At 48.2% G+C, this 60,528-nt stretch overlaps 1 long non-coding RNA gene across 1 annotated transcript; it reads left to right on the forward strand.

Annotated features, from left to right (window-relative positions):
* Positions 1-46,551: 46,551 nt before the first annotated feature.
* LOC311583874 lies at positions 46,552-50,768 on the forward strand. Its single transcript, XR_014774699.1, has 4 exons — positions 46,552-46,942; positions 47,507-47,925; positions 48,071-48,299; positions 50,230-50,768. It is a non-coding gene; the product is annotated as an uncharacterized lncRNA (long non-coding RNA).
* The last annotated feature ends 9,760 nt before the right edge of the window (positions 50,769-60,528 follow it).

Below are 60,528 nucleotides of genomic sequence, written 5' to 3' on the forward strand. Positions count from 1 at the left end.
TAGTCCGCTATCCTTCAAACCCCTACCCAGATCTAGCCAAGGGACAGAACATTCTCCACAGCTAAGTGGAGACTGGGGACTAACTTTCACAGGATCTCTGGTGCCCCATATTTGGCCATGTCCCTTTGTTGGGGAGGCCCAATGACACTGTCAACCTTTCTTAAGCACCCGTGGGTCCAACTTTTCTTCCCCAGTCTGCTGAATACAAACCATGCTGCTTCCACATCCGCCAGATCAGAAATCTGAGTTCCAGAGAGAAGGACTAGAAGCCAGCTTTCTCTGTCCGACTTTTCAGTCTTGACCTTATCTTCAACAGAAGAGTATGGTACCGTCAGTGTGCCCACCACCTCTCCCACCTCCCCACCCCCTCACTCCCCACCCCTCACTCCCCAACCTCCCAATCCCCCAATTCCCCAACCCCCCCCCCCCCCCGGCTCTGCAACCTCTCGGCAGCAGCCAGCATTTAGGGAGCATTTCTTGTATCCCAGGCAACGCTCCTGCTTCACAGACCAATTCTGTTCAGGAAGCAAATCTGATAGAGGAAGAAACTGGACCTTAAGGTCTGTTATTTGACTTGGGCAGAGCCACATGCCTGAAACCTTCTGGAAACTGCATTCTTCCTGTAGTTGTCTGACTTTACTTTGGAGTCCACATTTGCCTTCTACCACTTGCCCTGCCCTCTGGGACCTGATGCCTCTCACCAATCCTTCTGGAACATTCCTGCCCTGCTGAAATTAAGGGCTGTGCAAATTGCCCAAGTGAGTAGGAGTGCTACCTGGGTGACAGTGAGTGCTCCCTGGATGAGTGTTAGTGCTCCCCAGTATCTGTAGATATTTTTTATCCTATGCTCTATAAGAAATAGAGCCAAGTGGCCTGGAGAGGGCCTAGCCTACTCACTCATGGTGGAAGCTTTTCAATACTTAAAGGGATAGGGGTCTTCCCTGGAGAACCCAAGCACCTTTCATAAGTTCCTGGCATCAGAACCTTCAAGACAGAGACCACCATCAAGACTGGGTCTCATAAATCATTTCAGTCTGGTAGAACGGGTGATTGTGTGATTGCAACAAGTAACCTCAGAGGGTCAGACCATGGCCTGCAGTTGTTCTGTTTCCCAGTGCATCAGATGGTTCACATTTTTTCCAACAAAAATAAATCATCAAAATTCATGAAAAATAAAATCAAGTCCCAGCTAGAAGGGCAGACAACAGAGGGGTGACAGTAATGACCGGCTGTAGAGGAAACGAGGGGTTGGTGCACTCCTCTCCCTGCCAGCTGTCGCCCACCCTACCCTGCACTGCTCTTCTTGCCTCCTTGTCAGTTCACACACCGTTGGGTATTGTTGGAGGCTGGTCTGGTTGCTGCCCAAAAAAGCAGACTCATGTACCCCAAAATGTTTGTAACCTTGCCTAAAACCTTGTTCCTGTTTGACCAATAAAAAGCCAACATACCTGGGCAGGAAAAAGGGGATAGACATGGGTAGGGTACCCGGGCTTTGGGGAAAGAGACTGGAAGAGAGGGAAAGAGACCAAAGCAGGAGAGAGAAGGAAGGGGTTGGCGCCATGGGTTAGGTGGAGGAAGAAGCTCACGGCCGGCGTGGATGGAGACTTGGCCCAGACGAAGAGCATTAGCAAGTATTTGGCATTATGGATGGGAGGTAGCTCAATAGAAATTATTAGAAGTAGACGGCACAGGATTGGGGCAAGGTATGGGATACCTGACCCAATATAGGAGGTAGTTTAGGGGATGAATATCTGCCCTGCATCAGGATAACTAAGGCTATTTTAAAATATAACAGGTGTCTGTGTTTCATTGATTGCTAGCAGGTTAGAAAATACTGCCATAATAATAATTATAGGGGCCAATAATAAACACTTATTCGGCCATACTTCTAAATTAACCACAACAGGGTGCTGCTGTTGTTCTGTTCATTGGGGATCTGGGCATTCTTGTAGTTCTTTTTCTTGTTGCTATTATCAAATATCCTGACAAAAGCAACTTAAGGGAGAAGGGGCTTATTCTGGTGCACAGTTAACGGGTACACTGATAGCAGGGAAGTCAAGGCAGCAAGAGCTCGAAGCAGATGGTCACATCACATCCACACTCAGAAATGGAGCAGCAAATGTAAAGTAGTGCCCAACTTACTTTCTCCATGTTATGCTACCAACCAGAATTTCCTGAGTAGGGAATGGTCCCACCCACAGTTAGGATGGGGCTTCCCACATCAATTAATATATAATCAAGATACCCACCCCAGGCATGCCCAGAAGCCCATCTCCAAGGTGATTCTAGACTCTGTCAAATTGACAATTAGCACTGGCCATCACAGGCGCTAGTTCTGATTTTTTTTTTTTTTTTGTAAACACTGTTTCGCTTGATAACTGGGGCTCTGGAGGAGTTGGTTTTGGCCTTGGTTGGATGGATGTCTGAATAAATGCATTTCTTGCAAGAAGCCCTCTTTGTGGGCAGGCACAGATGGGCAGGCTCCTGTGGTAGGGCCAAAGACAAGTGCAGGCAAGGACTTGCACATTGAATGGCCATAAGCAGGCCATCTTTGCCCTCTCGCCTCCCCTGTGAATCTAGAGAACCCCCAGGAAAGTCACCCTCCAAAGACTTACTCTTCATCTGGCCAGAGAGAACACAGGTGAGAAAGCACAGCAGGTAACCAGCATGCCCATAAACCATACCCGTGTAGTCTAGGAAGCACCAGAAGATTGCATCCCTGCTACCCAGGGCCAGATGAACTTGACAACATTTCAGTTGATAAGAACCTCCTCCCAGCACCCTTCACAGTGACCACTGCTCACTGTCGTTCCCCAGGCCTGCACGACAGCCATGAAGCTGGAGCAGCCCATGTAGCCCGTGGTCTTTCTTCCTCCTCCCCAGCTCACGCTGGCAGGCAGATGCCATGGCAGGACACAGGGAGTTAATATCTGGGGCTGCATCCCTGGTAGCCGGCAGCTCCCCGGCGCTTCTGTCTTTTGTGAGAGTTTAATAAAAATAAATTTTGAATATCAATAAAGTGCGTTCCTGTTTTTCTTGGCATGTCCCAGCAGCGCTCCATCCTTCTGTCGCAGGAGTCATGCTACAGACAGATCGCTTTCCACAGATCATTGATGTGGTACCACAAGGGCTGGGGATGGTTTGCTAAAATGCTCCAAAGGTATTCAAATTTCTTTAAAGAAGAAATTCAATTTATGTGCATTTATATTACAATGTCTGTCAGGAAGAAAGGTTATAATCACCAGCATATTTTAGATTTACATTTCCCTCTGTACATGAGGTAATGGCATTAGAGGAAGAGTCTGAAGCGGGGAGTTGAATTGGATGCATGGGCCTATTTTCATTGCTGCAAAAAAGCATGTGTTTGAAGTTCTTGAGGAGAGCATATGTTAGCATATGTTAGGGAAATGGCAAGAACAGGAGGCCGGATGGTCGGAGCTCCGGGCATTTGTCTTTGCTTCTGGCCTCTGCAGGTGTTGCTCAGACAGGCTGTCTTCTGTACCATGGCCCTTAGAAGCTCTCGGAGATGTCAGCCTCTGATAGAGACCCAGGAACAGAATCAGGCTACATGGACGTGTGCTCTGTATCATTGTCTTTCTCCAGCCTGGGGATGGCTGGTGAGGTCCAGGTAAGATGCTCCCCATGAGGACAGCGAGGGTTTGACAACTAGCTCATCTAGAAAGCAAGCCTGGATCCTGAGTATTTTAAATTACTCCTAGCTGGGCATCAATCACGGGGCTCACAGGTCCCCAGGATTCTCTAGAGGCTGGATGGGCCAGTCCTAGCAAAGTGACTGGCTGCAGCTGCTGGAAACAAAAGCTGGGATGCTCAGAGCCTGTGGTTGTAAGGAAACCGGGTCCTTTCTAGCCACAGTGCCCAGCAGCTGCTCAGGTATCCAAGGGAAACATCACTTTAGCTTCCTCAGTGAGGTTTCCTAAACAAAGATCTACAGGAATCTAGGAAGAGATGTTCCCAAGGGACACCTACTTGCTCCTAGCCTGAAAGCCGTCGGAGGGTACTTGGATGCCCAGCTTCCTCACTGCCTTCAAATTATATATTTAAAATTTTTGATAGCTAAGTGATAGAACCATACATGAAGCCCTGAGATCTATTCCCTGCAATGCGACACACACACAAACACACACACACAAACACGCAAAACAATGGAGACAATATTTGCCCAACTTCTCTATGATTAAAAATGTTTCATTAAACCGGTTTTAACTGACGTGTCACTACCTCTCTTGTTGTCTTTCCATCTAACCCCAAAATGATAACTATAAAGTGTAGAGTACTTGAGCGTGATGGGCCAGCTGAAAAAAAAACTTTAAGAAGGATAGAAGAACCAGCCTTAACTCCATTCCACGGAGATGAGCATTCTTAACATCTGGTATGAGACCATCTGTGTGTTCTCCGTATAATCTACCAGATGTTTAACTTTTGGTGTTAGTACACCTCTTCCAGAGGAACAAAAGCACACTGGCGATGTAGATTAGTCATGTGGACCATCTGTTTACAGCCCTGGATGGTCTTTCCCAGTGCATTTTTAACGGCTATGTAGCATTCCTCCCTACAGCTGTATCTTAATCAGCCAATCCCGTCTTTCCAACCATTCATGTTATTCACGTTAACACATTTGCTTAGCTCATATCTACAGTTCTTACTCAGGACAATTCCTTAAGGGTGAGATGCAGGGCCATGGGATACATGTATTTTTATTATTTTTGGATAAGACTGCCAAATTGCCTTCAGAACGAGTGTGTCCTTATTTTCTCCACCATCAGCATCCTATGTTTTGTTGACTGGAACCAATAATTCAACTAGCTAAGAAAGCTTCTAATATGGCTGTCACTTGGTTTGAGTTTCTATTGCTGTGCCACAACCAAAAGCAAAAGCAACTTAGAGGGATGTCGGGGTTTACTATTTGTTTCAACTCTCAGGTCACACTCCTCATTCAGGAGAGTCAAGGCAGGAACTTAGAGGAATGGTAGGGGGCGTGGGGGGTTGGGGGACTGATGCAGAGGCCACAGAGGAGCTGCTTACTGCACAGCTCCCTGTGGCTTTCTCTCATCAGGACCACTTGCCCCAGGTGGCACTATCTCCAGTGAGCCAGATCTTCCCACATCACTCATCAATCAAGAGAATGCACCAAAGGTTAGCCCACAGACCAAAGGCTAGCCCACAGACCAAAGGCTAGCCCACAGACCCATCTGGTGGGGAAATTTTCTCAATCAAAGGTTCCCTCTTCCTAAATGACTCTAGCTTGTGTCAAGTTGACATAAAACTAGCCGGTTTTATGACAGTTTCGAAGCTTGGAAAAATACAGACATGGGGTTTTCTAGAAGACCAGTCCCCCACCCCCCTGGGGCAAAGAGGAGAAACCACTTCTCCCTAATAAGTTGGGAGAAAGAATGGTGAAGAGCCTGGCTGTGCTAGTGGAAGCCCTTAGGATAATAATGTCAGGCCTTGGCCATATCTGGGTTTATAATCTGGTCCTCAAAGAACTCCAGTACAGTCTGGGAGGGAGGAGACTCCTAACTGAGCCATGACAATGACACGAATGATATCGCTTTGTGTTTAAATGATAAAAATCAGGCTTGAGATAGAGATAGCTTGCTAGGAAGAGCCTGAGTCTGGCCACCAGAAAAAGCTGAGTGAGAGTTATGGACACATGCCGGCGAGCTGAGATGGGCAGACCTCCAGTTGCCACTGGCCAACCAGCCTAGTCTCACTGGTGAGCTCCAGGCACTAAGAGACTCTGTCTCAAAAACCAAGGAGAACACTTGAGGTTGAGTTCTGGTCTCCATATGCACACGTATGCATAAACATTCAAACACACACACACATACACACACCACAAAGATAAAAGTCACACACAATAGAAATAGAAAACTGTGGAGTGGTGTAGAATGTCCCCATAAGCTCTTGTGTTTGAACAGTTGGTCCAAGGTTGATGGTGCTGCCTGAGAAAGGTTATAGAAAGAAAGAAAAAAACAATGCAGGGAGCAATACCATAATGTGACACATATTTGTCCTGGTGCAGCAGCAGCAGGGCGGAGAAGTACAGAAGGCAACCAGAAAACTACAAGAAAGCCATGTGGCCTGCCATAAAACAGCAATGCTCTGTCCTCCCTCGTAGTCCTGTGGACTGTGTGGTGGTTCCGCCCTGGGTTGGCTTGGACTGGGCCATTTATCTAAGGTGACTCAAAGGGACCTCTAGGACAGTAGGCATAGGAAAGTCCACTGCTGGTTGGACTCTAAGGCCCCTCCTTCAGCTGCTCACCCTCTGGAAGCCTCTTCTGGCCTGCTGGCCTTGGAGAAGTCTTCCTACAGGGCCACAGCAAGGCTTCAAGGTCTCTGAAGGTCTCCCTTGCAAAGTCATTCATCTTCACATTTAAAATGTTTTTATTATGGTAAAAAAAAAAGCATAAAAACATGATATAAACAATACAATAGCACCTCATGGTGTGAACTGGATGTTCTAACTATTTGAAGTGCACAATTGAGTGTGTTAAGCACATGACCACCATCCGGAGCTTTTCAAGCTCATCATTGCTGGTGTTGCTGGTGTTGTTCCTCAGATGGACAGACACTTGAGTTGTTGAATCCAGTCTCAAGTCCACCATGTTCTGTGGGTTAACACAGCACCGAGGCCAGCTCAAACTCAGGAGGGCAGCATATAGATTCTGCTAACTTATGGGAGGAACAGCGATGTGACAATTTAAGAGGCAAGGACACGGAGGGGGGGGGCGGGGTCCTGATTGGAAGCCATTTCTACCTCTGAAGCCAAAGGGCTCAGGGATACCCAGAAAGAGCCTGGGAGGCAGTGGACTGTAAGTGGTGGTAAGGGCAGAGTCCAGCGGGCTGTTCCAGAGGGCACCTGCAGAGGAAGGGGACTCTGAGGACATTCATGGTCCATGGATTTGGGGTGAGAGACCATGGCTTCCATCCAACTCAGGGATGTAATGAGCTTGGGCCGTGTGGAGGAGTTTAACCAAGAAACTGGGCGTGCGCAGCAGATGAAATGGAGGTATTTAGAAAAGGGGCAAAAGGGAAAAGAGGATTAGGGTCCTATTCTCCAGCACCCATAAAAACACTGCCCCTGTGGCCCTACGCACACCCACGCACCCCCTAGCTTCTCTGTGGTTAAGCCGTATCAATATCAGAATGGAGATCACAGCATCTGTCTGTGAAAAGGTGCCGGAGATCGGTACAAAGAACAAGACCGCTGCTTGCAACTGCGCCACTGTCCTTCTGCCCAGGCAGTCTCCTTCCAGTCCCTTCATGCTCTTTACTGGTGTCCCGTTCTCCCTTTTTCCCCCAGCTGAGGCCACCGACAATGCTCTTGTCTTTGCTTTCTCTGGGTTCTCTGTGAAGCGCAGCCAGATGCCCCAAGGACCGCAGAGCTAAGTTCACCAGGACGCTTCCTGGTGCGTTTCGATTTCAAAGTGCGCTGCGGGTTCTGAATGCATGTTAAATAGTAACGAAGACACGGAGGCAGCTGCCTGGTGACTGTCTTCTTCCTGTCCCACCTCCTGGGAGAGGGGGTATCCAGAGGCCCACAGAAGAGCCCTCGGATCAGACGGCAGCAGCCTCCCTCCTCACCACAGGCCCCGTCAAAAGGTCCAGAAGCACGGGCTGGAGGAACGGGTGCCTCTCGAGCCTCAGTTTCTCTATCTGTGAAACGGGCGGAGATACAGGACCAGGGTTAGGGCTATATGAGTGGGGTTCAGTCCTGTAAGTACATGAAAGGATGATGTCCTTAAAGTTCTGCTAATTTGTTTAACATGGAGTTTTTTTATATTAACTTTGATTTTTAAAAATCCCAGTGATGTTTCAATTACTGTTTTGTTTGTTTGTTTTTTATTGTTATAATTATTATTTTTTATGTGCATTGGTGTGAGGGTGTCAGGTCACCTGGAATTGGAATTAGACATCTGCCAGCTGTCATGGGGGTGCTGGGAATTGATCCTGGGTCCTTTGGAAGAGCAGAGAGTGTTCTTAACCACTGAGCTAACTCTCCAGCTCCTGTTTTTAATTTGTGATGCTCCTTTAAGCCAAGGGATTTCCCTCTCCTTGTCCCCAGTAGCCACAGATGATAGTAGGGTCTTATAACATCAATGAAGCTGGGATGCAAATGGGATAACATGTATGTTCCCGGCCATCTAAGCTCATGGTCAGGACGCTCACCTCAGCCCTTTCGTCAGCGGAACAAGCAAACTGAGGCACAGGGAGGCTGTGCAGTCTGAGTCTGCTGCATCCTGATGCCTGGCAGCCGTGGCTCTGTTTTCTAGGATATTTCCATTTTTCATATCATTTTGCTGACCCCAATGGCTTTCTGGCCACTCTTTTCTACCAGGCATAAACAGAGACTCCTTTGGGCTTGCTCACAATATGTGCCTGCTGCCTAGACCACAGATCAGGCCCAAGACACAGTGCAGAACCAGAGGTCCAGGTTCTTAGGGTCTTGCGTCTAATCCACAGTCTTTGGCACCCCAGAGACTAGCAAGTTGCCCAGAATAACATAAGACTTTCTCAGTCACCACAAAGGGCAGTATCACCCCCCAGCTTTTGTTTTATAAACAGATATAGATGACTCTTAAGACTATCTTTTTTTCTCTGTACTGGGTATATAGACATTAAAAACAACACACCGTGCATGGGGCTCGCATACCCGTAATTCCAACGCTAAAGAGGCGGAGTCAGGAACATCATCAGTTCAAGGCCAGCTTAGGCCACCTTGTAAGGTCCTTCATTAAATTAAAAAAAAAAAAAAAGTCAAACAAAGAAAGAAAGGACACCCTGAGGGGAGTAGGTGGCATTAGCTGATGCCTGCAGCCCCACTCTGCCCCTGACGCCATAGAGCAGGCTTCCTGATGGTAGCTTCTCAGGATAGCTGCATTTTCCAGGCAATGATAAGAAGGCTCAAAGGCTCGCATGACTTGCTCAGGGCCACACAACAGTGAGAGGCAGGCCTGCCCTTCCACTCAGGTGAGCCAGCCTCCAGAAGGCATGTCTTTCAAAAATCCCCTCCATCAGCAAGCTGACCCCAACTTAAGTCACTTCCATCCCACTGTCCCCACTTCTGACTCTGCAGCTCTCTCTCTCTCTCTCTCTCTCTCTATATATATATATATATATATATATATATATATATATATATATATATACATACATACATACATACATACATACATACATACATACATATGTTTTTCGAGACAGAGTTTCTCCAGGACAGTCCCTGGCTGTCCTGGAACTCACTCTATAGACCAGGCTGGCCTCGAACTCAGAGATCCGCCTGCCTCTGCCTCCCGAGTACTGGGATTAAAGGTGTGTGCCCCCACCTCCCGATGGCATTAACCTGTTGTTTGCTACGGTATTCTAGATGAAAAGCAGAACCCTTCATGGTAGTTTAGACCCGAGACCAGTCTGTGTCCAGAGCAGCCCATAGGATGCCTCTTCCGCCTTCATTTCTAAAGCCCCCTTGGGAACACAACTCCATTTTGCCATCTAGGGCACAGGGCAATCTACAAGCCAAAATGGATGAGAGACACCAAGAGTCTTGTCACTGCTCCTGATCGTTGTGGTCCCCAGACAACCATTATGCATGTCCACTGAGGGCCTGTTAGAAACCCACTCTTGGGCCCAGCCTAGTCTACTGGATCAGAAATTCAGGGTGGGGCTTTGTTGCCCAGAGTGGCCTCTAGAAACTTCCTTTGACAGGCAGGTTTCCTTTTGAAAAGTGCTTACTCACATGAGGGCCAAGATGAGGCATTTCAGGTCCAACAAAAAGACAGAAGTCCCATCAGCCGCAGATGGAAAGGAACAAAACAGTGGACAGAAAGTGAGGCTCAGCGAGGGTGAGATGCCTTGGTGTTGCCATCGCTTCTTCCTGGCTGTTTTCCTGATTGCCACAGCTCTGCTGGGCTCTGAGTATACTTCTCTTTTCTATAGGAAGCGTACCCATCTGTTAATGTGAAAATCCACAGGCATAAGATGTAGGACGATGGTACAGCACGTGGCTAGCATGTGAGAGACCCTGGGTTCCTTCCCCAGCTCTGCAACAGCCAAAAAATCAGAGATTTACCCAAGTCCTTCTCCATATACTCAGATGCCTTATCATTGACACAGCCTGGTCTACTATATAAGGTCTTGGTTAGGGAGCTCTCATACTCACACTGACTTTACAGTGGTTCTCCACATAGCTCTGACTTTTTTTTTTTTCCTCCCTGAGATCATATGGAGCATCAGTTGGCCTGGAACTTACTAAGTGGCAGAGGATGACTTTGAACTTCTGGTCGACTGTCTCCACCTACCAAGTCCTGGAATCACAGGTGTTTTGTTGAGTTTTATATGGTGCGTGGAGTTGAACCAGGGGCCTGGTATTTTACCATCTGAGTGATAGATATCCGTAGCCTTGAAATATGTCTTTCCAACTTCCCAAGCCACATTGGGTATGTATGGGCTTCACAGAGCAGTTGCAGAGCAGTTGCAAAGTGCTAAGCCATCACAGGCATAGCCAGGACAGGAACAAGGAGGCTGCTGAGGGCTCCCAGAAAGGAGCTTAAAGTGCAGGGAGGGCGGGACGCAGGGAAGGAGCACACAGTCAGAGGAGGTCAGCTGCTGAGCTAGGACAGCTCATTGGCATGGGGGCACACTGCCGCCTCTGCCAACCTCTGGTGGAAGGACACGTGTTTCCGCTTTAAATGATCGGTTTCTACTTTTAACATTGGAGATTAAAATTAAGTGCATTACCATAGATCAACTTTCAGGGGTTCAGTACATCTGTTTTGGAAATTTAAAACAAAATGGAACACCGTCAATCTGTGCATTAGAGCATTGGAGGGAAGGCTGGGCACGGGCTGGGTCCAGCACACTGCCTCTACCTTGCAAATTCCTGAGACTTTGCGGGAAAGCCTTTTGGCTAGGGATGGTGAGGACCACCCTCCACAGGAGGCACTGAGACACTATCCAGACTCCCCAGTGTCCTGGAATCAAATAGCAGCCACTTCTTCAAACACAGCAAGAGTAGGGGGATGAGGAAGGCATGTGAGTCAACGGTTGCTGCTAGAACCCAGCAGAGGCCCCAGCTGTTGGGCCTCAGGCCTGGCTTGACACCCACAGCATCCCACTTGCCAGGGGGTTTATACGGGCCTCTGAGGTCCAGCCATAAGGGAGAAGACTGGCACATTAGATTATTGCCCCAGTGATGAGGAATGGTTTCTGCTTTGCTATTTACACGGCTCTCCAGGAGAGAAAGCAAGTCTTCCAACTGAAGTACTCCGATTTCTACTATTTATCCAAGATTACACATCTAATCCTATAATAAAACACCGTTCCTGCCCAGAATGCTGAGTGATTGCCTGCAGATGTGCCCAAACCAAAACATCTGCACAACCAAAAATGGCCACCGGCAGGATATTTTATCTGCCTTGGGTTGATAACCAAAACGGCTAATTAACTTTAGAGACTTCAGAGTGGAAATCCATATAGGGAACAAAAAAGCAAGTCGGTGGCAAAGTCATCGCATCCTAGACAGGATGCCAGAGATAGAAGGCCACGCTGTGCCTGACATCACGTAACACCTTGTAGTCTGTGAAGTTTGGCCCCAACAGCATGCCGTCACTGACACATGAAAATAAAATGCTCTCCTAATGGTGCCTGGCACAGCATCAGGAAAATACCTCATCTGAATTTTTATTCAGCTGACAAATGATGTGCGTCTAGCCTTTATCTGGCTGCTTATATTAAATATCCGAGCACTGCAAAGATTTCTTAATTTGCTTTTTTCTCCTGGTACCATGTAGCATGAGAGCTTAAAACGGAAATGTGTCAAGAGACAAGAGGGAGCTCTGCCTGCTTGAAGCAGCCCCCCACCCCCATCCCACCCTCACCCCACCCCACCCCACCCCCGAAATCTCTGGGCCACACACTGCATCATATCCCATAATCATCTCAGCTTTGATTTGTCTCTCAATATACTGTTTAAAAATGTAACCCAGTTGCCCAACCCTGCAAGCTGTCTGTTTATTATTACTTTTGATAGAAAGGTTCATAACGCCCTGTAATGTGTGTGCATTTTTTATTCTGTTTGGCTACCAGACATTGAAACCTTTGGGGACATTTATTAAAATGCATTCAGCCGCTCTTTAGGACAGGGTTAACGTGGGATTTATACCTCTGCGGTGCACAGTGCACAAAGCAGTAATAACGCTTGTTTAGGACTGAGCTCTCATACAAAATGGTCGGCTATAAAAATTGAAGGAATATAAAGCCGGGCTAGAAGAAGCACAGACTATGGGGCAATGTCTCTAAGTCACTGGCTTAGAGAGGAAACTATGGGGAAGGACATGAGTTAGAAGGAAAGGTCTATCTCTCGGGCTGCGTCTAGAATGGGGCTCCCTAAAACCTCCCATGACTAGCCCTGTCCTGCCATCATCCTGTCATGGGCTTCTGTGACACATAGCTAGGGCCATAGGAGCTCCCTCTTCCCCATGCCTCCCTGATTCCTTTCTACTGTGGAAGCCCATGGCCTTCACACAGATCTGAGCCCCCAGAGAGGGCCTGGAGGCTGGGGAAGAGATCCTGTCACATGTCCTGGCCCAAACTCCTTTCATATCCAAAGCAGATGGTCCCAGCAAGATGAGGATACTATTCCAAGCAGTTTCCCAAGTTTGGCCAGGCATCTGGGCACCAGGCAGAGCACATGTTTACCACATATGTTGGTGATGTGTTTGCCTCCAAGAACGGAAGCGGCCCAGAAGTCCCCCCTCCCCCAGACAGTGTCGCATATCATGCCTAGGGAAGGCTGTCCGTCCAGGGAGTAGCTGACCTGCTAGTTGAGGAGCTGGTAGCAAGCACCCTGCTTCCCCCATGAGAAAGCAGGGTGGGGGATGGGAGATGAGGCTTTGAGTCCCTGTGAGCAGAGAAGATATTCCCTCCTGCTACATCCCAGCTCACCGCTGCAGCAGGAGGATGCTAGGGGCCTGGGGTCAGCAGCTGTGCTCTCTGTTTCTTGCCCAGGGAAACTGGACAAAGAGGTGAAGGAGAGTGTTGTGAGCTGATAGCCAATGCCATCTGCAGATGGCAGAGGCATCTTTGATGTCCCCTCTACTCCCTATTCCTTAACTCTCTCCCACAGCAGCCTCAGGGATTGTCTCAAAATAAAAACCCAACCTAGTCATGCCGACACCTGCTCAAACCTTAACATGCTTTCCCACTGACCTTGCGTGATTCCACCTCAGAGCCCACCAGGCTGGACAGCGCCTGGTTCCTGCTTTTTCTCCCCGCTGTGTCTCTTCTTCTCAATCTCATGGCAGCGGCAGTAATCTTGCCTCCTTTCTGCCTTTCTAGTCACCACACCTCAGACACGGGGCTTCTGAAGGTGCTCATTTCCCGTCTGGACCTAGTACTGCTCCAGATGTGCACACAACTGCATTCTGGAGAGCTCAGTTTCCATATTCATTTGTGATCATGCCCTGGAGGAGCACGGGCTCCCTCTCAGACAGGTCCCACTTTGATGATAAGCAGAATACTATGAGGCGGCCTGTCTTCCCACTGCTCATGATCTTTACTAAGCCTCTTGGTACCAGGTTAAAGGCGTCCCCAACTCCTTGAGCAGGAGCAGGCCCACAAAAGGGCTCAACAAACCAACAGAAGCTGAGTGGAGGAAAGCTGGTAGCTGTCATAACTGAGCTGGCTATGAATAAAAACAAACTTCTGGGATCCTGGTGGCAAGCCTGTCCTTTGCTGCCCATTTTTCAGAGGAGGAACCCCAGGTGTTGGTAAGATTAAAGCCAGAGCCTTAGTCTTTTTCATCACTAGATTCAGCAAGCACATGTGCCAGGGTAACACATAGGGCTTGCCCTGTCTTCTGGGTAACCCCAGTAAGTGGCAAGCCAGCCTGTTCTACAAGAGTTTCTGGAACTAGATGCCTCTGTAACCACTGCCATCTCCACTCCAGAGGCTGACTCAAGAAAGTGTGTTCTGTTTCCTCCTACTCTGGAGCCATCCTCGGCCCTAACCATCTTCCTCCACCACCTGAGGCCTTCCTGCATGGCACGAACATCACCCTTGTGCCTGCCTGTATATGTGCATATCTGGAGCCTCCCTTTTCCAACTTCCTGCCTTTTCTTTTACCCTCCTTCCACCCACCTGAAAGTGGAGAGTGCTTTTTCTTTTTAAAAAGATAATTTAATAATTTATTTTGCGTATGCATGCGTGAGGTCAGGAGATGACGTTCTGGAGTTAGCTCGCTCCCTCCTTCCTCTGTATGTGTCCGGAGACTCAAACTCACATCTTCAGTCCTGGTGGTGGTACCTCTTCTGGCTGAGCTCCCTCCATGGCCAGAACTTTTTCTTTTCTTTTTAAAAAAACACACACAGCACAAACCGCAGCCCATGAGAATGTTATGAAAAGAACAAACCTGACTGCCAATCATATTTTTACAAATGGCTCCTCTGGCCTCTGCCAGCTTTTTCTACGTGCCTGGAGCTTGTCTTGGGAATTATTCTTGGGGGCCATTTGCTTTCTGGCACTGTACCACCGGCATGTGTATTAGACACGTCCCAGGGTCTGGGGGGTTTTGCTGGATGACGAATGTTTCCACAGCTGCAAACGGGACATTCTTGCTGCTGGAGAAAGCTACAGGCCCTCACTGTATGGAGAAAGAGAAGGAAGGAGGCAGGAACTCCTTTAAGCAGCATCCAGGCCACTGGCAGTTCTCAGAAAAGTCCAACAAGGCAAACTCCTGCTAGTGTCCTGGGCGAAGCATTAGACTGGAAACACACCAAACAATTACATTAGAATGAGCCGAGCCCTCCTGCTCTGCACCCAAGGCCAGCGCCCGAAGCGTGTGTCTCAGACCCCAGGCCTGGAGATTGCCACACTTGAAGCTCACCACAGCTCAGAGTTATGACACTCTCAGTGCTGGAGACAAGGCCATGGACGTGCACGGAGATAAAGGAAGGTGCTGGGGCTTGAGTCTGAGCAAAGCGTTAGCTGACAGCCATCAGGCTCTCATATTGGCTGCTAAACGTTTCCACCTTCCACTCTTGCTGTATTGACTATGAAAAGTGTTCTGGAACCCAGCTGCCTGTGAGAATTACCTTGGGGGGCCTCTTTTGAAAAAGGAAACATCAATACCTAGACCCTAGATCTCACCAATGAAGGCCCCCAGGCATCTTATTTATTCAAAGGTGATTCCAACATGCGGCAAGACTTTCAACCTGTACCTCAAAACTAGTTCTTAAACGTGGCTTCCTTGGGCCAGCAATATCATCGACATCCGAGGCTTATTGGAAAGGCGAACTCCTGGGACAGCAAAACAGCTCTGCTGGTAAGGATGCATGCAGCCAAGCCTGAAGAGCTGACTTGGAACTCTAGATGCCATGGGGTGAAAGGAGGAACCAACTCCTGCAAATTGTCGTCTGACATTCACATATGCACACCCCAAATTAAAAAAAAAAAGGTTTAAAAAGCAAGAGAGAGGGAGAGAGGGAGAGGGAGGGGGAGGGAGGGAGGGAGGGAGGTAGAGAGAGAGAACCAACTTCTGTAGACCTGTAGGACCTAAAACTTAGGAGCTGAGTCCAGAAATTGGCCTTTTACAAAACCTGCAAGTAATTCTGAAAGAATTCACTCTTCCTAACATAGTATAAACTCACCGAGGTCGGGGCCTTATCTTGGAACCAAAACACAGAGTGAAAAGGCTTGTCTACAGCATGATGCACCCGCTGTTTTCATTAGAGGAAGACAACTTAAACACACGGGGCGGGGCTCTTCGTTGCGACTTTGCAAACACAGGGGTTTGATGGGCTATCTATCAGTTCAAGTGTTTGCCGCTCAAGGAGGAGTCTATGCATGGCCCGCCCTCACCAGCTTGCAGAGATGAAACAAACACCTATGGGGAGCCATGGCTGCTGGCCCGGCCCCTATTGTCATTGGTTCCCAGGATGCAGGCAGGTAGCTAGTCTGCAAGGCTGTTGGATTTTTCTGCCCTTCCAGCCCAGAGGACTGAAGGTGGCCAGTTCTGACAAGCACCTGAGAATCTTCCAATCAAACAAATCAATCCTGCATCCGGCTGCCTGGCCCAACACCCAGGCAGGGCCGTATGAGAATGAACAATCAGTCCTTGCAGCGCGCGACTCAGTAGAGGGAGGAAACGTGTCTGTGTGTGAAGCAGTTTACTCGCAGTTCCCTTTCTACCCGCTGGCCACAGGTTTAAAAAAAAATGGCCTGGAATCAGAACAGTCATGCAAGTGAGAGATGATTACATTTGTCTCTACAATTAATGTGTCTGTGACTGGGGGAGGGGAAGGGCGTTACAGAGCGATCAGCAATCACTGGAGGGAAGGTGACCTGACACCGCAGTCCTGTGTGAGCGCGATCAATACCGCTCTGGCTTCTCTTCCGGAGGAGGAGGCCTTCCTTCTCTGCCTGCTCCTCTCAGTAGCTTGTTCTTGTATAAACACCTTGGTACAAGGCGAACACCCAGGAATACTTTAAATTACATCCATATCATGCAGAGGTAAAAGTGAGTTCTGCCGGGGGTGGGGGGTGGGGTGTGAGAACTCGGCTCTCAGAACCAAACAAGCTTTTCTTTTTAAAACCATAATTGGTTATTTACACACTCTGCAGCCTCACGTGGAAGCTGCCTCTTGATTACCATAAGCAGTTCCGATCCCACAGAGCCCGGCTGTAAGTGCTCCCGCTCTCCTCATTTCCAATGCGGCTAACTGGAGATAGGCAGGGCCAACGGTTTATTTGTTTGTGATTTGAATAGATGCTGCCTGTGCTGGCTCCAAGCCAGGCCTGTGTGATGTGGACACGTGTTGTCCTGAAAACCCTGGCTGACACCCTTTAGGTTTAGGCATCATAAACGTTATAGGGGGCCAAGATTTTGTTGTTGTCCTCGGACGGTGGCAAACGGTGGTGGTTTTAACTGTCTTCTAGATCGGGGAGGGCTGGCCTTGTGCTAGAGCAAACTACTGCAGCTGTGGACACCACGGATGCTATGGGATGCAGGTCCAGTCTGTAGGTTGTTGGGAAGCAGCATCAATTACAGGCAAATCAATTTAATCACAGACACCGGAGTGGATTGGAGACAAAGGCTTGATGCAGGTACCTTATACTGGGCCTGCAGGATGCTGGCAGGCAGAGGGGCGTCCTTCCCTTAGGACCTTAGAGAAATGTCCCTGTTGATCAGAGACACTCCCATTCCTAGTCCAGGAAAAGGGTCCTTAGTGCATCCAGCTGTCCCCACCACTCTGGGGATTTCTCTGTACCAAGCCTATGTGGTCAGGTCAGTCACCTTGGCCCAGACACTGGGGGTCACTTCTGCCCACCCTGATCCAGGCTCAACTGGACAGCCAAGTGATCTTTTCAAAATGGTCAGTAGTGTCTCCATGCACCTGTTTAAAGCCTTTCTTCCCGTGCGGAGTCACAGGGCCCTGCAGTAGGTGGGCCATGTGGCTGTTCCCACACCCTGACTGCACACTCTGAGCTCAGAACTTTTATCAAGGTTATTTACTCAGACTAAATCTCTCTCTCTCTCTCTCTCTCTCTCTCTCTCTCTCTCTCTCTCTCTCTCTCTCTCTCTCTCTCTGTGTGTGTGTGTGTGTGTGTGTGTGTCTGTCTGTCTGTCTGTCTGTCTGTCTGTCTGTCTCTCTGCCTCTCTCTCTCTCTCTCACACTCTCTCTCTCTGTCTCTCTCTCTCTGTCTCTGTCTCTGTCTCTCTCTGTCTCTCTCTCTCCATAGCCCTAGTTATCCTGGAATTCATTACATAGACCAGCAAGCTCAAATGAACAGAGATCTGTCTATCTCTGCTGCCTAAGTTCTTGGATCAAAAGCATGTGCCACCTCACCTGGCCTTCCTCCCTATCTCTTCACACAGCTATCTCTTTGTGCTATTACAGTATGATATAATTATATATTAATATGCCAATTCAATTACTGTAATAAGTATGTTATATTGCATATTATAGAATGTTAGAGCATATAATGTAATATATATCTAAGATCCATGAAGCTTTCCATAATAAGTATATTATTAACACAATATAACATAACATTATAAAATGTTATATTGTGTTATATTAATGTTACACATTAATATGTGATATATAACATGATATATTAAATAAAACAAATATACTTACCTCGCTATACATAGACATCTTATACCTGCCTTGGCTCAAAAGCTGCCCTTTCAGAGAAGCTCTTCCTGCCTGTCTGCCCAATGTTATACACAGCCTTTCTTCCACCCATCCCACCTACCGCTTTGGCTTATTTCCTCACAGTACATCTCCTTTGTGAGTGTGAGTTCCCTTCCTATTGTGACCATAGTGTGGCTTTTATTGTCAACTTGGCTGAATTTAGAGTCTCCACGTGATTAGCAAGATGCATGTCTCTGGGTATCTGTGACTGCATTCCTAGAGAGAACTGGTTGAGGTGAGGGGGGGGGGAGGGAAGGCGCACCCTGAATCTGGACGGTGGCATCTCATGAGCCCAAAGCCAGATGGAATAAAAAGGGGAAATGGGGGTGGGGCACAGTTAAGCACATTTCTTGCTTCTGCTTCATGGACATATGAACTTCTCTGGCAAGCATACTCCTGAGACCATGAGTATGGGGTCAAGCAGCCATGGACTGATCTTTCTTCCTGTAAGTTGATCTCTTGGGCCTGAGATGAGAAAGCTAGTGATGGCCGTAGTGGCTGTGAGGGCCACCTCACATCCAGGTTTCTGTTTCTGCCCTGCCTCCTCGTACCTCTATTCCGCTGGCTCCAACCTCAAGCACTGTGGAGGTACAGCAAAACTTACTATGTCCTTTGCACCCTTAGGTCCTGGTCCTTTAAGGAGATCTTTGGAGCTCTGCCACAGGGCAGCCCACAGTCCTCTATGCTCTCTCTCTGCCCTCTTCTGGTTCTTTCTTTCTCTTTCTGGCCCTTTACCCAGCCTGAGTTTGGCAGCATCTCTGGAATCTCTAGGGGGACAGTCCCACACACTCAGTGTCTCTAGCCCCGCCCCCCCAACACATCAGGACAACAAAAGAGCAGCGCTTAGGAGTGAGACCCACTCATTTCTGTGGGGTCATTGATCTGGGTTTAGCTGCTAAATCAGGACCAAGTTAAGAGGGAAGGCCTGGAAGCAGCCAGGCAGCTTGCAGAATTCAAACAACTGCTCTCTTCAGTGGCTCTGTGGCCCCTCCCAAGCCATTTGCCCAGTTTGGGCCTTTGTTTCCTCGGTTCCAAACTGGTGGTAATGATATTTAAAAGAGGTTAACTTTGACACTTATGAAAGGAAGTCTACCACGGAGTTGGATGAAAAGGCACACGGTAGGTTTCTGTTATTGCTTCCCCCAGCACTTATCATATTTAGTGTCCTGTGTGCCAACTACTTATTCGTGTATTCACCAATTATCATCGGAGGAGCTAGTTAGTTACATGCGGGCTGTGGGCTGGACGCGAGGGACACTAATGTGTGTGCCCCAAGTGTGCTTTCTGCCCCCTGTGGGGATGACAGTCCTATATGAAATGCATCTGGAAAACAAAGGAACGAATCTTGGATGGGGACACAGGGCATACTGGGAAAGTCCCTTATCTGCCTTTTTTTTTTTTTTTTTTAAACGCAGGGCTGCCTCCTTCTTCAGAGTGGCCACCTGGTGCTAGCTGGGTTTACTTCCTTCCTCAGAGAAATTGGGTTTGTTGCTGTTGTTTTGAGTTTTGCTTTGTTTTGTTTTTTTTCAGTTTTCTCCTTTATGGGCCTGTGGATCAAACCAAAGTGCCTGGAGCATGCCACTAGAGAAAGAGACAGACAGGCACATGTGTACATACGAACAGGCCACGTGTCATGAAGGAAGCACACAGAGTAAAGACAGAAGAAAGTGGGGCACAGGTGGGAGGAGCCCCACTGAGCTGAGCCGCTACAGATGGACTTATGAGGGGTGACAGCCAAGCCAAGGCAAAAAAAAAAAAAAAGAAGGTGTTTCAGACAGGCAGATCAAGTGAGACGTGCTCAAGGGGCATCATGGGACAACCTGGGCGTTCATTCAGGGGCTCTCTGCTCAGAGAAGGAGGAAGAGGAGAAGGAAGAGGAGGAAGAGGAGGAGGAGGAGGAGAAAGAGAAGAAGTTGTTTCAATTCCTAGTGGGATCCGTCTCTGAAGAAAGACAGCAACAGACATCGCTCAGTGTGAATTATCTGGCCAGTGGCGGGGGAGTCTAGAGCATGTGGGGGTAAAGACACCCACACGCCTCTGCCACAAACACTTCAATTTGCTTGTTTCACTATTAGAGGTCCCCATCTTTGTTTTCCAAGTGTAGTATTTAAAACCGCTACCTTGAGGGGGTTTGATCCGTCCCGGATTCACTCACTTAAAGACAGGAGACCACAGAACAATGCTCTCAGCTCAGCTGAGTACCAGATCACCTGAGACACGGTTTTTAAACCACTCAGTTACAACCCTTAGAAACTAAGTCACCTGTTGTGATCGCCTGCTCCCAGGTGCTTTTGAGGCAATATCACAGCCAAGAATTCCTTGGGGGTTGGGGGGGGGGATGGGGGACCCATCTTCACCTGCTCTAGTGTCGTTCCTGGAGACACTATCCATGCCATTCGCAACTCCCTAGCAAAGGTCTGCAGAGAAGCCAGCTGCAACCCAGAGCTGTACCGTGTCCTGCATGTTGCATCCTGGACCAAGAGCACAACACAGCAGAGGAGCCCCTAACCAGCCTGCTCCTGGCAGAGGGACTGGGGCCACATGCTTGGGGCTCTACGGGGAAAGAGGGACAGTAGTTGATATACCCTGGGCTGAAAATGGGCAAAGACATGTGGCCAGAGCACCAAGCAGAGGAGCACCTGTTCCAGAGCTGGCATCAATCCGAAATCGGAAGCGAGTTGCCTGGGGCACCTCAGTGTGGCATACAGAATTCAGTCCCCCACAGCCTTAGTCTACAGCCTGCCACAGAGGATTCGGAGAAAATGAAAATTAATGGGGTGGGGAAGGAATCAGCAGCAAGCCCCACTTTTATTAATAACTCCCCTCCATCACAGAGAGACCGAGACAGAGTGTCCACTCAAGGCCAGGGTCACCTTGTAGAAGGAGGTGGGAGCCTTTGAAGGATCCCTATGGGAGCCCCCGCCCCACCCCAAGGCTAGACACAGGCTCAGACAAAAGACTGTCACTGCTGAGCATTAATGCAGGCATTTGGTTTTAGAGATGACCTCACTATTGTAGTCCAGGCTGGCCTTGAACTCATGACTCTCCTGTTCTAGGGGCTACACAGTGCTGGGGTAACAGGAATTCATCCTCAAACACCAGCTCTGTGCGCTGAACAAGAAGCCTTCATAAGGACTCCTGAGGAGAGGGAGCTCCCGTCCTGTTGCTGCTGAGTGGCCAGACCTGTGCTCCATGCTTCACTTTTGTTCGGTGTCTTCAGTCTCATCACCTCCTTCCTTGTCACCAGCCACAAAGATGCCACAAAAGCAGAGCCACACTGGGGTGGGAGCTGCTGTAAGCCAGTGGGCAATCATCAGCTCTGACCTCCGCCCCCAAAACTGCCTCTAAGGCCCCAACAACCATCAGATGTTAATTCTCCACAGCCACCCACAGCTACCCTGACAATGCATTCCTATCAGCAAACACCTCTCCAAGAGGTTGTTGGCCTTCTAGGCCACTCTGCCTTTCTATCAGCCAGCACACCTTCCCTCTGCCCCTGGGTTGCTGGGTGACAGGTGACTTGGGCAAACAGACTCTGAAGCGGCAAGCCCCGATAAGCACTATTGGGAAGCTGTGGACATGGAAACCCCGAAACTCAGGCCATCTACCTCAGAAGTCACGAGCAGGATGCCAGGCATGCCTGAAGTGGGCAGGGAAATGGAGGTTCCAGGCATCTTCTGGGAATTTCCCATACAGCAGGCTCTCATAATAATTCCCTACAGGATCTTACTTACTCTGCGCACTAAATCTGTCTAGTGGGCATAATTTCATGGCTAAGCCTTGGATTCCAGAGCTGGTCTCTGGGTTAAAAAAAAAAAAAAAACTCAACTCAGTCACTTACTATGTGGCTTAGGGGCAACTGGTTACCCTTTCTGGGATCACAGCTTTTTTCTGACACCCATGGTCATCATCCCCATCCTGGCCCCCTTCCGTGTAGGAGTGCTGGGGCACAGACATTCTAAGGCTTGCCCGTAGGCATGGCAGCCCTGCACTCTGACCCAGGACTAACTCGACTTTAAAGCTATCCACTGTAAATAGAAGCTGAAAAGGGAACTCTCCCCCACCCCCAGCCCCACCCCCGCCAAACCTGAGGTGCACCCATCCTTTGTCAGGCTGATCTTGAGTGTTCTTTTGTCCAACAGCCACCCAAGTAAGGATATCAGAGAACCTGTTGAAGCTCATGGCTGGCAGAACAGGTCAAGTGGTAGGCAGGAGGGTCTGGGTGCCAGGCACGGACGTTCTGGTACAGGGACATGGTACAGGTCTTCCTCTGCTTTGTGTCTCACCAGAAGCCCCTATCCAAAGCCCTCTGTTAGCTGCTGGCAAGTGAGGCCAGGCTTAGGGGGTCAGACGGGGAGAGACGAGGAGCACACGGCCAGCATGCCTGTGCTGCAACCCCTGCTCTTCACTTGCAGCCTCCATCTGCCCAGGTCCAGGCCCTTCCGGCCCTAGGTGGATAGAAACAGCCAGGAATACATTTTACAACCCACAACAAGGCTTTGATGGAAAGGCAGGCAACTGCCTGCCCATCCCCCACCCCACTCTTAGTTCTTCTAGAAATAGCTACTGGTGCCTCTAGGTGACTCAACTGGACTCACCCTAAGCAGTTATATGACCTTGCTCTGACCAATCAGGGTATCACCGTCTACGGACTCAAGGAAAGGTACATATCCCAACACAGGCAGAACAGAAAAAAAAAAAAAAAAAAGGTTCAGCTCCAAAACTGTTAGCATGAGCAAGAAAGAGACATTCTCTTCAGTGAAGTTGAAATTCAGGGTCAGAGGATGAGCCTGGACTAAGTCCCAATGGCACCGTATTTATTAGCTTCTGGATGCAGCTGTGCCTGAAGCTGGGATTCCATCACCTTTTTGTTTTCTCAGTACAGGTCTGACCTTCCTTGCTAGTGTGGCCTGGGCTTGCTGACTTGCAAAGTGGTTTGAAGATCAGAAGGAAAAGGTTGAAGGTCAAGTTTTCCTAAAGAGGGCTTGGAGGAGCACAGCCTGTCCCATGTGCTGTTCCGCCTTCCCATAATAGCACGAGCCACTCAAGAGTTTGCCTGAGCTGTATCCCAGAAACAGCAGGGCATTCTCCCAACAGGTGCAGACAGATGTGATGCCTGGGCCACAAAGAACAAGGGAAAGTTCAGCTCCAGCGTGGAGATGCTGGTTTCTCCATGGCCCAGAAATCTATGCGCCTCCCAGAAAGCCTCCACTTAAAAGGACCATGGCATCGATTTGCGTGAGCCAGGCACCGATACATCAAGCGGCCTTCACTGACGTCACCGCTGTGTGTCAGCCAAAGCTAGCTGCTTGGAGTCATTTGGTCTTGACCAGCCTACGACTCAGGAGTCCTTTGGAAATCAGAACGGAGACAGGAGTGCCCTAGAGCAGCTGTCCACAGTCTGCCTGGGGTGCCCTGGAGGCTCTAGATGCCTTCACACACATGAGAAAAAATAACCTCAAGCTGAGAGACAGTGTGTTCTGAGGAATTGAGGAAATGCCTCCCCCATAGCATACTCCTCTTGTCCCCCCAGGACTTTGGGGAAGAGGGAAGCACAGCAAATCCTCTGATTGTCGTGTCCTCCTCCACAGGAGGCCCCTCCCTCCCATAGCTGGATCACATGAGCCTTGGGAGTAGATGCCAAGTAGAGGCAGGGCTTAGACAGCACCAACAAACACAATCTAGCGAGGCAGAGGATGGCTGAGGTAGCCCGCTGCCCTGAGTCACAGGTGGATGGGCCTTATACACCAGAGCCACACTAAGTACGGCTCTACAAAGAGCGCCAGGGAGGAGGAAGACAGCACCTGAGGAAGACAGACTGACCCTCAAGGGTTTTTTGTTGTTGTTGTTGTTGTTGTTTGTTTGTTTGTTTTTGTGTTTTGAGACAAGTCATAGAAACCAAGCCCGGCTGAGAAAAAGCTCAAAGGAAACTGTGAGAAAAGTCAGGGCAGCTCTAAGAACTGATAAGCTGCAGACAGGCAAAGGGAAAAGAGCGAAGGGCCGCCTATGTGGGAGCAAAGTCTCCTCGGATTGGAAGAGCCATCCATCACCTGGAGAGAGCGAGTCTTATTGGCTGATCTCCGCGCACACGCCCACCCGCTGGACTGAGGTTCAAAGAACAGGAGAAACATAGCAAGGCATTCTCAGGTCCCGGGATAGCATTTCATTGACCGTCCTACCTAGGGACACGAGTGCACAGGCCATGTGGTGAAAATAAGACTCGTGGACTACTAGAGATAGAGGAAAGGACAACACACTATAAGCAAGACAGCTTTACCCAAAATCCTGATTTTTAAAAAAAAATTTTATTAATTTATTCTTGTTACATCTCAATGGTTATCCCATCCCTTGTATCCTCCCATTCCTGATTTTTTCAGTATCTATTTGAAACCTGCCAAGTCATTACCAAGTGTTCCTCTGAGTCTTGACTCAAGCAGGAAGAACAAGATAGGAGCTCTGCTGCTGGGGACATGTTTGTGAAACACTTGCCTGGGCAGTGAGCACTACCCAAGGAAGCGACCTTGTAGGTGAGGCCACCTATGCTCAACAAAAGGGGCTTGCCTGGAGCACATGGCTCCTGGAGGCAGGATTTGCAAATTCAGCTATTACTCCAAAACCTAGGCAGCAGGTCACTGTGCCTCAAGGAACGTCAGGAGACAGAGGAGGGACAAAGTCAGGAAGATGATAAAGAAGAGGAGCAGGAGCACGATGGGCTGAATGTGAAATGTCCCTTGAAGGCTCATTGGCTGAAGGCTGGGTCCCCAGAACCATGCTTGAGAGTGGGACTTTGGCGCAGAGACTGGCTCTGGAAGGCTCAGACCTAACCAATGGATTAATGAGTGAGTGGATTCATCAAGTGCTGGCACTGTGGAGAAATAGTGGGAGCATGGAGGCAGAACCTAGGAGGAAGAGTCGGCCACAGAGGGCGTGTCTCTGAAAGGGTCTTCTGATCTCCAGGCTCTTCCTTTTCCTGTCTGTGTCTGCTGGCCAGCCACCAGGAGGTGACTTCTCTTCTCTGCCACATGTTCTTGCCACCATAATCTCTGCCTCATCACAAACACTTTGCAATGGAGCTAGCTAGCCATCGTGGGCTGGCCTGGTGGTCACCTTTTGTGAACCTGATACAAGGCAGAGTTATTTAGGAAGAGGAACCTCAGTTGGCAAAAATGCCTCCATTAGGCTGACTGTAGGCAAGTCTGTGGGCATTTTCTTGATTAATGGTTGATATAGGAGGGCTATAAAGAGACACCATGAGCATGGCAATTCTTATAAAGGAAAACAGTTAATTGGGGCTGGCTTACAGTTTAGAGGTTTAGTCCATTATCAGCATGGTGGGAAGCATGGCAGTGTGCAGGCAGACATGGTGCTGGAGAAGGAGCTGAGGGTTCTACATCTTGATCTATAGGCAGCAGGAAAAGAATCTCCATGACTTCTGCCTCAGTTCCTGCCTTGAGTTCCTGTCCTGTTTAAGTTCCTGTCCTGACTTCCTTCAGTGACAGAGTGTGACTTTAGGCTTGCGAGTACAAAATAAACTCCTTCCCCAAGTTGCTTTTAGTCATGGTGTTTATCACAGCCACGGAAGCCGAATTCAGACACGGGATGAGACTTCTGAAACCATGAGCCAATAGGAGCCATTCCTTCCCTCTTCATGTTGATGCGCCAGAGTATTTTGCCAGAGTGGTGAGAGGAAGAAAATCAGGAAGGGAGGTGGGGGGAGAGCACAAGGCACCATGTGGGAAAACAGGAGATGTAAGATAGAGTGTGGCCTGAGCCACAGGCCTGTGCTTTCTGCTACGGCCCCTTCCCTCCTCACTGTTGGATTCTTTTCAGTCTCTATTTCCTTCTACCATAGGATGGCAGATGCAGCATCATAAAGGGGCCAACGCACTGAGGTCACTGTCATTGTATCCCTGTATCCCAGGTGGCTGCCACCAGGGTGCTCAGAGCAGGGAGGGGATGGTGTGTTCACAGCGAGCTAAGTCTCTAATAAGACAGAGTATGAAAGAGTTGTCTGGTTGCCTGGGCTGTTCACCAGATCTCTTACAACCCAAAGGAGGGGCTGGGGCAGTTTGCTGAACAAACAAACAAACTTCAGGTCCCTGGAGCCCTTGTAAGGGACAGGTCCAGCGGCACAGGACTGTAGCTCCAGTCTGGGGAGAGAGGGGAAACACGTAGACAGGGGTAGAGGAAGCTTCCTGGCCAGACTAGCTGAATCATCAGACTCTAGGTTCAGTGAGAGACAGTGTCTCAAAAATTAGGATATAGAGGAATAGATGAAGATACTCCTCATCAACCTCAGCCCTACACACACACACACACACACACCTATACACACATGTGCACACACATAAACATGTCTACACACATACACATACCTATATACACACATGCACATACATGCATGCCCCCCACACATGCGTGCACACATATCTACACACATGTACACACACATGCCTACATACACACATGCCTACACACATGTGCATACACATAAACATACCTACAAACGCACACATGCCTACACACACTCACACACAAACACACATGCCTACACACAGGCACACACATGCATGCACATACTCGGAGTAACCTTCCCATTGGAGCTGCCTACTAAGTGCCGGATGCAGGTGTTCTTCCTACCTCGCCTCTAACCTCAGGATAACCCACAACTCTGCTCTTCACAGTCTGGGGTATGTGTGTGCATACACACATACACGCCCACAGGCACTCACACAGGCTGGGTACACCCTCTTTAAAGCTCAGCTTCCCATCCGGCAGCCCTTACATCAGGACAGACAATGCTAGGTGGCCTATCTCCTGCCCTGTCTGCTGGTATCCTGGTCCCTGACACCTGCAAAGCTACCCTCGCTAAGTTGAGGCCTTACTTAACCAAAGTTTGTAAAAGGGCACCCTGGGAGACGAATCAGTCTTATCCAGGCAGAGCTCTGCTAAAATCCCAATAAGCCCATTGGGAGCTGGAGATTGAAGTGCGATTTTGGCATCTCTCCTCTGGTGTGGAAAGAGATTACAGAGTCATATTTCAAAAAGGCCCCACTGACACAGTATAATCTCTGGTTTTAACTCCCCCTGACCTTGAGAGAGCAGCAATAATGCAGAGGGGCCGAGGCTGGAAACAGACTTAGCGCATCACCTAAAAGCACGGCGACAGGAGAGTCTCACCAGCCCCTGTATGAGGTCTCATAGAGACGTCACTGAAGACACTGCCTCATTTCTCTAAGACTTACAGCCAGCCAGGCACAGCCCTGTTGCCCAGCCTGGCTTTGACCTTCCCTAGCGGGTCCCTGCCTGCTTTCAAGCCCCCCACCCGACCCCAAGGACCCAGGAGGACCTCATCGCTTCTTCACTCCACGCCTGTCTCTTTCCCAGTGACGATAATGAAGCTGAAAAGTTGCCAGAAAAGGCATCGATCTGTTTATCTATCACTCGCTAATCAAAAGTTTCCTGCCTCCTGTTAGAACACCAATGATTTCCTTTGCGGAATCAAACAGGTCTGTTGGCAGCAACAGCCTGTCAGCAGAGACACTTTAATTACCGTCTTTGATGCTCCTTCCCTGAATACCAATCTTTCCAGAGCTACATGACGAACGCAACATTAGGGGAAGAATTAAATCAGAAAGCAGGGGCTGACTAATTGCAGAGCGCCTCTAGTGGACTCAGGCTTCCCTGACATGGATTTGATTCTCCTTGGGTCCCAGCATTCCAGAGAAGTGGGGTGGGGGGAGGTGAGGGGGGATGTGGGGGAGGGGAAGAGGCGAGGGGGGGCTGTGGCCGCAAAAATGCCATGCCATAGGTGGGAATTCACTCAGCACTGTCCCCTGCATGCCTTCTAGCACATATACAGTATTAACACACAAAATAAGCACGGTGGCTGCTTAGGGGGCCATGTCCTTTACCCCACCCCCAGCCAGTTAATTTAGAAACACCACAACTTCCTTCTATGTAAAATGGGGACACTAAATAATCACATAAAGGCTACTGTGAGAATTAAATCAGATGACACAGGCAAACTGTTATTACTAAATAATAAGAACAGCATGACATTTAAAAACATGTAGCGTCCTGAGAAGTGGGGGCACATGCCACTGATTCCAGGACTTTGGAGGCAGAGGCAGGCAGCTCTGAGGTTGAGGCCAGCCTGGTCTACAGAGAAGCAAGTTCCAGGGCTACAGAGAATCATGGTCAGTCTCAAAATAAATAAGCAAAACGAGCAAAATTTTAAAAAAAAACAAAGAAACGTAGGTCTTATAATGCATAATACCGAATTTCATTATAAAGTATGCTAAGCACAAAAGTCACAATTTTAAACTTCTTATAGAATGCAGTAAGCAGATGGGAACTGTGCTGTGTGTAGGACATGGGCATGCATTTCCAGGCCAGGCCCAGGGGGTGGCTCAGTCCCAGGCTGAGTTCCTTCCCTCAATAGATTCTGTGATAAGAAGAAGAAAGAAATAGGGTCACTCACACAGGTTCAGCTCTCCCTCACCTTCTTGGCCACAACTGATGTCCTTTGCCAGGCTTTGAACTCTCTCTCTCTCTCTCAGGCTGTGTGAGAAAGTCCAGGAGCCTTCCACCACCGTCACACCTGTGTGCTTACACACAGTGCTATGAGTCTGTCCTTCTCCACTCCTGACCTGAGTGACAGGAACAAATGGCTGTCGGGTGATACTGCCATGGAAAAGGATGCACACAAAACAGTTTTCAGAGTCTGTCCTTTCTAAGAAAAGTGACAAAATTATTTCTGAAAATAACTATGCAGGCGATCAGGCCAATGAACCCCATCATATTCTTTCATCGTCCCCAGGTCTCCATTTTCTATGTACACATCACACATCTCTCTCTCTCTCTCTCTCTCTCTCTCTCTCTCTCTCTCTCTCTCTCTCTCTCTCTCTCTCTCTCTCTCTCTCTCACACACACACACACACACACACACACACACACACACACAGTTCTCCTGTACTGTTTCCATGTGAGTAGAAGCTGGTTCCCTCTACTACTCAGCAGTTAGCTATGGATGCTGTGTGGGGCTCCCAGTCAGGGACCAGCTGGAAGGCAATGCCCCCTCTTTCCTGGGTCACCTTTATCCTCACTGGGATGAGCAGCACCACAACGACTGAAGGCTAAACAAAGCCAGCCTCATGGCATGCTTGGGTTAGCCCTGGCAGCGGATCATCTGAATACCCTAAAAACCCTCTTGCACATGGCTTCTGCCCTGCCCTCCTGCCCCGCCTCCTGACCATGTCAACTGCCACTGTGGGGGCCAAGGAACCCTCTCCTGTGGCTGCTTTTTGCTCTCCCATCTGACAGACAGACAGACAGACAGAATCTTCCACTGGGTTGATTCATCTCCTCACCCTATTGAAGCCCCAACACATCTGAGTTTTATGCTCCCTCAGGTCAGAGAAAGAACCCACTACCCTTGAATAAGAAAACTGGGAGAGCCTTCTCTGGGACACTGCCAGAAGGTGGTTCACACAATTCAACAAATATACATACATAAGTGATTGTGTGTGTAGAGGCCATGGTGACTGAGACAAGTTCCTAACGCCAAGCGTGAAAGTCTCCTGTAAGGGACAGACAACTACACCAGCAACCAAAACACAGGCAACAGATCTGGTAAGCAATTGGGGGGGGGGAGGGAATGGGGGTGTGGTGGGGAGTGGTAGTGTTTGTAGCTCAGTTGATAAAGGGCTAGCTGAGTATGCACAAGGCCATGAGTTCTATCCCCAGCATCACGTAAACTAGGCTTCCTGTGAATACCTGTAATCCCAGCACTCAGAAAATGCCCACAGGAGGATCAGCACTTGCCTGGGGGAGGGGGGGAGGGGACACACAGGGAGTGCAAAGGCAGAGGCACTCACCTCTGAGTCCATGAACCACGGGTGGGGGGCAGCCATGGTGATAGATTGGAACATCAATGGCCAGCCCCTGCCAGCTCCAAGCAAGAGAACAACCTAACCCCATTTGCATATCCCTTTGGTCACTTGTGGGTGTTGGGAAATGGCCCACAGGATGACCCACTTCCTTGCCTGACAACCAGCTCAGAGCCCAGCATCTGTGCTTGGCCCCTCCTACTGGTTACCTGCTGCCTTCTGCTCTCCTTCCTCAACTCCCTTTCCTCTCTTTTTCTGTACCCCTCAGCTCCTCCTCTCCCTTTCTTGTCCCCCATCCCCCCAACCCAAATCTCCTTTTCTTCATATGTGCCATTTCTCGTTTCCCCACACACACACCTTCTCTGACACAAGCAAAGAGAGCTGTACGCCATCATTCTTCTAATTGTCTTTACCATAACACACACAGTTTCTTTCTGGCCAGCTAATAAGGTAAATACGACCTTTCTAATATTTATTATTGGTTAGCGGGACCAATTTCTTTTTCTAAGCATGACAAGAGGCTTTCCCTTCCAAACAGCACATGGGGGTCTCTCCTGCTGGCCACCATGCTGTCAGGTCCCCAGAGGCCCCTGTGTGGTGACGATGCTGGCCTAGGCAGGTCACCTAGCTGGGAGTTGGGCGTAGTCAGAATCACTTTGAACGTGGACTGCTGACTGCAGCAAATTCACAGCCCACGCTAGCACTCTGGGAGTCAAATGGTACATTGGCCTCAGGCCTCTGTTCTGACACCCCTCCATGGGGCATGCTGTTGTCCCCCAGGCACAGGTTAGGGACCAAAGGCAAAGCTCCCTTTGGCATGTCCCAGCAGTGGCTCCTTCTCCCCACCCTTGCCCTTTGGTCTGCTCCCAAAAGCCACCTCACTGGCCCTTAGTAGTTAAGGGTGATCATAGGTTTTTATAGGTCACTGTGCCAGGAGCTGCACTCTCTCTGCATTAGCCCTCATTGCCCAAACCTCTCTCCCTTTGCTCCCCTATCCTGCCTCCTCTCCCTCCCTCCAACCCCTCTCCCTTCTCCTTGTCACCAAGTCTGGAAACCCACCCACAGCTCTGTTTCCCAAGAGGAAGACACAAAAGGTACGGGAAGAAGGCCAGCAACAGGGCTGAGCTTGGATTGGGGCTCTGCCTGGATTTAGCTCAGCCAGCGTGTGAAGGCCCTTCTTGCCAAGGCTGTGGTCGTAGGTGAGTTTATCTCCAGGGCTGCGAGAGACAATATCCCGGTTCTCAGTGAGGACTCTCTTACACCAAAAAGAGGTGGGCCACCCTGCCTGTAATCCCAACATTCAGGGAGGCAGAGGCAGGTGGATCGCTGTGAGTTCAAGGCCAGCCACGTCTACAAAAGTGAGTCCAGGAAAGCCAAGGGTACGCAGAGAAACCCTGTCTCAAACATCATCATCATCATCATTATAAATAATAGATAATAATAAAATGGGTGGTAGTGGTGGACACCTTTAGTCCCAGCACTCAGAAAGCAGAGGCAGGCTATCTCAGGGAGTTCGACGGCTGGCCTACAGAGCAAATCGCAAATTGCAGGACAGCAAGGCAGGAGAAACCCTGCCTTGAAAAAATTAACAACAGCAAGGTAAACAGTGCCTAAGGAATGACACTCAAGGTCATCTTCTCCAAATACCTCCATACATGCACAAACCTCTGCACACACACAGAAGAATGTGGTCCTAAGGGAAGGCACTTGCTGCCAAGCCTGATGACCAGAGTTCAAGCCCATTTAGTGGAAAGAGAGAAGTGACTCCCATAAATTATCTTCTGACATTCCACCTGCACATGCATTTGCGGAGCTTTTGCTCTCTCTTTCACAGCAGCATCCCAGGGGCACACAACTCACCCAGGAAGAAAAGCCCCAGGAGCATTCATCCCAAGGGCAGTCACACCCATGGTTTAATCGCTGGTTAAGGAAGGGCAATAGTCCCATTGGAAGAACATGGCCCTGTGAAGTAGCGACTGTCCATAACCACACCTGTCTGTGTGTGTTTGCAGGGGTTGCGGGCAAGCTCTAGGAACTACACTCTCTCCTTCTCACAGGCTGCATTGGGCGTGGTGGGTGTGTGGCTGTTTCTTGTTCTGGAGAATGGCATTCAGAATGAGGCCTTCCAGCCCTGAGAAGATGCCTTACGGTGAAAAAGGAGACACACAAACAGACAAGAGGATGGAGAGAGATGCCTCAATGCTTCAGGATGCCCACGCTCAGCTACACAGTCGAAGGTCCAGCTTCCACGTGCCACCTGAGGCACCCAATGCTACTCACTGCTGCCAGAAAACGGCCTCACCAAATAGCCCAGCAAACAATGTGGCACCTCCTAACCCAGGGCCAGCACTTCTTCCTACATCCTGGGGTTCAGAACACTCATGCCATGATGGACCCTGCCATTTCTTTCTGGGTGATGAGGGGGCTCTGTCCACCTAGGCCTCCAAGTGCTGCTCCCAGAGAGACATGCAGGTCCCTGTGGAAACTTTATACCTTCCTCCCCTCTTTTTTCCTATCGTTCCTTATTCCCTCCCTCCCTCTCCCTCTCTCTCCCTCCCTACGTTCTTTCCTCTCCCTCCCTTCCTTCTTTGCTTCATCCCTTCCCTTTTCCTTCCTTTCTTCCTTCCATCTTTCCTTCCTTCCTAAGAGGTGCACTTTGGTGACACTGTAAGGCAGCTCCTGGAAATGCAGAGGACACCTGGAAATGTGCAGAGGAAAGTTCAAAAAGCATCCATACTCCAAATGTGTGCACGTAAGTGTACACACACACAAGCATGGATAGGCCTCTGTCCAATCTTTGTTCACTTAAAACATGGCCCAGAGTTGGACAGAAGAAATAGGGAAGAGACTACAGAAGGCTTTCCCTTTCTTCCCTTAACTCCCCTTCCTCAGGGCGTGGCTGACCCTTAAGAAACAAGGTATAAGCCGGGCTGGTCTACAAAGCAAGTCTAGGACAGCTAAGGCTACACAGAGAAACCCTGTCTCAAAAAAAAAAAAAAAAAACCAATTTTAAAAAAAGAAAAAGAAAGAAACAAGGTACATATATATAATTACCAGCTTTGGCTCCTTTTACAACTTTGGAGTCTCTTGCCATAAAAGGTATCTTCAGATACAGAAGGTTAAGAAACCCCTGCCAGGCACTTACTCCAAAGAAATGGCAAACAACAGTCTTTGAAATGTATCCATTGCATCCTTACTTACAACAGATAGATACTTGAAAGCAACCACATCCACCACCATCAGGGTCTGCTTGAGTCCATGGTCCTGCATCAAAGATACAGGACAGCAAAGTGAGGACTGGGACACTGGAGACAGGGAGATTGAGACAGCGAGAGCTTGAAGGCCAGTGAGAGATGCCAGCCAGGCAGAGGGTGCCTAGGAGATAGAAAGGACGGGCTCACACATTTAGAAGGACTTCCTGGCTGCCTGTTTTAGCCAGTGTTCTATCGCTGTGAAGAGACACCATGACCATGGCAACTCCGACAATGGAAAACAGTTCACTGAGGCTGGGCTTACCCTTTTAGAGATTTGGTCCATTATCGTCATGGCAGGAAGCATGGCCATAGGCAGGCAGACATGGTGCTGGAGAAGCTGAGAGTTCTACGTCTTGATCAGCAGGCACAAGGCCACACTTCCTAATAGTGCCACTCGCTGGTGATCAAGTCTTAAAATCTATGCGCCTGTGAGGGTCATTCCTATTCAAACCCCCGACACTGCTGCGTGTCCACCTGGGTGTTACAGCCTTCTTTGCAGGCTGCATACAGTTTCTGAGAGCTCCCTCCCCACAAAGCACAGGCACATGTCTGAGAAATTGCTGGCCCCAAGAGATGAGCCACATGGGGACAACCTTCAGGCAAAGTGCACATTGTAGGCAGGCATCTTTTCCTTCATGTGATGAGATGTATGTTACGGTCAAAAGGTCAGCTGCCAATTACCCATGGAAAACTGTTGTTTTGGCTATTGCATTAGTTACTTCTACATATGTGTTGAATTACCTTACCTTGGTGTAAAGTTCAAGTCCAAGAATCAATATTTACAATTTCACAGATTCTTTAGGTCAGGAATCTTATTGCACAAAAATAGTGTGGTATTGGTTCAGGGATTTCTCTTGAGGTAGCAAGACATGTTGTCAAGCCAGGGTTTCAGTCATGTGACTGCTTGGCTGAAGTCAGAGGACCCACTGCCGAGGTGGCTTGTCCTTAGGGCTCAGCGCCTCACCACAGGGAGTTCTTCTGAGGAAACTTGAGTGTCCTCACTCAGCAAGGTGGCTGGCTTCTCCAGACCAAGGGACCCAACAGGAAATAAGTGGAAGCCACAGGGTCTCAGAAGTCCCACAGCATCAGTCTATCAGTAGCCTTTATTTTCTTCTGTGGTGCTGGAACGCAAATAGCCCAGTCCTTGAGAGTTCTGGGAAAGTGCTGAGCTATGGCAACCGTTGGATCAGCTCTGTTCGATGTGAGAGGGCCTCTTCAAAGGTATGCATATGAGGAGGTAGGGATCATTGATGGTCAACTGAAGGCTGCTACCTCAGTAACTAATATTATAACTCAAAGGCATGATGCACTTTCTGTGACTGTACCCGAGCTCTCTGTATCCTCCATCTCTTCACCTGTGTCACAGATTTCCCACCATCTAGCATCCCCGAGGTTCCTCTCGACAGTACTGATAGATGTGCTTAGTTGCCAGAGCAGCACACAGCCTATTCTTCACTGAAGGCTTAAGGGCATCTGGACCACACCCTCTGCTGTATTATGCCCTCCTCTCTGTCACCATATTGCTCCTAAACTCAATAACATACAAATCCTGATAGCAGCTGTTACCTTCCTAGCTGCCTGTTATTCAAAATAGCTGTGTACCTTTTGAGAGTGTCCTAAACCTCTCTGAGATTACCATTCCTCTGCTATAAACTGTGGATGATCAAGGGCCTGCTTCCTCCCCCATGAGCTTTTCCCCCACCCCAAAGACTTATGTAATTAATTCATGTGTATGATTACTTTGTGTGCAAGTATGTATGTGTACTGTATGCGTGCCTGGTGCCCACAGAGGCCAGAAGAGGGTATCAGATCCTCTGGGACTGGACTTACAGATGTTGTAAACTACCATGAGGGTGCTGGGAATCGAATCCAAGTCCTCTGTACGAGCAGCAAGTTCCCTTAGCCACTGAGCTATCTATCTCTCCAGCCCAAGCTAAGTTTAAAGGGGATAAGATTAGATCACTTGGGTCAAGCTCTTCAGACAGTCTCAGGCATGGCATCAAAGACCTCACGACCTGTGTGCAGAAGATGCTGCTTGAGCTGAGCCCTTCCTCCACCTCCTTAAGGACATCACAAAGTTAACTTCTTCCTTGTGTTACCTGAGGTGGCTCAGGCCAGAGCCCCATTGTTGTGGTCTCAGCAATGTCCCTTCAAGAGCATCAGTGGGAATGGGATACAGACACTCTGAGCTACCACACCCACATTTTCCTGACAAGAGAGACCTACTGCTGCCAAGAAGTAAAACAGGACAAGGGAGTCAGGGCTTTCAGAGGGAGGGCTGTGTGGGGACAATGACATGCAGCTAGAACTGAAGCGGCCATGGCTTGGTTTTCTTATGGGTGTGTATGCACAGAGAAAGAAAGAGAGACACACAGAGAGAAAGAGAGTCAGAGAGACAGAGAGAGAGTGACGGAGAGACAGAGAGACGATCGGAGGGAGGGAGGGAGGGAGGGAGGGAGAGAGGGAGAACTGGGGATTTGTACCCAGGGCCTCATACATGACAGACAAGTTCCTCAGCCTGGTCTACAGAGTTAGTTCTATGACAGCCTAGGTGACACAGAGAAACTCTATCTCAAAAAACATCATCATCATCATCATCATCATCATCTAAAGATGATAGATAGATAGATAGATAGATAGATAGATAGATAGATAGATAGATAGCAAGGCTAAAGAGATGGCTCAGTGGTTAAGAGCACCAAATGTTCTTCCAGAGGCCATGGGTTTGATCCTTACCATCCACATGGTGATTCACAATGATATCTGTAATTTTCCAGAGAATCTGACTCCCTCTCTGGCCTCTATGAGATCGAGGCTCACACAGGGTACACAGATACATGCGCAGTCAAAATACCCATACACATAAACTAAAAAGTAAAAGTAAAAAAAAGAAGTGGGGTGTGGTGGCACACACCTTTAATCCCAACACTCATGGGATGGAGACAGGAAGATCTCTGAGTTCGAAGCCAGGTCTACACAGGGAGTTTCAGGCCATCAAGGGCTACATAGTGAGACTCAAAAAACCAACCAAACAATTAACTAACTAGATAAAAGAACAGCAACCTGGATTAAATGTATTACATTAAAAAAAAAAGAGAGAGAGAGAGAGAGAGAGAGTATCAGACACGCAGTAGGCCAGGACAGAAGGCCAGACTGCTCTTGAAGAGAGTTGTCTAGGAGGTCAAGGCCTGCAAGCAGCTCTGTGGCCTTCATCCGGGCCTGTCAGAGGTACCTGATACCTAATCTTGTGCAGAGTGTACAGCCCTGCTATTACTCTCACATCATCATAATCTCCTCCCACCGCTTCCTCTGTACCTCAGACTAGTTAGAACACAGACCACATGCACGCTGCAGGACACACACAGAGTACTTTTTTTTTTTTTGGTTTTTTGAGATAGGGTTTCTCTGTGTAGCCTTGGCCATCCTGGACTCACTTTGTAGACCAGGCTGGCCTCAAACTCACAGTGATCCGCCTGCCTCTGCCTCCCGAGTGCTGGGATTAAAGGCGTGCGCTACCACGCCCGGCTCAGAGTACATTTTATTTTTTTAACATTTAAAGAAAGTGAAATCAATTGAACAGGCCAACTCTCACAGTAACCAGACTGAAAACCATCTCTAGTCCTTAATGGCAGGTGTTGGAGGTGTTAAGTCTGCATAGGGGCCTTGAAATGACCCATGCAATCTGATTTATGAAGACCATGAAAGAATCCAGTGCTTTAAAAAAAAACTCTAAAATACTTTCTCTGGTGTCAAGTCATAAAAGTCAATGAGAAAAATTGCACATATTTTCAAAGTAGACCAAACCCCTACAGATCTTGTCTTTGGAAGACCTCTTTCATATACCAGGAGAGGCCAGTGATGTAAATGTGTTATTGCCTAACCTTGTCTGGTCCGAGACATCTTCCTTTCTTGCAGGCTGAGTGTTTGAAGCTTCCAGAAGCAGGCATAAGAACAAAACAGGGCTGTAACCTGTCTTTGAGTTTTTAGACCAGGGTCTCATTGGGGTTTTCTACATTTCCCTGAGTAGTTCAGAGGTTTCATTTGGTTAAATGCAAGCCAGGAGCCCTAATGAACCCTCAGAAAGCCCAAAGCAGCAGTTCCCAGTTTGCTCAAGAATATGAATTCCAGAGATTCATTTATTATTATTATTATTATTATTATTATTATTATTATTATTATTATTATTATTATTCAATTTGTGTGTATATGTGTGTGGAATGCATATGTGTACTCATATGTACATGCATATTTCATGTGTGGGGACATGCACATACACACATATGCCCATGCATATGGAGGCCTGAGGTTGATATCTAGAATTGGTCTCTATCATTCATCCATTTATTCAGTGAGGGCCTCTTAATCAAACGCAGAGTGGAAGGCACCACTACGGCCAGTCTTGCTGTCCAGCTTGCTCTAAGGCTCTCTCTTTGTCTCCTCTTCCCCAGGCTGGAATCCCAGGCAGGCCACCATGCCTAATGCTTTAACCACTGAGCCATCTTCCCAGTGTGTGTGTGTGTGTGTGTGTGTGTGTGTGTGTGTGTGTGTGTGTAAAATATATGGTCATTCTATAGTTCCTTAAATCTGAGAAATATTTGCTTTAAGTACCGGCTTCTCCTTTTCTAGAGCATCTTGAGAAATTCAATGCCATTTCACAGTATGCAGTTCTCAAAGTAGTTTAGTTTATCAATAGCCTTAAAACCAGAAGGGGCAGGAGTTGGCATCAGCAAGATGGAAGACTCTCACTACCAGGATGGAAACATTAACCACACAAGTAGAAGCTGGGGTGGGGGGAGAATAACTTTGTATATGCTCCGGCGCTTGGTCAAAAGCCTAGAACAACCAGGCGAATGCCCAAATAAGTACAATCTGCGCTGGCTGGAAGGAAACGCCTGCGCTGTTCTTGCTCAGCCTTGTTGATCTCCTCCTGGCTGTGGCACGGCATGGTGTGAGGGAAGCGGCCTCTCAACCTCAGATCCTCTTCCTTGAATTGAAGATACAGTAGACCTGATTTGCAATAGGTAACAAAGTCCAGACACTTCCTGAGAGACCAATTTCTGTCACTTAGAAAGCCAAAAAATGTGACAGTCATCTCAGTCGCAATGAAGTTCAGCGAGCTACGGTCCCACAGAAGCTCAGCGAGCAGTAAGTACAGTCATGCTGAGCCCCACGAAGGCTCAGCAAGCTGTGGGTACGGTCCCACGGAGGCTCAGCGAGCGGTGGGTACGGTCCCACGGAGGCTCAGCGAGCAGTGGGTACGGTCCCACGGAGGCTCAGCAAGGTTTGGGTACCGTCGCGCTGAAGCTCAGCAGGCTATGGGTACGGTCATGCTGAGTGAGGCTCAGCAAGCTGTGGGCACCACCATGCCAAGGTTCAGCGAGCAGTGGGTACAGTCCCACGGAGGCTCAGTGAACTGTAGGTACGGTCCCGCTGACACTCAGCGAGCTCTTGGGTATGGTCACAGAAATTAAAAGGTGACCTCGGAGACAAAAATTACTGATTGAACAGAGCATGCTAAAACAGCTAAGGTCCCAAGCAGAAACAGAGATGATACTGCAGAGAAACTTAAAACACTTAAAAGCAGCTGGGTGTATGAGGACTAATAAAAAGCCAGATATTACTGACCAGCTTATCTGTCAGTCTGCGAGCAAAGCTAGGAGACTTCAAATGGCCAGTGTTCGGATGTCACACAAACAGACAGGAAAACATGGCCCATCCACTGGAACAAAAATTAATCTTTAGACTCTGGTTCTGAAGAAACAGACACCGGACTTAGTAAATGAAGACTTTCATACGGCTTTTAAGTATGCTCAAAATGCCAAAGGAAAATATAGACAAGAGGTAAGGAAAAATAGGAAAATGATATCTTAATGTTAACAAAGAGATGCAAATTATTTTTAAACAATGTGACAACTTTTAAAAATTATTTTGTGTGTGTGGGTGTTTTGCTACATGTATGTGTATTCACCACTGGTCTGTCTGGTGTCCGTGGAAGTCAGAAGAGAGTGTTGGAGCCCCTAGACCTGAAGTTACAGATGGTTGTGAGCCACTATGTGAAAGCTGGGAACAGAACCTGGGTACCGCAAAAGAACAGCCAGTGCTCTTAATCACGACTCATCTCTCCAGTCCACAAATTATTTTGTTATTGCTGGTTTTTTTTAATTTGGTTTTGGTTTTTCATTTTTCATTTTTCGAGACAGGGATTCTCTGTGCACAAATTATTTTTTAAATGAACAAAAATTGCAGTCATAAAAAGTAACTGAATCCAAACATTCCCTGGAATACTTCAGCAGCTGACTCCCGGTAGGCAGAAGAAATAACAAAACTGAAGAGAGAGCATTTTAAATGAGCAGATCTGATGGGGAGAGGGTGGGGATGTAGAAAGAAAACACAAGGTAAACAGAACCCAGTGTACTTACAGATACTATCGAATAAACTATGCATCACACGACTTCTAGAAAGGGACAGGAGAAAGCGGGAAAGGACCAGAGATGTGATCTGAAAGGATAACGGCCAAATTTCCTCAAATTTGAGGAAAATATGAACCGAAACATCCAAAAATCTTAACAGACATCCAAATAGGTTGCACAGCAATCCAAAAATAAGGCTCATGAGGAATTTTTTTTTTCCTCTATGGACATACTCGGAGTTAGAGACATCTTGAACTTGGCTAAGGAATTAGCTGTAAGTATTTATTTAGGAACTAGGAAAGGTTGTGTTCAACAACAGAGAATCCGATTGGCTGAAGTGTAGAACACTATGCACCGATTAAATGACCTCAGCAGCATTTGGAACGTAATTCAAAAGGAAGGTCATAAATGCCACATGCAGCCTTATTTTTATGACATAGGTGGGTGTGCGTGAACAGACACGAACGAACTTAGGAAGCAAGACATGAGCAGATTAAGAATTAACTGCCTTCTTAATAAACAAGATGAAGAAACTTCTTGATTCTTTTTGCTTCTCTGTAAAAAGTATACTTTCTGCAATAAGATATTAAATATATATTTAGAAACTAGCCACATTCCAAGAAAGCATCGGAGACAGGACTTGAAGTGACACTGAGGATCATCAAACTTCTGTCTCCTGCCAGCACTCTGTGGCTCTTTGCTCAGAGCCCTTGGTCTCTTGTCTGCCACGGTCGTTGTGAAAGTTCCAGGGTGTTGTCATCTCAGGTGTGTTAACAGATCTAGGGATGATTGCTAGGCGGAGGTGAAATTTCATCATCTAGTCGGCTCCCCGGCCACACTCTCTGCCAAGCCACACTAAGTGCTTCTGCTCCGACAGGAAACTTCCACCGACATCTCACCTGCAAATGAAGACGCTGCCTGCTCAGTCTGCATCTCCTTCACGGATCACAAGTGCAGAGCCAAGCATCGGGGTGACCCAACATGGAGAGAAAGCTCAACATTCTTGGGTGATGGAATGGCTCGATGGTATAAGGGCATCTGCTGCCAAGCCCAATGACCTGAGTTCAATCCCTGTGACCTACATGGAAGGAGAGCACTTCCTCAAGTCATCCTGTGACCTCACTATGGTAGACTCTCTCTCTCTCTTTCTCTCTCTCTCTCTCTCTCTCTCTCTCTCTCACACACACACACACACACACACACACACACACACACACTAGTAAAAGAAAGCTTAGCTTTTTTATTTCTGAGTGTTTCAAGATGTTTTGATGACTTCCACCACTACCACCACCCCTTAATTTATGAAAGTTTTTCTTGCTCTATTTCCTCCCCGCAAGGAGCTTTTGGAACTTAAATACAATTAGGAAAGATAAGCCAGCCCGCTCAGTTTCGCAAAACTCCAAGATGAAAGTAAAATGTAAAAGTCAGAGAAAAAGGTGTTTGTTATCCTGCCCTGGCTGTTTCTCAAGGCCAAGGTTCTGACACACAGACCTTCTTGAAGCAGCCAGATCCAGAGTCTATAAAAGCTAAGTTCACTTCTCAGGACTGCAGGATAAGCTCTTTCCACCCGAGAGAATCTGCAGAAGCCCAGGCTGTGACCTTTCACCTGTGCAAGTGTGCAAGGATGAAATTTTTTTTGCCAAGGAAGGGTTTCAGATAGATGCCAACTTGGCTCACTGGGCACTTCTGTGCTGTTTAAAACAGAACACGTCTTGGGTAGTAGACACAACTCAGTTGTAGATGTTTGCTTAGCAGATGTGAGGCCCAGTGTTTGGTCCCTAGTGCCATGAAAATATATAAGTAAGGCTTATCCCAAATCTGAGAATGCTTTGCCATCAAGAACCAAAATGCAGGGCCACTGGAAAACCACGCCATACACAAAAGATGCTAAATCAATGAAACTGTTATCTTGGGGGAAGGCACAGGGATCAGGCAATGCTCATAGACTTCAAGTCCTTTTCTGCAACAGACCCTAAGTCTTCAAGAGGCCCCAGTAGCTTCCCCTAGTGAAGAATGGAGCTCAGCACAGCAGGGAAGGGGTTTGCCCTGAGCCCTAAGGCCTCTGGGAGAAAACAGTTCATCCTATAGGAAGCAAAAGCTGTAGACTAGTAGCTAAGCCAGAAGCACAGAGAGCTGAAGCTGCGGAAAGGAAGTCTGCATATAGGGACCAGATGGAGTGACCCACAAAGGTAAAATCAGAGAAATAAATAAGAATCTCAGAGCAATTGGCTCCACTGTGGCATAATGCAAGTTTTTCTTTTCCTAGATATCCTCCTCCATCCCCCCACCCACCCAAACTCCTCAACTACACATTCCAGACAGTCTGATTACTTAAATATTAACAGAAATTTGCATTTTGGTAAAAGTTTTCTCAGGAGTTGGATAGTAAGAGCAACATACAGGACACAGAATGAAGTGGGTAATGAGCATAAGAATGTTCTAGAAGGTGTAATGTCAACCCTCAGCAATCTGCACTGGGAGCTGGGTTTCCAGGTCCGTATGCCCTCCTTACCTACATGCTTTCCAAACCTTTGTTCTAGGTGTTGGCTGCACACACTTGAAAGTGGGGCTGGCCTGAAACCAAGCTGTGTGCTCATTAACGAGGCAGCTTTGAACCTCATTTTTTTTTCCTGTCTGTAAAATGGGACAGCGATGCTACGGTGTTGGGAAGCTCGCTGTGTCCTTAGTGTCCTTACTTACGGTCGCTCTCCTTCCCGCCAGGCTCACACTCACCAACCCCACTCTCTAATGTAAGTTACTTTTAAATGAGGGAATGAAACGGAGCCTATGAAGGAAGACCCACTTCTTGGAGAAGTCAGACTGTGAACTTTCAGGGTTCTTTTGGTTGAAAGCACCTCAACTTGGCATAAGCAATATACCAGCTTACATGAGTGAATCTGTTAGAGCTGTGTCTCTTCCTGGCTTCAGACACAACTGGATCAGGGGCTCTAATGATAGTAAGTCTTAGCCCCTATTCTTTTTACTTTAATTAATTTATTCAGACTACAACTAAATTGTTATCCCATCACTTGTATCCTCCCATCCCTCCCTCCCTCGTACTTTCACCCTAATCCCCTCCCCTAGGTCTATGACTGAGGAGGACCTCCTCCCCCACTATATGGTCGTAGGCTATCAAGTCTCATCTTGGTAGCCTGCTTATTCTTTCTTTGAGTGCCACTAGGCCTCCTCACCAAGGGGAGGTGGTCAAATATGGAGCACCAGAGTTCATGTCAGAGTCAGTCCCCACTCTCCACATAACTGTGGAGAATGTCCTGTACATTGGGTAGATCAGAGTAGGGGTTCAATGTTTACTGCTTGTATTGTCCTTGGTTAAGGCAATAGTTTGAGCAGACCCCCTGGGCCCCAACCTACCTGTCACAATGTTCTTCTTGTAGGTTGCTAGGACCCTCTGGATCCTTCTATTTCCCCATCACCTATATTTCTCTTACCTAGAGTCCCAGTGGGATGTCTTCACATCTATCCCAATCTCCTGGTAAGTGAAGACTTTCATGGGACATGCCTGTTGGGCTAGTGCCCAATTATAAGTGAGTATATACCATGTGAGTCTTTCTGCTTCTGGGTTAACTCACTCATTATGATCATTTCTAGTTCCATCCATTTGTCCACAAATTTTGGGACTTCCTTGTTTTTAATAGCTGGGTAGTATTCCATAGTGTAAATGTACCACCCCTATTCTTACCAATGTCTTAATTCTATTTTCTCTGGACTGATCTGATTTTCAGGCAGGGCCTTCCCATATGATGCTCCTGGAAGCTCTAAAAGCAAGGAATGTCTACCTAAAAAGAACCTGTCTTTCCTCAAACAGTAACAGAAATCCTATAACCAATGGCTGCAGCCAGAGTGGTGGGATGATACATTCCTGGAGACAAATGGATACATCAGTTAACAGGGTTTGTCCTCCAAGGCAGACCAGAACTCTCTTTGCAGGGGAGAAATGCTAAGTAGATAAAAACAACAGATGCTGGACACATCTACCTCTTTGAAAGAAGGAAAATCAAGAAGAGAGTCCCAGCTATTCAGGCTGAGAATGAGGGCATGCCCTTGTCTTTATCCCCTGCCCCCAACACTGGCCTGGAGAAATGAGATGGAAGAATCCAGAATCAAAACTCCCAAAGTGTTTAGGGTTATTTGAAGATTTTTATTTTGTTTCGTTGTTTGTTTATTTGTTTGTTTACTCCTAGGAAACTAAAATCTTATGTCTTCCAGAAGGGAGAATATCCAACTGAGATCCACAGGAAAAGCAAACAAGAGGAAGAAAAGTGGGCACTGGGCACCTGAGGGATCAAATATTAGGGAGCTAGGCCTTCCTTCTTAAATGCTTATTGAAATGTTTGAGACCTAAAGCAAGACATATTTATTGGCTCTGAACTATGAGAAGGAAAAAAAAATAAACACAACGCAGAAGCTAATAGTGTTTAATTAAATGTCAGAATGCTTGCAGATCTTCATATTTTATCAGGTTCATTGATGGCTGTGTTTACTATTCCTCCCAGAACCCATTATGTTGGGAAGTAATTGTAACAGTAAATACTGCTCCCTTAGCAGGCTTTCCGAAGTTCATGCAATGGTCACCGGGAAATCTTAGCATTGCATGCAGATGCACCCATAGCCAGATCAAAGGCAAAGGGATTCCTTAAAACCCTTCTCGACCATCATACTGAAAACAAGAGGCAGGTGTATGCTGCGATGCTGAGAAGGGTGGTTTTTGAGAGTAGTGGTACCTGAGCCTCTCTGGACAGCTCTGCCTGGGGGGACACATTGGAGCCAAGGAGGCCACAGCTACAGGCCACCATCCCCCTGTCCCTCCTTCCCAGCGCCTCCATGGCTGAGCCCCCCACCCTTCTTTTAAGCCTCTATCATGGCAACCGCCCCAGGGCCAGACCCCTAATTACTAGCTTCTTCTAAGTGCCAGGGGAAAAAAAAAAAAGCCCTTCGCCAGCCCTGCCTCCTCCCCAGCACAGGCCCGGGGATAGGGGGTGGGGTTGCAGGGTGGGGGTGTGTGGGGGGGGGGCGGGGTGGTCAGGCAGGTTCAAAAGGTGAAATGAATGAATCTTTACACATTATAAGGGCCCAAGCAACATTCTCTGTGGCATTAGGGCCTGAAACAGCAGCAAGTAAAAGCAGGTGTGCTGGGCGCCCTTGTCAGCTAACAACACTGATAAGCCTGCCGTGCCTGGTTCTGCTTCATTTCAAACAGACTGCTACAGAAAGGAGGGGAAAGCCAGAGCAGAAATAATTGCTGGAGCTTCCAGTGAGCAGAGAGAGCCTGCAGGCAGAGATCAACCGGCCTGATTTCACCCTCTTCCCTTTATTTCTATAACCTTAAATGGTCCTGCTATTATAGACGTCATCATGTCAGCTTCCTCCCCGGCCTCTCCAGCTGCCCATTTCCAATTGTATCCATTTGGTAAGGCTTTTTGGGCTGAGGGGTTTTCATCTTGATTTCTGGTTCCTAGGCTTTAAAGATAAAGTGGACTCCCCCATCGGAGTCAAGCATCAGGGGGATATGCTACCCTGAGCATGCGTCTGGAGCCTATCCACTCCCCCTCACCCCGCCCCCCCCCCCCATCCCTGAACTGCCTAGGAACTGGGCAGGGCTTAGGTGGGTCTCTCTCTCTCTCTCTCTCTCTCTCTCTCTCTCTCTCTCTCTCTCTCTCTCCTTATACCTCCCTTCCAATGATGGATAATAAAGCAAATTGAGAGCAAATAATACTCGTTCCAGGGTTTCTGCTGATGTGGGTAAAGGAGAGTCTTACTCTCTGTGTCTCCCTCCCTCCGTTCCCTCCCCCCCCCCCCCCCCCAGGGATGGGGCCAGCAGGCTCTAAGCTCTTGAGTTCATTGGGGGAACCTCAGGCCTTGAGAGCAGGGGAATCAGGTGCGAGCACCTCACAGGGGCCCCGTCCCAACAAACACGTCTGTGTTTGACTTCGCTTATGCCTGAGACATGTTCTAACCATACTGCCCAGGCTGGTCCTTCTGCCTCAGCCTCCAGAGTGCCATGGCCTCGCATTATGTAAAACTGACTCTTGCCAAGCCAAGTATGGGCAAGGCTGGGGACAGTAACCGTAAAAAGAAGCACATGAAATAGACACACATTCATGGGGGCTTTAGCGGGGACACAGGGATGGGGTGGGGAGGTGAGAGGGGGTCATAAGTGGCTCTAAGGACTTATAGTAGTTGCTCAAGAGAGTATGATAGTAAAAATAGTCAGGCAAATAAGCCTGGCAGTGGTGGCGCACTCCTTTAATCCCAGCACTCGGGAGGCAGAGGCTGGTGGATTGCTGTGAGTTCGAGGCCAGCCTGGACTACAAAGCGAGTCCAGGACAGCCAGGGCTACAGAGAAACCCTGTCTTGAAAAACCAAAAATAAATAAATAAATAAATATTTATAAAATTTATATATATATATATATATATTCAGGCAAACAGAAGAAAAGCCTATTGAAGCAATAATTACTCTTATAGAAATTACTCTTCATGCCTCACCCCTCAAAGACTCTGGAATATATCACTCAGAGACTTGGTCATGTTTTAAAAAAAAAATGCACCATCTATCCATCACCATCAACAGGGCATTTGGCATAAGCAAGAATGTAGACAATGAGTCAGAGAAGAGATTAACCCAGACAGACACAGAGAAAGAAACTCCTGGGCCTACATCAGCTCTCTTTGGAGCAGGTAGGTGGGAGCTGCCTGCTGTGAGGCGGAGACATGGGATCATGGGTCAGAGACGGCCTATGTGGGCAGAGAGAAATCAACTAGACACCTGTGCTCCCAGGGAGGCCTTCTGAGGGGAGGAGAGCAGCAAGGGACTACGAGGCCCCATCTGGGAATTTCTCCAGGCAAAGAGAGCAAAGACAGCATAGGGTCTCCTCAGTCCCTTCCTTAGTTCATTCCAGAAGAAAGAGAGAGAGAGAGAGAGAGAGAGAGAGAGAGAGAGAGAGAGAGAGAGAGAGAGAGAGATGCTAATTGAGGCAGGGACAGAGACACTGACAGATGTAACAGAAAGTGTCTTCATTGGGAAATTGGGTTTCTGAAGTTCCCTTGCTCCTTCAGAAACCAGGAGGAGAGAGGCAGAGGGAGGCTGACAGGAAGTGAGGACGCGAGACTTCAAACACAAACATTATGAGAAACAAGCAACATCTGCAAACAGTAAGTACTTATTTATATTTTATGGAGTGTGTGCTTGGGATTCTGACAGGTTTTTAAACAGAGACCATATTAAGCCCATTCAAAGGCGAGAATGTCCCTTTTAAAAATGCATTACCCTGCTGCTCAGGCAGGCAGGCCGGCTGCTGGCCTCAGGTGAGCCCTGACCCCTGCCGACCTGGCCTAACAAAACACACATGCAGGTTTGCAAGGGGGCCCCCGTTTAGTGCTTCTCTCTCAAGGTCATTGCAGGCTGGCGCTGGAGGGTTAGTATGCAGCAAGCTTTTCCCCTCGGCTGACAGAGCCGCTTTGAACTTTTCCCTTCTGAACAAATAGGAGAGGGGAACTGCGAGGAAGCAAGTGCTGAAAATCTGAGGAAAGAGCATGCCGCGCCTGAATAAGCTGTAAAGAAATAAGTAAATAAATAAATAAGTGGCCATCCTTGTCCCTGACAAATGAAAGACACCCTCCTAGGCTTCCAGGGGCTTTGTGCATTTGCTGCATGTGAGAAACTTTAAAATAAAAACAACAGAATAAACCTTCTCTTTCTTCCCCCCCCCCCCCAAGGATGAACCCTTTATTTTTGACAACAAATACGAGATGGCTGGCAGGTACCGTGTGCTCAGTTCCATGAAATATTTAGTAAGGCAATAACGACTCCCTGGACAGCTTAAGAAAACCACCATTATATTCAGAGAGAAAGCCACGAGCAAACAGAGCCGGGGAAACACAAAGGAAGATAAGGGAGGAGCTTTCATCGGGACTTCCTGTCCAATAAGGCAACCAGGCTTGATCCCTATGTTTTGAGAAAAATCAAAGTGTCAGAACTATCCGAAATGTCAATAGATACGGTAAGGAATAGTGTCTAACATTTTCTATTACACCGTTCAAGAATTTGCCTCGCAGCGCAATTTGGAAGGGAAGAGAAGAAAAAAAAAATCAACTCTTTATTTCAAAAACACTCAAAGAAAAGAAAGAAGCGGGAGGTAGGAAGTGGCAAACAGGGCGCATTTGAGGGAAGTGTAACATGATCGCGCTGGGGGCGGGGAGGAGGGGCTCCCAACCACCCGAAAAGCCGTGCTGATGAAAGTGGCTCTTCACCACACCTCTCCCGGTGTTCTTTCTTTCCAGACACTCTCGCTGAGGCACTTCCTGGATGGAGGAGTGGAACTAGGCATACTTCGTGCAGCAGGCTACCGGAGGCGCAAGCCTTCAGAAGTCTTAATATTGCGATGATCCGAGTACCGATTTACAGGATGACTGCAGAAGCACTCCACTCATTTCGCTGTATGCTGGATACCCGCTCTCTGGGTGACCCACTTTGAAAAGGTCCTGCAACGCAGAAGAAGAGACTCCCCAGGTGAACAATATATTGTAGTTTTGGCAAAATGTAAACAAAATCCCCGCCCCCTTCTCCCCACCCCCACCCCGCCCCCCTTCCTTCCCCCCTGGGGACTGGACTGGCCCTATCTGGTTTGACAGAAGTTTCTGGCTGTGGCTCTTTTTTGACTGCCTCTGCCACATCCTGGAAATTCTAGAGGGACAGACCACGTGTTTGAGCTTCTGCTGTGCCTTGTGAAATCTTAAATAGAATGAAGCAGCCCCCCCCCCCAACAATCAATATTACTGACAAATTAATCTCGGCAAATAAACTGTTGTGCACGGCGAGGCTGTTCCAAGTCCCCAGAATAATTGTGTCAAGGAAGTTGAGGTCTTTGCACCAATTTTGTGGCTTTTCCCCCACCCCTGGGCAGTGGCAGCAGCGGGACTCACCGCCACACTGCCTGCGGGGATAAGGCCCAGAGAGTCCAGTCTCTCGTTGGCCTTGTTCTCCATCTGCACCTTTGCTTAAGACTACCAATGTTAGGGCAGCTACCCTTTCTGGATGGAAGAGGAGAACAGAGGAAGCAGGCAGAGGTTGTCCATACTGCCCAAACTCAGAAATCACCAGAAGTTCAGCTTCAGCGAGGCTCTCAATGGCAAAAATTCATTTAGGAATAGAAAGGACATGGGATTTTTTTTTTTTTTTTTTTTTTGGTGACTTCTCCCAAATTCCTAAAGTTGTATCAAAGGAGGTCAAGGGAAACTGCTCCATAATATTAAACCTTGGACCACTTCATCCTACCCTATCTGGTGAACAGCACCCTCACCGGCACCCGGCACCCTCCTGCTGCACCCGTGCTCGGCCCCCTCCCCCTCCCCCCTCCCCCTCCCCCCCCCCCCAGAACACTGTCTCCTGTCAATCAGCTCTGGATTAGCATGTGGAGAGAGAGGAGCTCAACCTAGAGGTTTACAGTCTGTTTCCACTGACCCAGGGTCTGAGCTACCTGGAAACCTCTGAGTAAAGAGGCAGGCGGGAAGTCTTCCCCCACCCCAGGAAACGGTACATCCCCCCCCCCCCCGCAGGAATCACAAGTCACCAGAGTATAGTTGTCATTAGTATGTAAATTTTAAAAGCTCAGTCAAAAATATCAATACCTCCCACTTAATTTATTACTATATAAAGATGGATGGCGGTGAAGCATATCATTGATTTTCAGAGCTCTTAAAAAATGGCAAGGAAGAAAACAGTCAAAGACAACACAAAATGCCGTGTCTCAAAATTAATCACTGTGCTTTTAAAAACATGCACAAATGCACTGTACAGCGGCCCGTGCGGTTCAATCTTATTTGATTGCCTTTTCTGAAAATGAAGAAATGGAGCAGGGCGTTTATGTAAAAAGCTCTCGCTCAGAATGGATTAGGTGGAACAGGCTAGCATTTTTACTGTATCGACAGCAGACTGTTAGACAGCCACACTCCAGCCTGGCCCTTGAGAGGAAATCGAAGTGGATGCAGTCCCTTGGCAGAGGCCCGCAGGACAACTTATCAGTCCGGGGGCCCTCAGCCAGCCTGGCCCAGGCCAGCACCTCTTATTCTGTGATGCGGTAACGTCGCCAACCTCCTGCTTACTTAAGTGTTAGGAAGGGCAGTCAGGATCATGGAACCAACCAGGTTCAAACTGTTCCCGAAAAGCCTGTAATCTGGGAATGTCGCCTGTATCTGAAAGGACAAGGAAATCAGGGCCTGATCATCCCCTGTGCTGCTAAAGGGAGGATCACTTCCCTGCACTTGACATTTTGAGACATTTGCAGTTAATACAGAGGGGGAGGGGAGGGGGCTGGGTAGAAAAGATCTTGAGGGGGCAAAAAAAAAAAAGATGAGGACAAAAAAGGTGCTGTTGGTGTTGCTGTGTTTGGGTTTTGTTTGGCTCCTCAAGCATTTTGGCTCTGTGTCTTTTGAATAAACAGCTTCCTGATTAAAGCAGATGAAGGAGCCTTGGGGTGAAGCAGATGCAGCCTGGAGAAATGCTGCAGATTCTGCACTCCCCAGGGAACCCACATTCCCCAGAGGAGGGATATTTGTACTCCATACAGCAAACCCAGGGATGTTTGTCGCCTCTTGCCAGGGCTCCAGGTTCCATCTCAAACCTCCTCAACAAAAACCTTGGGAACGATGGGTTTGCTGTGGTCGCCGTGGAAACTTATTTTCTTATAGAGATGTTCTACCTGTCATCAGGCCACAAGCCACGGGCAACACTCAGCGTTCATCATACTGGAAATATGTAGCTGCATCCTGTTCTGAGAACTCTCCGTCTGGGGCTGTTTTCCAGGGTCCCTGCCATCAGACCAATGTCTCTGATTTATCCCGCCACTCTCACTGTGGTGGCTGGAGCCCACTTTTCCTCCTTGCTTTGTTTACAAAAATATGCATCAACTTACTAGATGTCTCCTTGCTGTAATTGGATTTAATTCATTATCTTTCCTTTCAATAAAATCACGGGAAAACACAGGGATGTAAATGTGCAGGCTAATTGCTTATGGAAATTCCGGGGCCGGGAGTTGGTATAAATTTACCCATCTCGAGAAAGACACAGTTGTGTCATTATCATAGAATTTTACAACAATATGTAATTATAGAGAGAGGCAGGTATAATTAGCAAGCCTTTCCACAAAGCAGGTAGTGGCATTCCTGGTTAAATATTTACAGCTACACAAACAGCCGGTAATAATGAGTTTTCTCAGCCCCACATTACAGAGCATCCAACAGATACCCCGCCAAGTGGTCGTTATCACTCTACCAAGCGCTGCCGCTTTGCCTCCGTGCCTGCAAGGATGCTTCTGCAGACTCTGCAAGACTGGGATGCAGGCTCACCCCTCGCACTGCCTTGCAATGGTAATGAAAACAGGCATCCTTCTGCAGAGAGCCACAATTAAAGCTGCATATTCAGAGATTTAGAGATGACATCAGCCAAGAGTCCTACGCTTGGGCGGTTGACAAAACAACTTTCTCCCTCCCTCCCTCTCTCTCTCTCTTTGTTTCCTTTTCTACCTGAAGGAAATCCACAGCAAACTAAAAAAAAAAAAAAATGCCGAAAGCTGCAAAGCTGCCCGCAGCACAAGCAACCGCTGAACAGTCCACGGAGGGTCACCCAGATCTGCAGCTGTTGCACAAAATAAAATCAATGCAACCCACTCTGGGCAAACACCCTCTGTGGCTCTTTATTACCAAATGATATGAACTTTGACCCAACCTGAACAAAATTTAATATTTTTCTCCCAAATATTTAAAAAATTCATTCTGGGACTCACGAGGAGTCAGAGAGTCTGCGAGCTGTAATTTGACATCTGAATTATTCTGAGGTTAATACGGAGAGCTAGTCACAAGCTTATTTGGAGACGTGTCAATCAAGATATCGCTTGTGCAGAGAAGATGGACTTAGGAGAGCAGATAGCTTTCAGTGAAGCACAAAATAAAAGGAAGGCGGGCCCTGATGAATGTGTTACATCTTCATTCTCCACAGTGACATTTTTCTTTTCCTGAAAAAGCTAAGAGAGCCTGTCTCGGGGACGCGGTGCCTTTTTCCACACCTGCGAAAACATTCTTAACGTTTATTAAAAATGATAACCATAAACAGCAAACATGGTGTCAAAACTCGCCTCTGTTAATTTCAACGCTCTGATTAAGATTTTAAGCAACGCTTCTAAATTAGGCTGTCAGGCTGCTGTTCTCAAGGCTGGGTCGGGGTTCTGATCCTGAGCAGGGTTGCTGGAGCGAGCAGCCATCGTCGGTTTGCCTGGGAGCTGGGCTGGCACTGCCTAGAGTCCTTTTCATTCATTGCCACTGAGTTGGGGGTGATTCAATTAGCCCTGACTGTCCTAAAATAAAAAGGCTGGCTTTGATAGCCTCTTCTTTACATATTTCCCAGCTGACAAATAACAATGTTAATTACCCATTGTTATGATCTGAAAAGACATTCGCATTTTAATTATGCAAATTCAGAGCCATTTTGTTCAGATAAGCAAAAACTAAACAGGCTAGTTTGTCCAAGAATGGATGCAACCCTGTCTGGAATCTTCCCTAGACTAGTGCGTGTGATCTGTCAGACAAGAGTGGACTTCATCTTTGGGCATCTCAGGGGTAACTTCTTTCTCAAGAGATAAAGAATAGAACATTCTGTTTCTCTGAGCATCATTCATGGGAAGCTGTGACAGCCAGTTTGCTTGGCTGTAGCTGCTGTCTTGAGGGTGTCTGTGATGAATGACTGGGCGGTGAGCAAACAAATATCTCTGGCTTTCATACCTGCGAGAGCGGGAGACTCACCAAGCATAAGTCACAGCGTGCATCTCCCACAGGTTCCCTGAATATGCTGGAAGCATGTCCTGCTACCAAAGTTCTAGTCAGAACAATCCTGGCATGTGGAGGAGGTCAGAGGTCAGCCTCGGTGGGGACAAGGTCTCTGTTTGCTTGCCTTTGCATATGCCAGTTTTGCTACTCTTCAGAGGATCACCCTCTCTCTCTCTCTGCCTTCCATGGTGATGTGGGAACACTGGGATTATAGACATGTGCTACCATAGCTGGCCTAATGTGGAGATGGTCTCCTCTTCAGTGTTCATTGATGCCCACTATGGGCAGCACCATTGCCTAGGCTGAGCCGTGAAGTCTGTAAAAGTGATGAAACCTCATTGAATATAAGCACTGCTCGAACTCCTGCCTTGACTTCCCTGAGGTGACCTGAAACTGTGACCCAAATAAACTTCCCCTGTGCTTGTTTGTTGTTGTTGTTGTGGTGGTGGTGGTGGTGGTTTTGATCAAGGTATTTTACCACAGTAACAGAAATGAAATGAGAATATGTTACTACAAGGAAATTGTTTCGTTACATATATATGGCCACATATATATGTTAGGGTTAGGGACTGTGCCTATCTAGATATTGTAGGTACTAATGCATTTAAAAATACATTAATAATGAGAATGAACAAACTCACATCCACAGGGATGGTCAAAATACAAATCAGGTCTTGCTTTTCTGCTATTTAAAAGCCATTCAGAAGCTTCCAGAAAGATCCAAGGTCTTTATCTAGTTCTGGACTCTGCAGCCGGCACCATGTGTAGCTGTCAGTCACTGAGCTCTGAGCACCAGTTAGTTGGAAATGCTGGAGTTTCTTGGCTGTGTCACAGCCTCTTTACCTTCATGTCTTTGCATATGCTGTTCCTTCTGCCTGAATCTACCCTTCCCTTGCCTCTCAGCTCACCTCTCTGACTTCTATTTAAGTCCTTCTCCGGGAAGCCATGTTGAGTCCCATGGGATGGAGGCAGAGGACCCACTGAATGATGGGTCACTCGTTCATTCATTCACTGTGCCATCCAAATTGAGATCCAACACTAAGCAAGCTCTCTGCTCAGACCACATCTCCTATCCTCTGGTTCAGCACCTGTGCTGTTTCTTCCTTAAGCATCTTTATAGACAACAAAATACTACACACCTCAATGCTCCAAGTCTCTCTCTCTCTCTCTCTCTCTCTCTCTCTCTCTCTCTCTCTCTCTCTCTCTCTCTCACACACACACACACACACACACACACACACACACACACACACACACACACGAAAGCATCACCCAGCGGGTAGGCTCTTTCACCAAAACCTCCATCCATCTTCTCCCTTCCTGCCTGTCCCAAGGGAGATGGGTTGGCTCAGCCATAGAGTTACCAGTTAGGTCAGGCATTTGCTCAGGGATCATGAGCCCTTCAGTACAGAATTACCTTGTGTCCAAAGCCATCAGCACTGGGAACAGCCTGCCAAATATTTGCTGAGAGTCCCTAACCTTTACCTCTTCCCTCCCGCAGCCCCACAGGGACGCCAGATGAGCTGGGCAGTGGCAGTTGAATGGCAGGTCAAGGCTCTTCCCCTCCTCCTTTCTCCCCACCAGTCTCTTTGGTAGGAAGGTTTGCCTGCAAGGCCAGCGCCTCGTCTAGTCACTCTTCTTATTAAGTAGGGAGCCTGCGATGCTTTCCGTGTTGACTCTGCTAACACCATTAATGCCCTTGGTGTCATCACTTTAATTTGTGCTCTTGAAGCAAACTGCTGTCATTGGAGCCCCGAAGGGAGGCTCTTGCTTAGATTGAAGATCAGGATGAAGAAATAGCAGTGTGGCTTACAGGAGCACTGCCAGAGATGGCTGCCCCAGCAGAGGGTTCCAGGAACGCCAGCCAGCCTGAGACTGAGCATCTGGAAAGAGATGGTGGCGGGGCACTGACAAGATGAATCACTTCAATAGTCCACAAGACATGCACAAGGCTGTCAGCAGCAGCGTCGCATCCTGGCAGGCAAAGCCCAGGACACTGGACACACGGTCAATGCTAACCAAACGGCAGTGGGCCTAGTGAAGAGCTGCGCAGAGCCTTAGCCAGTCGCCAGGCCTTCTGTCCAGCCTGTCTGCAATTTGAGGGTAGAGAGAAAGAAATGAAAGTCTTTTCTGGTGGTGGGCATGGGGCAGGGCCACTCCAGAAGGAGGAGACACTACCTGTATGGCTGTCAGATGACATCAGAGCCTCAACAAATAGCCTTGTGACTCTTTATGGGCTGGGGACAGGTTTGCTTGGTGAAAAGGGTGGCATCCATTTAAATACACTATCAGTTCAGTTTGAATTTCAAAGAAACAATATTGTCATGACTGGGTAGTATTCTATCACGTGTATATACCAAGTGTTATTTATCCATTTATCTACTGATGACTGTACTTAAGTTGTTCGGATCCCCTCACCTGTACGTACTGAGCTTGAATGAACACGAATGCACACAGTTTGTTTGGAAACCTAGGTTCAATACCTCTGGGTGTATACCCAGGAGTGAAGCTGATGAGCCTCGTGGTAAATTCCATGTTCAACTTCTCAAGGAGTCACCAAGTTGTTCTCCTTGGGTGACTGCATCATTTGATATTCTTACAAAAGGTCCCAAGCCCTTGAAGGTTTGCAGATCTTAGTGATGTTAAATACAAAAAGAAGGCAGTGACGTCGTATGACCAAGACAAAGATACTAGACAGCAACAGACACATAGGCAACGGAGATGGTCCCTGGGCGTCTGGTTAACGAATGGTATATACACTGCCATGGGTAGTCTGAAAATGGGTTCACTTGTGGGCTGACATGACATGAGCTAGGTTTGGGGCTTGTTGATATTTGTGGAATGTTTGCCTTGTCTGAAGCTCTGGCCTCCAAGGTTACCTTCATTGCCTCATTTGTCCTCAGCAATCTGTGGAACAGTGTGCATGGAGCTCAGTTACTTCCCCAGGTCTCCAAAATGGCCCATTAAGAACTTCAACACAGACAAGAGGGACAGTAGCCCCCATGCCACCCTCAGTTGACCCTGGCCTTCAGGAAACCATTACTTGTCTTCACACCAGGTGGGTGTGCCTATGAACACCGCCTTTTGCCTTTAGGGGCACTGCAGCTTTCATTTCTGTTGTTCATACGATTGTGAATGATTTAAAGATCTACTAAAGCAAGTGTTCATTCTATAATTAAAGAAAGGGCAGATGCTAAAGGAAGAAAAGAAAGAAGAAGAAGGGAGGAAGGAAGGGAAAGAGGGAGGAGGGAGGAAGGGGAGGAGAGAGGGAGGGAGGCAAGCAAGCAACAATGAAATAACCAGTCACCTGGGAAGACCTAGGGTTTGTGGACCTCTGTGAGAAAAGAGACACCCAAGTATACACCAACCAATTTTGGACTAGACAAGGCTGGGGGTAGGGAGCAGACAAGAGAAAATGATGTCACACCCCAAAACTCAGGACAGGTGAACTATAGGTGACTATGCCCCTTATGGCCCTATCTCCACCTCCCAAAAACTGGGGAGAGATGCTGATGGAACAAATAAAAGTAAACAATGATGCTGAGAATTGCGCTGGGGGTTTAGCCACACCAGCCCTGGTGAAGTTGCAGGTGTGGGCCTGTGCTAAAGTGAAGACATCATTAGGGATGGGAAGGATCCAGAGTGTCCTGGGGTCTTGTAACCCTGTTGGGTAGGCAGGTGGCTCACCTATGGACCAAGGGGGACCCAGACTTCCCATGAGTACTTTAGGAGAACCCCATTGAATGGCGCACTCATTTTTAGGGAGCACAGCTGATGTCTCTCTTCAGGGTCTGGAAAGTGACTATGACATATAGCCCATCACAACACCACTGGGAAAGAAGAAAGGGAAAGAAACGGTAGATTACACTGAAGAGACATGGCAGGACTATCATGGGTCCCTCGGGTTGGGAGGTTCTTGGGACTAAGAAGGGATTCGTGAAGGGGAAACAGCCTTTCTAGTAGAAGGTAGCAAAACAAAACCAAAAAAACTGGCACTGACTCCCAAGTCCAGATGAAGGCACACAAAAAGGATGTGGTGTGATGCCAAGTGGCAGAGCCAGCATCACGTAACACTCTGCTCTGCCCACCTTGCGTGGGGAGTGCCAAGAGCAGGAATCACATGGATTAAAGGCCTAAGCATCTGATTCCTCCACTTCAGAGAAACAAAGGCGCAAAGCCTTGGTCTCGTGTGCTACACTGTAAATTACCTGACAGCTCAACATCACAGCAGGCAGGGACACCCCCCCCCCTTGCCCTGGAACTGACACCACTACAGGCCACCTCTATTACTGTAGGTCTGATGTCCCAGGTTGGCTCAGGTGGGTCCTATGGCTCAGCCTCCCCATCAGGCTCCATGTTGTCAGCAAGGCTAGTGTCTGCCTCTCATTGAACCACTACCAATGTCTCCCAGCTATGAGTCACCCACCGGCCTTCTCCTCCAGCAGCTGCTGTTCCTGGGCTTGGGGCTCTAGTGAGGGTAGCCAGCCATGAGTAAATAGAAGCCCTCAAACCAAAGAAAGAAACAACCAGAGGAAATCAGTGGTCTAATGTTAGAAGTGACATCCGGTCCATTACTATATTCAATTCATACATTACGTGAAGACTGCTGGTACACAGTAGTGCAGATGTGCCTAATGCCCCTTAAAAATGGCCAAAGAGGTCAACATATATATATTGTTATAAACTTTTCAAAGATTTCCCTAGAGGGCCTGGAAGGATATTTCTAAGGCATCAAAAACATATAGGCAGAGGCCCCAGAGATTTTAGAAGCCACCCACAAGAAACACCTGAGTGTGCGGGGCTGTGTGCAGGGAAGTGTTCTGGGCTTAAGAACACATCGGCGAATGCTGATTCCTGCCCTGTGGAACCTAATCACAGGGGATGGCGTGTACTTTGAAAACAAGACAGTGGACAAAAGTGGGGATGGAGGTGCTGGGAGAGGACGGAGGCTGTGGTGGTTAGCATGGTGAGGAAGGTAAGCCTCACACATCATGAGAGTACTTTAGTCAGCCTCAGAATGGACGGCGAGGCTTACTCGGCAATGTGATACGGGGAAGAAAGCTTAAAGAAGGCAGGAGCATCATCCCAGAGGCAAGGCTGGGGAAGAAATTCTACTCAGAGCAAAGGCCTGAGGTGGACACAAGGAACAGAGGACACCCTGCAGGAGGCCCATGTTCCCAGCATGCTCAGAGACGAAAAGAAAACAAAAGACTGAGGAGGGTCTTATCAGGCCTATCCAACTGGTACCTCTGCCCCAGATGCTCACAGCCGAGATCCGGGATCTGTTGCCCTGTTAAGAAGAGACCATGAGGAGAAGGGCAGAGGAGAGTGTCAGGAGCCTCAGCCAAAGGCCTCTGTGGTTACTAGTCGTGAAGGTGTGAGGCACACCAGGTTCCACCGAGGAAGATACTGTGCAATAACTGGCTGGTGAGCACGTTGGGCAACATAACTTACAGACATTCGGGCAGCAGAGAGAGAGAACTGGAGGAGGACCCTTTTGAGGTGGTCTCTGTCATCACTTCCTCTAGGAAGTCTCCTGAGACTGTCTCCCCAGGGGATCGCCAGATGTGCTTCTCAGGAGCTAGGGGTGTTCTCTGAGGGTCTTAGCTTGCTGGGATAAAATGGGGACTCTGCCTATATGCTTGGTGTCTGATTCTCGCACTGGTCCACAGGCACCTGGGGACAGGGAACCGTGTCTGGTTTGTATATCCCTGTTGGCTCAGTGCCTTCTTGTGCCTGGGGCACCACTGATGGTGAGGAGACATTGGGTGAGGAGACGCCTGTGTCTCTGAGAGTGACAAGAATGAAGCCTAGACGGTCCCGTGGAAGCTGATTCCCTCGGCTGGGAAGACACTTTCTCCATAGACAGAGTAAGCCTCCCACTGCTGGGCTCCTCGAAGGCCAGAAAGCCCTAGTGTTTCTCCGGGTATGCCAGGGTCCTTGTCCGGCCACCTTGTTCCTCCATGTCACGCCCTGAGCTTGGCCCCAACACAGGTACATTGTTTTTCTTGCTTTGTACACAGGTCGGGGAGGGCTGGGAAGCTGGAGGCCCTAGCAGGGCTGAGGGCCCGTGCCTCTCATAAAGGAGGTCAGACAAAATGAAAGCCCTCCCCGCCACCCCCGCCCCATCATCTGAATTCCTACATTGGCTATGACATGGCTAAGGGGGAAATATTGGATTTGTTTTTATGAGTTAGTCATAACCCTAAGGCCCTTAAGAGGAACTGTGCGAAGTGAATCCATCAGAAGGTTGAGAAGGTCACAGCTAACTTGTAAAAATAAATCCAATATTTTTCTCTCTGTCTTATTAGATTTATTTGATGCAGACATCCAAGAGGGTTTTTTTCTTTTCTTTCCTTTTCTTTCTTTTTTTTTTCTTTTCTTTTTTTAATGGTCATTTTTAGTGCTATTTAGAGTCTTCCTTCCCAGCCTCAACCAAACACTCCTGCCACCATGGTCCTCTCGCCTCAAGGTGTTTTCTTGAGTTGTGTTTGTTTATTTATTTATTTATATTTTTCAAAACAAGTATCTCAGGGTCCTCATATCTCCTGTCCGTCATGTTCCCTCAACTGGAATTGGCACCACTCTGTATGGGGCCGAGGCCAAGCACAGAGGTTGGAAATAGCTGAAAATATTTAATGGGTACTGTTGACAGGTCAAAAGTTCAAGCCAGGTCTACAGCCCTAGCATCTAGAAAGCAGAAGTATCAGGATCAGGACTTCCTGGCCAGCCTGGGCTACATACAGAGATCCTGCCTCAGAACAAGCCATATGGGGGGAAAATAACTCCCAAACACTATGGTGTGGCATCAAATGTCTTTACTGTCGACACCAAGGAGGCAAACTATGCATCCACGGCTCTGTCCCAAGCTCTTCAGACTGTGCCTCCTAGCCAGCATCTATCTCCTGATAAGAATGGGCACAAGAGGCACAAGGAAATGAGAGAGAAACTGGCAGGAGATGGCAAGAGTACCCCTCCCCCCCACACCGAGAGTCCCGCCCCACCCTCCCTACCCCCACACTACTTTCAAGGGGCTTACTCAAGCCTCCTTCCCCTTCTCTTCTTCCTGGTGGTCTAAGCTTGCAAGTTCTCCCTCAGCAGGATGGTGTTTAGCTGTACCTGGTGTACGCCCTTCTGTGGGAGATTGCCCGGACCTCCAGAGCAAATGTTGTAGACAGGCAAGTCAAACAGCACGCGGTTGTTTTCTCGTGAATCTGCAGAACGGAGGCCCAAGATCCAGGTGTCATCAGGGTTGGCTTTGGAGACTGCGTTAAATGGACAGTGCCTCAGACTCTCCATTCCCAGCTGTGGGTCACATGCTCATCGTGTGACCCTCTCCCAGGCCACCTTGCCTTTCCTTTCCACTTTGGGCAGGAAAAGAAAGAAGAGCTAGGTTGTAATTTATTTATTTATTTATTTATTTCTGTCGCTTAGAAGTACCTGAGATAAAGTGGGCAGCTTGGTCTAACAGTATGGGGATGGCTGCCCAAGGCTGGTTGGCCCTGCTGCTTTCAGGCAAGACTGTATGTACACTATGGCGCAGAGAGAGAGGAGAGAGAGAGAGAGAGAGAGAGAGAGAGAGAGAGAGAGAGAGAGAGAGAGAGAGAAAGAGAGAGAGAGGGAAAGGGCAGGGGCAAGCTCCTGGCCAGCAAGCTGGTTACCCCACACCCAGAAGGCAGACACCAGGGGAAATCACACAATCCCCTTCAGGGCTTGTCCTCAGTGATCTAAAACCTTCCACTATGGCCTGTCTTTTCAAAGTTCCCTCAGCTCACAATACTGTCATGGACTGGGAGCCAGGCCTTTTAGCACATGGGCCTTTGGGGTACATTTGAGATCCAAAGCACAGCAAAGGCCTGTCTTCTCACTTGCTGATACCTGTCTCCCCAAAGTGTCCCCACATGCCCTCTCGGTGCATCCAT

This window comes from Acomys minous, assembly GCF_964271855.1.
Source record: "Acomys minous genome assembly, chromosome: 14".
Taxonomy (NCBI): Eukaryota; Metazoa; Chordata; class Mammalia; order Rodentia; family Muridae; genus Acomys; species Acomys minous.